Here is a 72,089-nt window from a genome sequence, read left to right on the forward strand (position 1 = left end):
ATTAAGAAAGTTCGGGCGGGTGGCCAGGTGAAGCAGCATCAAAGGAGGAGATCCATGGCAAAGACACCATGGACCTGCAGGCTGATGGCGACATTATTAACACTGTCTCCATTCGGTATACCAGTACCATGGACATAGGCTCTCTCTAGCCTTGCAGAGTCGCCCGATGTTTTCCCAGTTCCTTAGATTGAATGTCCCCGCACCGGTGCCATGGACATTGCCTATCAATCTCCTCAACCAATTCAAGGCGCCAGGCGAGAGAGTGTCCGGCGAACGCCAAATCCCCTGAATGCGCTGATCCAGCCGGATGATCGATAAATTACCGGTGGGGTGGGTATCCCCTGGATCGCCCGATCCAGCGGACCGATCGGTACCGAGCCCAAGCCCTTTCCCAGGCGACCCGGTAAGTCACGGTGGAGGTTCGAGGATTCCCGGGTTTCGGCAATTCAGCTTGTAAGGTCGTATTCCACGCAGGTCTCAGGGAAGAGACGCATAACGCCAGAGAGATTTCATCTGGTGGGAGAGAGCCAGCAAGCTTGAGGAAGTCTGCGGGATCCCGGTGATCCTGGCAACTTCTCCTGACATCGCTAAGCCCCTCACACCTTTATTAGAGGTTTCCAATGGGGGCATGTAAAGAAGTCGAACAGGCGGGAGAACGGCGGGAGGTCGGAGAGAGCTGGGAGAGCCGGGAGATCATCATGTGATACGCATGATCTCATCGTGGACTGCTAATTCACGTCTTGGCGGGAGGAAGCATCCATGTCTGGGTCTAATCTTCACCTTGTGTATGGGACACCTGGTGACGCCGGAAAGTCAGGTGCAGTTCATGCGACCCGTGGACTCATGGGGAGCCGAGGGTTAGGGGAGCCGCAGGTGCGCTCGGAAGGTCGTAAGGCCGGGCAAACCCGCAAGATGCCTGGCGCTCCTTCGGAACGGTTCTGGCCGGGTTCGCTGGCTCACTGCCACTAAGCATCTGACCACACTGTTTTGGAAACTGATGGAAACGTCTATGGCCCATTATACATGGAACACTTACCTCAGGCCTTTTAGCTGCACAGTTCTCTTTTGTTTATACCGCGAAGAGCCAGCCCGCGGCCTTTGGTGCAGCTTTTCTGCTGAACTCTGCTATAGGCCTCTAATTCTTCTGGTCCTCTTAACTATGCCTATCAACAGCCTTAAAGGCACAGATCTCATCACACCTGGGAGTCCCAACACTAGAGCTGGTATTCTCTCCATCTCCCCTCCCTCCCTCCCCCTTCTCTCTCTTGCTCTCTCTCTCGCTCCCACTGCTGCAAGAAAAGAGGAAAGTGAGGTTTGTTCTAAAACAGAGTCTTGTCTGAAATAAACTTTTCAAATCCCTCCCAATCACCAGCGAGAGCAGAAGCAGAGCAGGAGAAGTGGGGTAAAGCCAAAAAGATGTCCTGCTTGTACTGTTCTGTGCAAAAGCCCTCACTGTTGTTGGCCTATATATCGAAGATATTTCCTGATCTGAACACACTTAGAGAGAAACAGGGAAGTGAGCTGGCAAGGCAGGGTTACGAGGGGAAAAACATGCAAAGCAGTGCAAGGGCATGGAAAGGCTTGCTATGGGTGGAGGGAACATGTCTGGGATAAAATTGTGCCCACTGACAAATCTGCTTGCTCTGGCAGCAAAGCAAATTAAAAAAAGTTGTGGTGCTAAAAGTGGTCACCAAACTTATGCGGAGGGGAATGAGTGAAAGTGAAAGTGAGGGTCCGAGGAAACAGATCCCTTCTAAAGAAATCTTGCTGTGACAGACACTTGCCCCCATCGCACAGCAAGCACATTGTACCTAATCAGCCTATGTTTAGAGTGAGGAATACTTCCAATTTTAATCCAGAGAGGAAAAACACTGCTCCAAAATTTGCTCTTCTTCCCCAAGCAGAATATTTGTTCTATTCAGTGACAACACTACACAGACTCTGAAGAGACAAAAAATTACACACATCAGCTTAAATTAAGATTTTACAGTCAAACAGTATAATTAAGTAGACTAGGACCGTTTCTGCATGGCACAATTTTACCAAGTTAAAATCGGTATCTTACAATCCGAGTCTATTTTATCCCAGTTTCTCCCTTCGCATGACTGCCCATTTCTGTGAAGGAATCGAGTGAAGACCGGGAGGAAATACTCCAGTTTGTTTTGCACGAGCCTGGGTCTCTTGTATTTACACCACAAGTGCATGCACAAACATCCCCATTGTCCCATGTTCTGATTGGCAGTTGTTTTGGGGATGCAGTCGGAGGAAATGAAGCCCCCCTTTTCCAGTTCTGGACAGGGCCTGGCATAGGCCTCAACATGGCAAGTGGCAGCAAAAAACAATGGGGCACAGCATCACATCCCACTCCCACTCACAGTCTCATATTTGTGTGGAAAATGAGACTCCCCCCCGCCCCCGTGATATGCCCACTAACATTCGGCCCAAAGTGCATCTCCCTAGCTATGCACTCCAAGCAACTAATACATGTACAGAAAAGAAAATAGGGACATTTTGAGACTCCACTCCTGATTAACCCATGCAAAATGGCCAGTTGATACCATGAGCAAAAAACGTGCTGGGGGGGGATGTTTCGGGAAGGACTGGCTGCAACAGTTGGTGGCTCAGCAGAGTTGAAAGCTGACATTAAGTCAGATGGGATCAGGGAGGTGGGCAGCGGGGCGGGGAGATCAGGTGGCTGGGTGGGAAAAATAAACCAGTTCTGCTCCCATGGTGTTTGCACTGTAGGGGGTTCATTGCAGGATTTTTGATAAGAATCGCCAAATTGGCAATTTTTGAAAATCCCGTGATGAGGGGAAAATCGTGGGACAAACCCACTTTAGGACCAGGAACTTCTTGGCCCAAGCAGAACATTTCCCTTGCTCAACCTGGGATGTTTGGACCGTGCAGAAACAACCTAGAATAAGAAGTTTATTGCATGCAGTTTTTGACCTTTACAATGTAAGACATATATACAATCAAGTAATTTTTTAAAAAGTACCATCCAAAAAATTCTAAAATTGTGGCCGTTCTCAAAAATTCTCAATAAGGCTATATTTATAGACCAGAGAAAGAAAAAAGAAACCCAATTCTTAAGTTACACCCATCATTAACATTCTCAACAAAACTATATCTATAAGCCAAGAATAAAATTCAGTTCAGTCAGTAGCTTTTTTTGCCTGATTTTCCTGTTGTCCAGAGCAAAAAGTGTCATTTCATAAGAAACAAAAGAATATCCATCTGATAACAAGATTAATTTGTCAGAGTCAGATAAGGAAAACTGAGTAGTTAATGTATTGGCCAGGAATGTTTTCCTATGTTCAGTCTATGGAGGGCAGGTCAAAATATAATGGAGGAGGTCTTCCATTGAATTACTGCATATACAAATAGGTTGTTCTACTGGTTTTTAGAGTATCGACTGGCAAGCAACTCTGTATGCAAAACTTAACAATTGACAGAGGCCGATCTTTTCATTGAATGATTCAGATTCTGTTTCTAAGCCTGACTTGCTCAGGAAAGGGCTGGATAGAAACTGAAAGAATAAACAAATAAACAAAATTTTATAAACAGAATAAATAAATAAATAAATAAACAAACAAACAGAACAAACAAACAAATAAATAAACAGAACAAATAAATAAATAAACAGAACAAATAAATAAACAGAATAAACAGAATAGATAGATAGATAGATAGATAGATAGATAGATAGATAGATAGATAGATAGATAGATAGATGAATGAATGAATGAATGAATGAATAGATGAATAGAATAGATGAATATTAGGATAGATGAATGGAGTGAGATGGGCCAGATAGGTAGGAATAGGTAGGAATGGAGTGGGTAGGTGGGTAGGTAAAATGATGGTAGGTAGGTAGGTGGGTAGGTGCAGGTAGGTGGGTAGGTGGGTAGGCAGTGGTAGGTGGGTGGTGTAAGGTGGTGGAGTAGGTAGGTAGGTGCAGGAATAGGTGGCAGTGGTGGCAGGTAGGTAGATGAATAGGTAGGTGAATGAATAGGTGGGATAGGTAGGTGGGTGGGTGGGTGGGTGGGTGTGGTGGATAGGTAGGTGGGTGGGCAGGGTAGGTAGGTGGTGGGTAGGAATGGGTAGGTGGGTAGATAGATAGATAGATGAGATGAATAGATAGATAGATGAGATAGATAGATAGATAGAATAAGATAGATATAGATAGATAGATAGATAGATAGGAATGAATGAATGAAGGTAGGAATAGGTAGGTAGGTAGGTAGAGTAGAGTAGGTAGGTATAGGTAGGAAGGTAGGTACGGTAGGTAGGTAGGTAGGTGGTGAAATTTATAGGTAGATAGAGTAGATAAGATAGATAGATAGATAGATAGATAGAATGAATAAATAGATAGATAGATAATAGATAGAATGAATGAATAGATAGATAGATAAATATAGATAGATAGATGAATGAATAGATGAATGAATGGAGATAGATAGATAGATAGATAGATAGATAGATAGATAGATAGATAGATAGATAGATAGATAGATAAATAGATGATAGATAGATAGATAGATAGATAGATAGATAGATAGATAGATAGATAGATAGATAGATAGATAGATAGATAGATAGATAGATAAATAGATAGATAGATAGATAGATAGATAGATAGATAGATAGATAGATAGATAGATAGATAGATAGATAGAATGAATAGATAGATAGATAAATAGATGATAGATGAATAGATAGATAGATAGATAGATATGAATAGATAGATGAATAGATAGATATAGATAGATAGATAGATAGATAGATAGATAGATAGATAATTTTAGGTAGATAGAATAGATAGATAGATAGATAGATAGATAGATAGATAGATAGATAGATAGATAGATAGATAGATAGATAGATAGATAGATAGATAGATAGTAGATAGATAGATAGATAGATAGATAGATAGATAGATAGATGTTAGATAGATAGATAGATAGATAGATAGATAGATAGATAGATAGATAGATAGATAGATAGATAGATAGATAAATGAAAGAAAAAAAATATATATAATCTGAATTACGCAGATAGATAGATAGATAGATAGATAGATAGATAGATAGATAGATAGATAGATAGATAGATAGATAGATAGATAGATAGATAGATAGATAGATAGATAGATAGATAGATAGATAGATAGATAGATAGATAGATAGATAGATAGATAGATAGATAGATAAATAGATGATAGATAGATAGATAGATAGATAGATAGATAGATAGATAGATAGATAGATAGATAGATAGATAGATAGATAGATAGATAGATAGATAAATAGATAGATAGATAGATAGATAGATAGATAGATAGATAGATAGATGATAGATAGATAGATAGATAGATAGATAGATAGATAGATGAATAGATAGAATAGATAGATAGATAGATAGATAGATAAATAGATGATAGATAGATAGATAGATAGATAGATAGATAGATAGATAAATAGATGATAGATAGATAGATAGATAGATAGATAGATAGATAAATAGATAGATAAATAGATAGATAGACAGCAAGATAGAAAGATAAATAGATAGATAGATAGATAGATATGAATGAATGAATAGATAGATAGATGAATAGACGAATGAATAGATAGATAGATAGATGATAAGTATATACGTAATGAATACGATGAATGAATAGATACAAGACAAATGGAATGAATAGATAGATAGATAGATAGATAAATAGATGATAGATAGATAGATTAAGATAGCATAGATAGATAGGTAGGTAGATGGTAAATAGATAATGGATACTGATAAATTAGATAGATAGATAGATAGATAGATAGATAAATAGATGATAGATAGATAGATAGATAGATAAGATAGATAGATAGATAGATGAATGGAGTAGATAGATAGATAGAATGAATCAGATAAATGAATGATGAATAGATAGATACAGATAGATAGATGAATAGATAGATAGATAGATAGATAAATAGATGATAGATAGAGAAATGGATATAATAGATAGATAGATAGATAAGATAGATGGATGAAATAGATAGATAAGATAGATGGATGACAGATAGATAGATAGATAGATGATAGATAGATAGATAGATAGATAGATAGATAGATAGATAGATAGATAGATAGATAGATAGATAGATAGATAGATAGATAGATAGATAGATAGATAGATAGATATTAGATAGAATAAATAGAATGGAATAGATAGAATAGATGATGGAATAGAATGGAATAGAATAGATAGATAAATAGATAGATAGGAATAGACGATAGATAGATAGATAGATAGATAGATAGATAGATAGATAGATAGATAGATAGATAGATAGATAGATAGATAGAATAGAATAGGAATAGAATAGAATAGAATAGAATAGAATAGATAGATAGATAAGATGATAGATAGATAGATAAGATAAGATAGTAAAATAAGATTTATTTGTATTAATAGAATAAATAGAATAGAATAGAATAGAATAGAATATGAATAGAATAACAGAATAGAACTAGAGATAGAATAGAATAGATAGAATAGAATAGATGAATAGAATGGTAGATAGATAGATGAATGAAATAGAATAGAATGGAGAATAAATAAAATAGAATAGATAAAATAGAATAAATAAAATAAGAATAGATAAAATAGAATAGATGAATAAGAATAAGAATAAAATAAGAATAAGATAAGAATAAATAGATGACCGATAAAATAGATAGATAGATAGATAGATAGATAGATAGATAGATAGATAGATAGATAAATAGATGATAGATAGATAGATAGATAGATAGATAGATAGATAGATAGATAGATAGATAGATAGATAGATAGATAGATAGATAGATAGATAGATAGATAGATAGGTCTAAGCTGTTTTCCCAAAGCTTGGGCGCCATCCTCTGGGCTGTCAGTTTACTTTCATAATCCACACTAATAATGCTGCTGCTTTTGATAGTACTTCTACCTTTATATTGTCTTCCAGGTTCCGTCTTGCCCCGTTTGCTAGTCACCATTCTCATGAGAAAGCATAGACTATTTGTTAATAGCTTCATTGGCCTCAGTCAGTTCTGGGCGTAGACTGAAAGGAAGCTGGGAAGGCCCCACACAATGAGTGGAATCTTGTTGAAAAGATCAGTGCATGGATGCCAACTTCCCCCTCTCCATCCCTTGGTGTAGCAACTCCCTCCTACAAAGCATGCCCACTGAAGTCTTGCTCATAAGGGAAAGGAGACCCCCAGTAGCCGCAGCAATGGGGGGAGAATTGAAGAACCACTGTGGGAGGAGAGAAGCAGCAGAGCGTTTGGATGGGAGACCTCCATAAGAGGGGTGTGGCACAGTCTAAGCAGCATGCAGAGGCAGAAAAGCCAGAGTTCAAAGTGTTATAGAGCCAGGAGTGTGGGTGCCAGGCTGAGATTGGGTGGAGCTAAGAAGGCAGTCAGAGCTGGTGACAGTAATGTAGAGAGTTGAACTCTCAGATGCAAAGTGATGAAGCATGTATAGTGCCTGTGAATAGACCCAGGGTGTTGGCAGGGAGAGAATATTGTTGGGAAAGGACCATAATCTAGCCATAGAGGAGAATTATCTTCTAGGGCAGGGGTAGGGAACCTGCAGCTCTCCAGATGTTCAGGAACTACAATTCCCATCAGCCCCTACCAGCATGGCCAATTGGCCATGCTGACAGAGGCTGATGGGAATTGTAGTTCCTGAACATCTGGAGAGCCGCAGGTTCCCTACCCCTGTTCTAGGAAGAGAAGAATTTCCTAGTCCAGGTTCTACTAACAGAGCTAATTTGTGTTCTGGACAGGGTTGGTAGAACTGAGGGAATTATTCCAGACAGGAGACAATTCTCAAGTCAGAGGGGAATTTTACACTGTGGGAGAAGAATTCCCATCCCTCATTCAGAGGTGGGATCCAGCAGGTTCTCACAGGTTCCCGAGAGTAGGTTACTAATTATTTGTGTGTGCCGAGAGGGGGTTACTAATTGGTGATTTTGCCACGTGATTTTTGCCTTAGTTACGACCCTCCTCCATTCCTCAGCAGTAGCGCGCAGAACTTGAAGCAGTCTAGCAGGAGGTGCACCGGCGTGCGTGGCAGCCTGCGCCTGTGTGCATTCGTTTCCCGCCCTAGGACCGGCGCAGTGGCTGTGTCCTTGCCACAGCCCTGCCCAGGAATGCCCCGCCCCGGAATGCCGGCCACGCCTCCTTTGTGCCCCACGAAGCCCCATTGGCGCTATGCCACAGTTTGAATCCCACCACCGTGGGAACCTGTTACTAACATTTTTGGATCCCACCACTGCCCTCGTTCTATAATATAATGGGTACAGGGCACAAAACAAACTGTTTGCCGTGGTGGGGACTTCGCACTGGCCCTGTCTCCAAAATGAGTTTGGCCCATTTTATTCCCCTCAACCTGGAATTTTCGAGAATCGCTAAACCCAGTGGCGTAGCTACAACGGGGACTTTTCCCACCCACCCACCCCACGCTCCTGGCTAAGCCAGCTCTCCTTTTTGCAAAATCCCAAATTGGAACCACTCCCGTGCGAATAGCCAGACTGGAGGTGCTTTATTTCCCCCCCTTCCACCTGTTCTGCCTTCCTGTGTAGATCGCCCAGCAGGTTGTGAGCAGATTCTCTGAGATCCCCACAGGGTACAAAGTCCCACAAGTACGTTTTCTCCCCATGGCAGTGAGTATGACCGATCTACAGCGACATGTTCATTATTGCCCTGCCATTGCGTGTTGCTCATGCGCAACTACCCAGGCGCAGCCCATCCTATTGTGGGATGATCAGCACGGCTGCAGCAGTCAATTTCGGACAGAAATGTTACAGAAAATTTTAAAATGAAGAAAAGCACCCCTGTGTGAAGGCACGAAAGCAACCCGGATTGTTTCCGCGGGCTCCAATCGCTGCCTGCTTATGAATGGGGAAAAAGGAAAACAGGTTCCTGTAAATGACTGCAACCCATTATACATTTGCTGTGCAGAATCTACCATGACCACCCTTTGCTGGCGCGCTCCCGGGCTTCCCCACGACCCCACGCTCTGCGCGGGGTCATCAAAAGGCACCGTTTTGAGGAGCGCCAGGAATGACGCGTGCTGAGGGGGTGCAAGAGCGGCAGCATCGGGACGGCAGCGTTGTCGCCGCCCCTGTAGTGGGGAGTGCCGGAGGACCCCGCGCTACTTGGCGACAGTAGAGCGCAGCAGATGGTAAGTGGGGAAACGACCTCTGTATCAGTGCTCGGCTCTTGTGACCCTTTCCTACGTTCCCAGAGTAACACTGATGACCACTTTGGGGTCAGGAAGGAATTTTCCTCCAGGCCAGACTGGCCAGGGATCATGGAAGTCCCCCCCAAAAAACCACTTCCACTAGATAAGGAGCAGGGGTCGCCAGGGATGTGGGGGGGGGGGGGAGGTGATATTCCTGCATGTGGCGTAGGAGGTTAAGAGCTCGTGTATCTAATCTGGAGGAACCAGGTTTGATTCCCAGCTCTGCCGCCTGAGCTGTGGAGGCTTATCTGGGGAATTCAGAGTAGCCTGTGCACTCCCACATGCACCAGCTGGGTGACCTTGGGCTAGTCACAGCTTCTGGGAGCTCTCTCAGCCCCACCTATCTCACAGGGTGTTTGTTGTGAGGGGGGAAGGGCAAGGAGATTGTCAGCCCCTTTGAGTCTCCTGCAGGAGAGAAAGGGGGGATATAAATCCAAACTCCTCTTCTTCTTCTTCTTCTTCTTCTTCTTCTTCTTCTTCTTCTTCTTCTTCTTCTTCTTCTTCTTCTTCTTCTTCTTCTTCTTCTTCTTCTTCTTCTTCTTCTTCTTCTTCTTCTTCTTCTTCTTCTTCTTCTTCTTCTTCTTCTTCTTCTTCTTCTTCTTCTTCTTCTTCTTCTTCTTCTTCTTCTTCTTCTTCTTCTTCTTCTTCTTCATTGTGCAGGGAGTTGGGCTAGATAGGTCTGGAGGTCCCTTCCTTCTACGTTTGTATGAATTTGTTTGAAAATTACACAAGCAACTGTGAATCATTCTGTCTAGGCTACTAAATCCAGTCACCCACATAGGGCCTTAGTTTCTCCATACTGCCAGTGGGACAGACAGAACCTGCATATAAGCTGTCAGGATCTAGTGCCCCTCTTGTGGGACTGGCACACCTCCCTGCCAAAAGACCTCGTGTTACCCAAGGCCACAGAAACCCAGAAGGCCGATTTTTTAAAAAAGACCTGTGATTTGTTCCTGGTTCTTTCCTTTCCTCTTGTGATTCTAAAGAACTGTGTCCCATTGAAGCAGGAATCCCGGTTTGTAATTTCAGGAGCTTCAAAGTTGGCAATTCTGCTCTTTTTGCAGCCTGGGGAGAATCTGTTCCCTGAAGCGGCTCCCTTTTTTTTTTGCACACCCTGTGGGTCACTCTGGGTCACACTTGCGCCCGTCGCTCCAAACAGCCTCTGCCCTCCCGGTGTTGACATCCCTCCATTATTTAAGGCCTCACTAGCCTTGGCAAAGGCCACTCCAGACAGATTTAGCCCTTCCAGTTCTTCATGAACTTGCTGCCCTGCCCGGACCCCCCGCCCCAGCTCTCTTACGACGATTTGCACAGCTCCCGTTTCAGCTTGCTGTTGATTTTCTTGGGACGTGGTTCGGCCAAGTCAGAACTGACAGAAACACTGATGTTGGATTAAAGAGCTATAGGTCAGAGGCTGGGAGGTCTAGATTTCAGCCAGGAGTCCAATTTTACCTCCAAACTGATCCGAAGGAGGCCCAGACTGGAAAAACCCAGGTAGGCGATTGCTAAAGATCTGAGGTTGGGGCAGGGAGCAAAGATCGAGCCCAGTGGTGGTGAACCTATGGCATGGGTGCCAGAGGTGGCACTCAGAGCCCTCTCTATGGGCACGCACAAACAGAGTGCCCCCCATACACATCTAGGCTGGCCTGGGCCACTGGGCTTGATTATTAGCATTAAACCTAAGACCTAGTTTTGGGGAAGCAGTGTAGGGAACCCTGTTAAGCGCTGTTAAACCCCACTGATTTTCATGCGAAGAACTAAAGCGTGATCCTTTACCAGGGAGTAAACTCGGTTGCCGGCAATGGGGCTTGCTTTTGAGTAAACCCTTCTAGGGTCATGATTCACCCGTTGGAAGAGTTGCACGGTTGCTTCAAAGCAAAGCCACTGACTACCACCAAGCTTACTCCCGAGTAATGTGTGCCTCAGAGCTAACTGTTTTTTCTAAACTAAAACGTCAGTATTCAGGTTAAATTGCCGCGTTGGCACTTTGCGATAAATAAGTGGGTTTTGGGTTGCAGTTTGGGCACTCGGTCTCGAAAAGGTTCGCCATCACTGATCTAGCCCATTTCTTGAGGCAAGTGAACCATGATTTGTCAGAAGCTTGCTATTTATGCAGATGGAATATTATTTCTCAGAACCTTCTCAGGAGTTTCAGCACTGCATTGACTAGAAGGCTGAGCCCCAAATCAGGAAATCCTGGGCTCAGATCTCAAGTCTATCCTGTACCTTCTAGGCAAGGCACGCTTTTAGCATTCCTCCCCAATATGACAAACATGATGTACCTTGCAAAGCTGTTATAAACACTGCAATAAGAAAATGCTTGTTGAAATGTTTGGAACCTTAAAAAAAATCTGTACAGCTGCTCTCTGAATGCAACTTGTTGGAATTTTCTTCCCCACAATACTTGAGGGAGCAAGTATTTTGAGCCCTCCGGGGATAAGGTGGCCTATAAGTTTAATAAAATAAAATAAAAATAAAAAGGGGCCTCAAAATACTAGATATATTTATTTATTTATTTCTTAGGCTTTTATACCGCCCCATCCCCGAAGGGCTCCGGGCGGTGTACAACATATAGAAGTAACAATATAAGATAGTTAAAACATTTAAAAGCAGCGATAAAAACCATAAGAATTTATTCCAATAATTATACAATAAATCTCAGTCAAATGAAAATATGAATGGCATCCAGCATTCTAGTTTTAAAGTTCCCTCCCCCCAAAAGGGAGGAATGGTGAGTCTCGTTGGATGACAGATGGCCCAGATGTTGGGGGCCAAAGGGGGGGGCACCATCAGCGGCCGGTTCCTATCTGGAAAGAGTCTCTACCCTGTTTCTCCTAAAATAAGACATCCCCTGAGAATTAGACGTAGTAGAGGTTTTGCTGAAGTGCTAAATATAAAACATCCCCCGAAAGTAAGACGTGGCAAAGTTTTTGTTTGGAAGCATGCCCGTCGAACAGAACACCAGAGCATGCAGCTGTGGAGCGGAAAAATAAGACGTCCCCTGAAAATAAGACATGGCACATCTTTGGGAGCAAAAATTAATATAAGACGCTGTCTTATTTTCGGAGAAACACAGTATGTGGGGGGGGGGGGTTTGCCCTACCTAAGAGAAAGACCCAAAACCACGTCCCTTTTGAATGTGAGCGGGCCGTAGCCCTTGATGAGAATGTGCTTTATGCTCAAGGTCCAACTGAACACCATAGTAGAAAGAATTGGCTTGGCAAAGAGAAGGTTGAGGGGTGACATGAGGAACATGAGCTTTGCCTTCCCTTATAGCCTCTCCGTCTGATGATTTGCTTTGGAGCAGCAGTGGCGTAGGAGGTTAAGAGCTCGTGTATCTAATCTGGAGGAACCGGGTTTGATTCCCTGCTCTGCCGCCTGAGCTGTGGAGGTTTATCTGGGGAATTCAGATTAGCCTGTGCACTCCCACACACGCCAGCTGGGTGACCTTGGGCTAGTCCAGGGGTAGGGAACCTGCGGCTCTCCAGGTGTTCAGGAACTACAATTCCCATCAGCCTCTGTCAGCATGGCCAATTGGCCATGCTGGTAGGGGCTGTTGGGAATTGTAGTTCTTGAACATCTGGAGAGCCGCAGGTTCCCTACCCCTGGGCTAGTCACAGCTTCTCCGAGCTCTCTCAGCCCCACCTACCTCACAGGTGTTTGTTGTGAGTGGGGAAGGGCAAGGAGATTGTAAGCCCCTTTGAGTCTCCTGCAGGAGAGAAAGGGGGGATATAAATCTAAACACTTCTTCCTCCTCTTCTTTAGTCCCCTGGCCCAAACTCTCCTGCAGGCCTCTTGGTGTGGTTAAGTTGGGTTTATCTGTGTGGAAGGTTGATGCATGGACTCTGGGGAAGGAGGTTGGACTTGATTTACTTCTGCTGTCTTCTAGCTCTAAGATGTGATAATTTTGTTCCAAAAAATTAGCTGACTGTGATGTTGTTAAGGGCCAGAGTGGTATATTGATTAGAGTGCTGGGCTAGGATCTGGGACGCCCAGGACTGAATCCACATTGTGGCACAAAAGTTTGCTGGGTTATCATGGCCAATTTCACACTCTCGGCTTAACCTACTTCACAGGGTAGTTCTGAGTGTAAAATGGAGGCGAAGAAAACTATATGAACTGCTCTGGATGCCCATTGAAGGGAAAGGTGGGGTATAAATGGACAAAACAAAATAAAAATAGTAAATTAATTTTAGCTTTTGTGGGATTTATTCCACAGATAATGACATTCATGAGTTACTAATAGCATGATAGCCAGTCCATACATATGGCATTGTTGGGGCCAGAGGTGGGATCCAGCAGGTTCTCACAGGTTCCCGAGAGTAGGTTACTAATTATTTGTGTGTGCCGAGAGGGGGTTACTAATTGGTGATTTTTGCCTTAGTTACGCCCCTCCTCTCAGCAGTAGCGCGCAGAACTTGAAGCAGTCTAGCAGGAGGTGCACCGGCGTGCGTGGCAGCCTGCGCCTATGTGCATTCATTTCCCGCCCAAGGACCGGCGCAGCGGCTGCATCCTTGCCACAGCCCCGCCCAGGAATGCCCCCCCCAGAATGTCCCATCACGCCCCTGTTGTGCCCCGCCCAGCCCCATTGGCGCTATGCCACAGTTTGAATCCCACCACCATGGGAACCTGTTACTAAAATTTTTGGATCCCACCACTGGTTGGGGCTATTTTTGTGTGTGTTGTGAGATTTCAATGGGATTTTAGTGAAACTAACTACAACCCCAAACTAAGCCTTCTGCACCATGAAAGCTTTAGCTGCTTATATTTTGTGAATCTCTTATAACTCCTGTTGAATGTGTAAGAAAATTTCCTCTGTTTTCTGCAGTGTGCGTTGTGGATATATACTTTTTCAAAAGGTCAAAGAGGAAAAGCATTTCATTTGTTTGGAGCCTCGTCAATGTCTAGCCAGTTAACTGTGAGCACGATTTTTGTGAAGTCTTCACCGAGAGATCCTCAGGGGAAAGATCTACAAGAGAATATCCCTGCTGTGGTGGCAGAGAAATCTACCAAGACAAAAGTAAATAACCAATTCTGAACCTCCTCAGAAAATGGGAGATAGCTCTAGACCTGTGACTGCAGAGGAAACAGAAGTCTCAGCTGAGGGTGTGTGTGAAAAACATGGAGAAGATGTACATCTCTTCTGCATGGAGGACCAAATTCCACTGTGTGCAGTCCGCAGAGAATCGAAGGCGCATGAATTACACACGGAGATTCCCAGGGAACAGACAGCAAGTATGAAATACCAGGTCAGTCAAGATCAGCACCATTCATGTTATCCATAAGGCAATAAGAAGCTAGAGAAAGTATAATGTTCACTCACTGGGCTATCATTTAAGAACACAAGAACAAGCCAGCTGGATCAGACCAGAGTCCATCTAGTCCAGCTCTCTGCTACTCGCAGTGGCCCACCAGGTGCCTTTGGGAGCTCACAGGCAGGAGGTGAAAGCAATGGCCTTCTGCTGCTGCTGCTCCTGAGCACCTGGTCTGTTAAGGCATTTGCAATCTCAGATCAAGGAGGATCAAGATTGGTAGCCATAGTCCTAATAACTGTCCAAGCCCTTTTTAAAGCTATCCAGGTTAGTGGCCATCACCACCTCCTGTGGCAGCATATTCCAAACACCAATCACACGTTGCGTGAAGAAGTGTTTCCTTTTATTTGAGATACCTTTATCTGATGAAGAGCTAATTTATTGAGCAGTAATTCAGGACAGCCACACATGAGGCACATTTCAGTAGTCTAGCCTAAGGCTAACACGGTTTGAATGTCCATTGCATCTGTATTCAAAATCACAACTCGATGCTCTTCATCTTTCAGGAGAAAAGATACAGGGGCACTATAGTAATTATTGATCATATTTACAGCCTATATACTCTCTGTAGAAGTATCTTTGAGAAGGCCCACAAAATCAGAAGAAAATTACAGTTAAAAAACCCACAAATTAAAAGACATAAAAAGGTATGAAAAGGAGCACGCAAATTAAAGTTTTAAAAGATTAAAGTTTTAGAAGATAGAAGACTAAAGCACTTGGGAGAGATACCATAAGAGAAGAAGAGTTTGGATTTATATCATGCTTTTTTCAACAGCAAGGAGTCTCCAAGTGGCTTACAAACTCCTTTCCTTCCTCATTCCACAACAGACACTTTGAGTCCTATCCAGTGGTGGGGTCCAGAAATTTTAGTAACAGGTTCCCATGGTGGTGGGTTCAAACTGTGGCGTAGCGCCAATGGGGCTGGGCGGGGCATGACAGGGGCGTGGCCGGGCATTCCCAGGGCGGGGCATTCCTGGGCGGGGCTGTGGCAAGGACGCAGCCGCTGCGCCGGTCCTTGGGCGGGAAACGAATGCACACAGGCGCAGGCTGCCACACACGCCGGTGCACCTCCTGCTAGACTTCTTCAAGTTCTGCGCGCTATTGCTGAGAGGAGGGGTGTAACTAAGGCAAAAATCACATGGCAAAATCACCAATTAGTAACCCCCTCTCGGCACACACAAATAATTAGAAACCTACTCTCGGGAACCTGTGAGAACCTGCTGGATCCCACCTCTGGTCCTATCCAAAGGGAAGGGGTGAATCTGCTCATGGGAGTGCGGTGAAGCTGTGCTGGAAGATTTGTCTTCCCTGGAGCACTTGCCCGGATATAGAGGCGGTATAAAAATCTGAAAATAAATAAAATAAATAAAATAAATCAGTTGCGGGTTAATCAGTTAAAATTAACATATTAATCAGGTAACATCCCAATCCTATGCATTTTGACTCTGAAGTAAGTCCCACATTATTCTGTGGGACCTGCGCTCAGATAAGGTTGTACAAGATTGTACCCTATTGTAGTTATTGCTATCTCTGATTCATTTTAGTAAAATAAATGTTTTCCCCCCCTCTGATCTAGGGGACTGGAAGTTCACGGAGTGGGTAAGTGTCCTCTTCTTCTCCCTGCTTTGATGCATCCCTCTAGGAGAGGGGAGGGATGATAGAGATGAAGACATAAAGTTCTCATGGCTAACCAAGCAGATGTTTGAAATAGGACACATAACAAAGAACTGATATGATGACGTTTCCAAGTACAGTTGCTGATATTGTATGATCATTTTAACTATCTCACATCTGACCATATGAGCTTTGACTCACTCTGTAAAACATTACTGGTCTTTAAGGGGCTAGACTCAGATTTTGTCCCGCTGCTACAGACTGACACACAGCTACCTGTCTGTAATCGTTTGACATTGTTTTTAGTTTTGTTGAATGAGTTTCTGGAGTTTTAACTTTGCAGTTTTAACTTTGCAGGTGGAAGGAAGAGTTGCGGCCAAGCACTTCTGGAGATTCGAACATAACATCTGATTCCAAAGAGAACGGTAAAGAGATGTGGCCTTGTGCCTGAAACATGCAGCACTAGTGACATCTGGAAGCATACACATTGGTGACATTTTAGAAGTGAAACAGCCTATTTTTCATAATGGCCAAATACCCACCAGCGCTCTGGTGCGCGGTGGGACCAGAAGCGCGTTGGGGCAAGGGATCTTGTCCTGATGCACTTCCTCTTTGCAGTGCGCCAAGAGAGGAGGCATGTTGGTAGGGGCATATCTGCCATGGCGACAATAGGAGACAAATGTCTCCAGGCGACCCCATTTGGTCACGTGGGGGCGCAAAAATTTCAGGTTTGTGGGGTTTTTTGTATTTTCAGTAGTTTTTAAGTTTCTGGTGGCGCAGTTTTTAGGCTAGCAGCACTTAAATTTCAGGGTATCTTTAGGAGACTCTCTTGATGATACCACCCAGGTTTGGTGAGGTTTGGTTCAGGGAGTACAAAGTTGTGGACTCCCAAAGGGAGTGCCCCATCCCCCAATTGTTTCCAATGGAAGCTAATAGGAGATGGGGGCTACACTTTTGAGGATCCATAACTTTGGACCCCCTGAACCACACTTCACCAAACCTGAGTGGTATCATCAGGAGAGTCTCCAAAAGATACCCTGAAAGTTTGGTGCTGCTAGCTTAACAATTTCACCCCTGACAGCAGGTACCCTCCAAATTTCCCCAGATTCTCCTTTTAAATCCACCCCCTTCGGCATGGACTTAAAGGGAGAATCTGAGGTCCCCAGTTTAAACATTGAAAGTGATGCTGTTTCAGGGTGGGGGAGAATCCACCCCAAAACAGCATCACTTTCAATGTTGTTTTAACTGGGGACCCCAGATTCTCCCTTTATGAAGAATTCAGGCTCCCTAGTTTAAACACCATTGAAAGTGATGCTGTTTGGGGGTGGATTCCACTGAAGGTTTTTTGTGTGAGATGATGCTGACATGTGTTTGGTAAATGTTTTGCTGGGGGTGATTTGTGAGAGATTTACATGCTTAATACAGCAGTGCAACTTTTCATGCCAGAGCGGGGCGAGGGCAGGGGACAGCCTGCAGTGGGTAATCAGCTAATGTTATTTCACTGTTTCGCTACTTTCATTTCCTCAAACGGAAATATATTCCTGGACACCTTGACAGAATCAGTTTCCTTTTGGAATACAGAGTTCAGGAATTTTTGTGGCCCCTACCCAATAGTGTGCAAAAACAGGAAACTATTACCCAATAGTGTGCAAAAATAGGACACTATTACTCAATGGTGTGCCAAAACAGGACACTATTACCCAATAGTGTGCAAAAACAGGACGCTATTACCCAATAGTGTGCAAAAACAGGACGCTATTACCCAATAGTGTGGAAAAACAGGACACTATTACCCAATAGTGTGCAAAAACAGGACACTATTACCTAATAGTGTGCAAAAACATCCCTGACTATACATGTGTTGGCCTTCAAAGGAAGCTAACGTTGCATTGGTTGACTGTGGGGCAGTGGCGTAACTAGGCAAACTGGAGCCCTGGGCAAAACCTGATGCCCCCCCAGGCGCGTGCCCAATGCAATGCGCACCTCCCCCTTCTAGCTACGCCCAGTGGCGTATCTAGGCAAAGTGGAGTTTGGCGCCCCCCCATGGGCAGCCACCCTCCCCCACTGTGACCAAGCAATGATTTTTTTACACCAGGTTGTTTCAAAGTCACCATCACATGATAGAACATGCCCCAAATCACAAATCTGAGCACAGCAATAAGCCATGCCACACAGCAGAAATAATTTTTTGAAAACATTTTCAAAATGCTTTCAAAATGTTTTATTACTGCTATGAAAACATTTTATGGTGTTGTTAGACCCAAAAAATCCCCCAATTGGGGGAAACAGCATCACTTCAATGTTTCAAAGGAGAATCTGGGCTCCCTAGTTTAAACAAGTGATGCTGGAATCCACCCCCAAACAGCATCATTTTCAATGGTGTTTAAACTAGGGAGCCCAGATTCTCCTTTTAAATCCACCATAAAGGGAGAATCTGGGGTTCCCAGTTTAAACAAAATTGGAAGTGATGCTATTTTGGGGTTGATTCTCCCCCACCCTGAAACAGCATCACTTGCAATGTTTAAACTGGGGACCTCAGATTCTCCCTTTAAATCCATGTCAAAGTCGGTGGGATTTAAAAGGAAAATCTGGGGAAATTTGGGAGGTGCCTGCTGGCAGGGGTGAAATTGTTAAGCTAGCAGCACCAAACTTTCAGGGTATCTTTAGGAGACTTCCCTAATGATACCACCCAGGTTTGGTGAAGTTTGGTTCAGGGGGTCCAAAGTTATGGGACCCCTCTCAAAGCGTGTAGCCCCCCATCTTCTGTTAGTTCCCCATTGGAAACAATGGATGATGGGGTGGACCCCTTTGGGAGTCCATAGCTCTGGACCCCCTGGACCAAACTTCACAAAACCTGGGTGGTATCAGTAAAAGATTCTCCTGATGATACCACCCAGGTTTGGTGAAGTTTGGTTCAGGGGGTCCAAAGTTATCGACCCTCAAATGTGTAGCCTTAGCTTCCATTGGAAACAATGGGGGATGGGGCACCCCCTTTGGGAGTCCACAACTTTGAACTCCCTGAACCAAACCTCACCAAACCTGGATGATAGCATCAGGAGAGTCTCCCAAAACATCCCTGAAATTTTGGTGCTGCTAGCCTAAAAACTGCGCCCTCTGCAGGCCAAAAATGGAAAAACACTGAAAATACAAAAAAATCCCACAAACAAACCTGCGCCCCCCCACAGGGCTGCCCCCAGGGCAACTGCCCACTTTGCCCAATGGGAGGAACGCCTCTGCTGTGGGGAGTAAGATGGAGGAATTGAATCTAAGCCTCTGCTTTCCACCCAAACAGCTGATCAATGGGATTCTATATATATTTTAGGGCTCTACTTAGCTGTTCGCTTGTGCGCTTGTGCATTCCACATCAATTCTCAGATGCAGCTCCACAGCCAGTTAAGGATGTCTGAGTTAAAACTTGCTTCCTTATGTAGCTGAATGAAGCAAATATGAGTTTCATATCCATTTCTTTGCAGAAGTACAGAGTTGAGAAGGCAGGCCGACCTAGCAAGCAGGAGATCTGCAAAGCAATACGAGTCTCCAATACTGTTGTCACTCAGAAAATTATTGGGGGGCAGTACTTAACCAAAATGGTGTTCATCAAGGCCACGTTCTAGGATTCAGGTTTTTGGTGAGTCCTAGATTGCCTCATGGTGAGGAGATGTCACTTCCTGTCATGTAGCTGGAAGCGATATTGCAGAGTTAACAAACGCTGTTTAGCTCTTCCCATTCACTACCACCACCATCACTCTCTGTTGCCCCACTGAGTGCTGGCAGGGGCACCAGCGGCATCCCTGAACCCCCAAAGATTTCCCCCATTCTTTCTTACTGCTACTCAATTCAGTTTCATCTAAACTATCTGTGGAAGGTATTGTTGGAATCCGTGGTCACTTGTTGTCTTTTAAAGGAGAGAAACTCAGTGGGAATGAGAAGGACCATACGGATGAGCTGATGTTGATGGAGCAGTGGGTTGACTTCAACTTCAGCGAAAGGAAGGAAGAAGGTAAATGGAGCTTCTCAAGAACATAAGATCGGTCTTGCTGGATTGAAAGCCCAGTCAGAGGCCCTTAGGATGTTTGTAAACTGGATACAGCTGGGGAAACCTGCAGCATTTGTACATGAAGCTTCAAATGGTTTTCCCCTAAATCAGTTGACAGAACTTGTGTCGGTGAGCCCCTTCATCTTCATTGCAAACTATGCCCTTCAGCTCCCAAATAAATGGAACAAAGGAGTCTCAACAGCCCGTTAGGCTTCAAATACAAAAATGCTCCAGTGACAGATTCTGTCAGAGATGTTGAGTATTTATTTAGATATTTATACATGCTTCCCCCTGAACAGTTTACTACCTTTTTGTCAGTGGCGTAGGAGGTTAAGAGCTCGTGTATCTAATCTGGAGGAACCGGGTTTGATTCCCAGCTCTGCCGCCTGAGCTGTGGAGGCTTATCTGGGGAATTCAGATTAGCCTGTACACTCCCACACACGCCAGCTGGATGACCTTGGGCTAGTCACAGCTTCTCGGAGCTCTCTCAGCCCCACCTACCTCACAGGGTGTTTGTTGTGAGGGGGGAAGGGCAAGGAGATTGTCAGCCCCTTTGAGTCTCCTGCAGGAGAGAAAGGGGGGACATGAATCCAAACTCTTCTTCTTCTTCTCCGTTTTTATCCTCGTTAACACAACCCTGTGAGGTAGGTTAGGCAGGCAGAGTCGGGCCCAGCATCATTCAGTCAGGTTATGTGCCAGATTTGCACTGGGATCCCCCAGACATACTCACTGCTATGACATGCTGGCTCTGTGGCATTGCAGAAACCCTGGCTCCTCTAATTTGCAACAGCGATGGAAAGTGACCAATACTGCTGCAGATCTCCCTAGCTAACAATTGAGGGACTGTGGCTCAGGGGGTAGCACATTTGCTTTGCATACAAAAGGTACCAGGTTCAATACCCAGGATCTCCTGTTGAAAGGATAAGGTAGCAGTGACATGAAAGACCTCAGTCGAGATCCTTGATATCTGCTGGCAGTCTTAGTAGACAATACTGACCCTGATGGATTAATGGTACGATGCAGCAGAAGGCAGCTTCGTGTGCGACTTCCTGTGTACAGGTGTAGCTCTGAGTAGCAGCCTTTGGGGCAGATCTAGCTTGTGATGGTGGTATAGGTACTCATTCAGAGGTCTACCTATCACTCAAGTGAATGAGGCAGATTTAACCCCATAAGTCCCAAATAGCCCTCTGAGTTCTGCGGAGGCCAATTTGCTGGTAGTCCCCTGTCCTTCGCCGATACGGCTGGCCTCTACCCGGGGCAGGGCCCGGAAATAAATAAATAAATAGATAGATAGATAGATAGATAGATAGATAGATAGATAGATAGATAGATAGATAGATAGATAGATAGATAGATAGATAGATAGATAGATAGATAGATAATAATAATAATAATAATAATAATAATAATAATAATAATAATAATAATAATAATAATAATAATAATAATAATAATAATAATAATAATAATAATCTATTCATTTGGGTTCTGTGGAGTTCTGGGTAATGGTACAGGGAGACAGTGTGATGTAGTGGTTAGGAGCGGTGGACTTTAATCTGGAGAACCAGGTTTGATTCTCCTCTCCTCCACATGAGTAGTGGACTCTGATCTGATGAACTGGATTTGTTTTCCCCCTCTTCCATATGAGGCCTGCTGGGTGACCTTGGCCTCTCTCAGAACGTTCTTATCCCCACTTACCTCACAAGGTGTCTGTTGTGGGGCGAGGAAGGGAAGGAATTTGCATACTACTTTGAGCCCCCTTAGGGTTGAGAAAAGTGGGGTATAAATCCAACGCTTCTTCTACAGTTCTCCAAGGTACCACACCAATTAATTATCACCTAGTGTGGGGAATTGCCAGGTTTCTAGATTGAGAGTCCGCTCGGGGCAGATACTCTCCCTCAACCCAGCCTGCCTCACACAGTCACTGTGAGGAAGAGCAAGAAACCAGACCTCCGTAAAGGAAGACTGGGATGGAAATAAACGGTAAAAGCTGGTTTTGATTGTCTTCTGTGTTATTCTTATGCAGGCACTCGGTCGAACTCCAGGATCCAAAACTCTATCATATGGATTGTTCTGGTAGTATTTACCATCCAGATTGTGGGGCTGGTAACAACTATCTTAGTTTTTACAAGTAAGCGGAATGTCAATGTACAGTAAAAAACCACTTTAGGAATTTAATTTCTTCCTAATACCTGTAATTTACAGTTAATATTAAGGATGACTTACCTTACTGTATACTTTATCATGTATACTGTATACTGTATACTTTATCATTTACAGGGCAGTGGCGTAAGGCCCTAGGGACATGGGGTACCCCATGGAGCCACCCACGGAGCTCCCAGTCCTGCTTTCCCCGGCTGCTGATGGAAGAACTGGGAGCTGCTGCTGCCCCCCTGTCCCTGCCTGCAAACGGAGGGGTGAGAGAACCTCACTCCCCGGCTTGCAGGCAGCGAAGAGGGGCTGGAGCTTAACTCACAAGTAAGCGTCGCTTACTCGCGAGTAAGTGGGGTTTACTTGTGAGCAAGATATGATTACTCGCGAGTAAGCGGGGCTCCACACGGGAGGGGTGCCTGGAGGGTTTTTACCTCCAGGTGCCATTTGGCCCCGGTACACCTCTGCTACAGGGCTCTATATTTTGTCACACATAGACAAATTTGAAGCCACCATTTCTCAGATGAGCATCTTTTCACACCCTGTAGTGCACTATTATTTCCTATATCCTTGTGCACAAAAAATATGTCTGGCTGACCTTTAATACTCTCTTCCACCCTTTCACAAAGGGAGTAACTCCTCTAAGTGTTTTCAACATTCAAACCGAAAACAACTTCATATAATTTTGAGATTGTGCCTTTCTTTTTGTTATTCTGTTGTTTTAAAAAAAAATGCTTGGAAGGGGTATCACTTTTACTATTTGTCTACTGAAACTGCTGGTTGTTATGACATTCTCTTTTTACCCAGCCACATGACAACTTTGGAAAACATGGTTTTTCACAATCCTGACATTTCTCCTTGTGAATTAGTACTGATGTGAAATTGGCTATGCAAAGAGAACATCATCCACATTGGCCCAGCCTTCATATATTATAACCAATGAAAACATGGTATACAAACAATTATTTGAGGGAAGGATAATGATTGGCTCACATTTATCTGGAAGTGGTACGAGGTGATTTTGCTCAAGGAAGAAGCATTAAAATAAAAATTTTAAAAATCAGGCCCTACAGGGGAGTGGATAGCAGATTGAAATGAAAATGTTTTCCCGTTTTTTTCTTGTACAAGTTGTTTTAAGATATGTGCCAATTCATTCATTCATATAGATGAATCCAGATGCTGAGTAGCTACTCAAAAGTACACAATTCATTCATTTTTATACTTTACATTCCCCTCCGATCACTGGCACCGCCATCCCCCAAATAAATCTATTTTAAAATTACATTTATAAATCAGATTGTTTTTATTTACCTGAACACCACCCAAAGCCCTTAGGCCAGTGGTGGCGAACCTTTGGCACTCTAGATGTCATGGACTACATTTCCCATCAGCCCCTTCCAGCATGGCCAATCTTACGCGCCTGCGTAAGAAGGAAGGACTCCCAAGAGGGGGAAGTGTGTACGCGCACGTGAATGACCGAGAGAGGCTTTTAAAAAATAATCCCAGTCTCGCGCCGCTTCTCCTGGCCGCCATTTTGATGATGGGTTCTTCTAAAGCAGGGGCCAGTCAGGGTCATCCGGCAGGCCGGATGTGGCCCGCGGGCCGTATAATGCCCAGGTCTGATCTAAGGCATCGCATCCCATTCCCCAAGCTGGATATTATTCCCCTAAATCTCTAGGAGTTTCCTACTTTAAGCCGTTTACCTATTTGGGAGGAAGCATTAACTCACTCCCAGCAATTCGTCACACAATTTGGAACCTAGATGCAAAGACCATCTGGTCCTGACGTACCTCTTGGGCCGTTATTTTCCTTTTTCTGAACTCGACACTGCTAGGAAGGGGTTCAGAGGCGTGGAGCAGCATTCCCTTTAACCTTTCTGTAATGTCTATTTCCACCCCAAGTTCTGTGAAGAAAGGAGGGAGAATGCAAACATGACCCCTGAAACAAATTGTGATTCTTGTTGTCAGTGGCTAAAACCGACGTGCGGCCCTCCGTCACTCCCACCCCTTGTTGTCCACATGGCTGGATCATGTCCCAAGGGCGCTGCTTTCACTTCTTGGATCTGGAAGGGGGCTGGGATGCTGGCCAGCAGCACTGCTCCTCTCTTGGGGCCTCCTTGGCGGTGATTGACAACTTCGAGAAACTGGTAAGGGAAGGAGCTGCCAGCGCTACCTCTACGATGTGGCTGCCACACCAGCATGCGCGAGTTTGAAATAAACTGAGAGACTGGTATTTCTCAACTGAGCTTCAGGCTGCAAAATGCCTTCCGGCTGTTATGAATGATGTTGGTGCCTAGCTGTGCTGCAAAAGAGCCCATGCAGGACGTCCTGTCCAAAGATGGTGCTCTTTCTTGAGGTGCCTTTTATAGTATGAATAGGTAGTCTCTGGCTCATTCCGCACATGCAGAATAATGCACTTTCAAACTGCTTTCAGTGCTCTTTGAAGCTGTGCAGAATAGCAAAATCCACTTGCAAACAGTTATGAAAGTGGTTTGAAAATGCATTATTTTGCCTGTGCGGAAGGGGCCTCTGTGCAACTAGAAGAAGAAGAATTGGATTTATATCCCCCCTTTCTCTCCTGTAAGGAGACTCAAACAGGCTTACAAACTCCTTTCCCTTCCCCCCTCACAACAAACACCCTGTGAGGTAGGTGGGGAGAACTACCGGATCTCTGTGAGAGAACTACTGGATCTCTGTGCAACCGCCGGATCATTATTGACCCACGGCATTTACTAGGCAGACTATGTTTATGGGGTGGTTTGCCATTGCCTTCCCCAGTTGTCTACGCTTTACCCCCAGCAACCTGGGTACTTATTTTACCAACCTCGGAAGGATGGCAGGCTGAGTCAACCTGGAGCCAGATAGAAGAAGAAGAGTTTGGATTTATATCCCCCCTTTCTCTCCTGCAGGAGACTCAAAGGGGCTTATAATCTCCTTTCCCTCCCCCCCCCCTCACAACAAACACCCTGTGAGGCAGATGGGGCTGAGAGAGCTCTGAGAAGCTGTGACTAGCCCAAGGTCACCCAGCTGGCGTGTGTGGGAGTGTACAGGCTAATCTGAATTCCCCAGAGAAGCCTCCACAGCTCAGGCGGCAGAGCTGGGAATCAAACCCGGTTCCTCCAGATTAGATACATGAGCTCTTAACCTCCTATGCCACTGCTGCTCCTGACTTCCTGAACCTGACTTCCGCTGGGATCAAACTCAGGTCACGAGCAGAGCTTTGACTGCAGTACTGCGGTTTACAATTTTGCCCCAGCAGGCGCCTGTACGGATCTTAGTATTTTATAACATCACCTTGTACAACAGGTGTCTCCTCAGCAACATCCTCTTTTCCGAATTTTCAGCTTTCATCCGAAAAGGGAACGATCTGTATCCATTTTATTTATGGAGATAATAAGCAGAGAGAAACCCTGACCTGAATAGCCCGGGCTAGTCCATTCTCGTTAGATCTCAGAAGCTTAGCAGAGTCAACCCCGGATAATATTTGGATGGGGAACCTCCAAAGGATACCAGGGATTGGATGAAGTGGCAAGCTATGGCAAACCACCTCTGAACGGCTCTTGCCTTGAAAACCCCACCAGGGGTCGCCATAAATCAGCTGTAACTTGACAGTACTTTCTAGCAACACGAGCAGGGAGAAGGAATGCAATTGGAATTCTATCCGGTTCCTCAGCTAAGAATTATCACTTTCCTGCCGTCTGAGAGCAGCCCTGGGATGAATGACACGTGTGAACCCAAAAGTTCCTATGGTGTTGTTCAAATGAATGAGCATGTGTGGAGCTGGGGGTGGGGCAGGGTTTAGGTAAGGGAGGAACCTCCGTGGGGTTTGATGCCATAGAGTCCTCCCTCTAACACAGCAATTTTCTCCAGGGCAGCCGATCTGGGAAAAATACAGAAGACATGCTGAGTAGGGCCAGAGCGAGGGAGTACTGCCCCCGGGGCACACGTGCGTCCTGCGCCCCTGCCACACCCCCACCCTGAAATGCCCCGTCCCGTCCCCGCACCTGGTGCATCATGCACACGCCCCACCCCCTGGTGCTACGCCACTCCATTCCAGTGGAGCTTGACCAGGAGAGCCCCCTACTGGACAGATCAGCTCTTTCATTTTACCCTCCTTGTGCCAAAATCTGCCACCCAAGACAGTCACCTCACTTTACTTCCTGTGGGTCAAAAAATAAGGTGACCAGATGGCCGCAGGAGCACAGCCTTCTGGGGCGCTCCCGTTTCCCACCCTGTCACAGGGCGGGAAACAGGAGCACCCCAGAAGGCCGTGCGCTCCGACGGCCGCGCGCGGGGGAGGCTGCCGCACTGCCTTGCGCCCCAGAAGGCAGTGCAGCAGCCTTCCAAAAATCGGGACACTTGAAAAAACCCGCGGGACGCCAGACAAATTGTTTTAAGGCGGGACTGTCCCGCCAAAAGTGGGACGTCTGGTCAGCCTAGTCAAGAAGCAGGAGGTACACAGTCAAGTAGAGCAGACAACACTGGCTGCTGCAGTTTGCCTCTCATATTATCAGACCTCAGACCTCTTCTCTGTAACGTGCACAAGATTACACATTTTGCTCAGGTTGGGAATGAAGGATGAAATTTAGGACAAATCAGGGGACAGAACTGGAACTAACTGCAAAAGCTTTCTGCTTGACTCTGATGCTGGTGCTGGCAGATACGAATAGCGACACTAGCTAAGCACGTGCACAGTGTGTAATTTATGCTGATGACTTTGCATGTTCACTTCAAAAGAAGATGGGTGAAACCAGTTGAAAACCTTGGCTTTTATGCACAAAATTCTGTCTGCTGCCTCAGAGGTTGAAACAAAACATTTTTTTCCCTCCAAATCATTTGGCATCCTTATGTACGAAAGCCCCCCTTCTGAAAACTAGTTTTTCTCATTTTTTTAAAAGAACCAGAGTGTTGCAGTGCATCACAAAGGACCCTTCAACCACTGGGTGGGCCTTCTCAGACAACCAGGCGAGAGCTGGAAATGGCCCGATGGTACCGCGTTCAACAACCAGTGAGTTCCTATACCCTTAACTCAAGTGCGTCTTGCTTCTTTCGTATGTTAAAGAAACCACATCAACAGGAATCCCTGAGGATGTTTTCAAACATAAAACTTGTGCCCTAAATCTTACAAGGTCTTCTCATGAGTTTTTTATGCTCTTCCCCTCAGTTTCAAAAGTTTTTTTTATTTTTCCTGAAAACCAGAGTATCCTCCAAGTTTTGCAGAAATATTCACCCTATCCCTGAGTGGCCCCATTGTACAGATCTTTTGATCCGCATGGTAGGGTTAAATATGGCTGTTAAATGTGAAGATTTGTAGAGATCTAGGGCTTTTAATATTCTTTCTTCTGTTTTTCAAAATTTTAAAAGTTTTATTGGGTCTCTCTCTCTCTCTGTCTGTCTCTCTCTTTCATTCTCTGTCTCTGTCTCTGTCTCTTTCATTCTCTCTGTGTGTATACACACACACACACACACACACACACACCTGGTGGGATTTGCAAGTGTCTGTCACAATTCAGATATTAAGGGGTTAACTATGTGCATGCTAATTAGTTACTGAGGTCAGAGTTTCATGACCAGCTCATTGTTTAAGCTATTGGTTAGCTAACCCAACATTGCTTATGAGGGACAAGTCACGTAGGTCAGCGGTTATAAAGTTAACTATGGTCGTTTCCCCACTTACCTCAACCAAAGGTTGCTGCGCGCTACTCCCAGCACGCGTCATTTCTGGTGCACTCCCGGGCTTCCCCATGACCCCGCGCAGAGCACGGGGTCATCAAAAGGCGCTGTTTTGATGAGCGCCAGGAATGACGCACGCTGAGGGGGCGCAACAGCGGCAGTGTTGGGGCAGCTGCGTTGTCGCCGCCCCTATAGTGGGGAGTGCCGGGGGACCCCGTGCTACTTGGGGAGAGTAGCGCGCAGCAGCAGGTAAGTGGGGAAACGACCTATGTTTCTTTGTCTCAGTCAGTCACAGTCGGGCACATTTCTAAGATGCTACAACAAGATTCACCTTAAGAGGTGAATCTCTGCCTTGCTACATAGGCACCATGTGGGCTCACATGGTCCTGAGCAATGTAACCAAGTTAGTGCTAGAATAGAAAGTTGTTCTTTGTTTTATTCCATGTAACCCCTTTTTCCTTTATTAGTAAGTAAACTTTTTTATATAATCACAGCAACTGTTGCATGGTCTCTTATTCCGCACTCTGCTAATTATCGTTAACAAAATACCCAACAACACCTCACCCAGATCACATATGTAGGAAAAGGGTAAAAGTAAAGGTAGTACCCTGTACAAGCACCAGGTCATTACTGACCCATGGGGTAGTATCAAAGCACAACATTTAATAGACAGACTATGGTCGAATCCCCACTACCGTCTTAGCCAGGTTTCAGAACACAAACTAACCAGGTTTGAGGGACAATCTCCCCGGTCGAATCCCCACTACCGTCTTAGCCAGGTTTCAGAACACAAACTAACAGTCATAGTGGGGATTCGACCGGGGAGGTCGTCCCTCAAACCTGGTTAGTTTGTGTTCTGAAACCTGGCTAAGACGGTAGTGGGGATTCGACCTATGTTTGCAGGGTGGTTTGCCACTGCCTTCCCCAAACATCTACACTTTACCCTCAGCCAGCTAGACACTCCTGACCTTGGAGGGATGGAAGGCTGAGTCAACCTTGAACCAACTACCTGAAACTAACTTCTGTCAGGATCGAACTCAGGTTGTGAGCAGAGGTTTGACTGCAGTACTGCTGCTGACCAATCTGCCCCAGGGGGCACTGTAGGAAAGGAAAGGCGCGTGCAAACTAGCCCCTTTCACTATTCTTTTCTTGCAGGTTTGAAGTAGGAGGAGACGGGCCGTGCGCTTATCTAAACAACGGGATTGTGAGCAGCACTGATTGTTCCACTGAGAAGAAATATCTGTGCAGCCAGAGAGCAAGACAAGAGAGGAGCCCCGGCCACTGCAGGGAAACGTGAACGTCAATAGACTGACCTTGTATCGGAAGAGATACCAGCATTTCCCCACGTCATGAGCTGCCACTTGCGTGCATGTGCGGTGGTGTGTCAGCAAGCCCCTAGTTTCTTAGGGTGGCAAGCCCTTGCCAGATGCATTGGAGATCTGAGGATCCTTAGCACCCAAGCATTCTTATATGGCCCTTTATGCATGCAGTGTTTACTCTGCAGCCAACAGCTTTGCCGTGGGGCTTTCCTGCTTTTTTGTTTAAAGGGCATTGTCCTGCTGAGAAGTGTCCCCAGCTGACCCAAGCTGCCATTTTACCCACACATTCTCTCCAGGCAACCACCAGCAGGGGAGGCTGCTGTTGGCTGCCTTTGTGTGCTGTGTTGGGTCTGGCGTTCTTTTGCTAGACCATGAAAATTTCATGTATATTTCACTGGTCTGTCGCTCCAGCAATAGACTGAGCTCCCAATGGCACCTGGTGGGCCACTGCGAGTAGCAGAGAGCTGGACTAGATGGACTCTGGTCTGATCCAGCTGGCTTGTTCTTATGTTCTTATTTTTAAAAAAACTTAAAAAGAAACTTCTCCCAATTGCTCTGAATTGCTGCCCCAAAAGAGTGTGGAGGAACCGTTGTTGGAGGAGCGAGAAAACCCGATGCAAAGCAAATGCATGCTATCTCCCTTTCCTGGCGAAGGGAGAGGAAAAGTTGTGCTTTCGGAGGTTTCGGAAGCCGGAGAGATTCTCTGATCTGAGGCACGGCGAGTTTGGAAGAGGAGAAAATGTAGGTGTAGTCAAGAATCCAATCTGAAGGGAATGTACAGTCACTGTGAAGGAGACCACAAGGTCTATGACTTCCAGAGTCAGTAGATTGGAAATCAAGCATATAGTATTGGAGGAAAACACGCTAAAATGTGTGTGTTTGTTTTTTTCATTTCTTGTTATGTGTAGTGCAAATTTTGGGGCAGAGTCACAGATACCTGCTGCCTGGGCAAAGGGTATCCTGTAATGATTAAATTAAACCAGCTACCTCGTTTTTCCTTTGAGATAGAAAAAAAGGCAAGTTTAGCATTCTCGGAATTGTGAAAACTCCCTGAGAATGTAGCCTAAGATGGAACCAGATGACTCAGAAACACAGGGCAACTGGAACAAACTTATCATTTTTTAAAACTTCAGTATTCAGAGCCATGATGTTTGAGGCCTGTTGACTGTTTTAGGGCCTAATCTAAATGTTTTGGATTTTGCCACGTCTGAGTTTCTTAAAGGTTCAGATATTGGTAGCAAATTGAGGGGGAGGGCAGATAGCAACATCTCCCACTCAAGAGGTGTGAAAGGGGGACTGAAACTAAGACTGCTGTCCAGCTGTTGTTGTGAGTACTTACCTAGACAACTAAGCTGTGTGTGACAACTGAGCTGTTCAGAGAATGGGCAGGAGAAAACCTGATGAACGCAAATAAATACAAACATGATGAACTTCAAGAGAGTGTCTTCTGCAGGGTCCATTCACTGGTCATTCTTTCTCAGTGATTACTTTGCCAAGTTCCTGCTGGGGGCAAGGCAGCGGTGGGATCCAAAAATTTTAGTAACAGGTTCCCATGGTGGTGGGATTCAAACTGTGGTGTAGCACCAATGGGGCTGGGCGGGGCACGACGGGGGCGGGGGCGGGCATTCTGGGGGCGGGGCATTCCTGGGTGGGGCTGTGGCAAGGACGCAGCCACTGCGCCGGTCCTTGGGCGGGAAACGAATGCACGCAGGCGCAGGCTGCCACGCACGCCGGTGCACCTCCTGCTAGACTGCTTCAAGTTCTGCGCGCTACTGCTGAGAGGAGGGGCGTAACTAGGGCAAAAATCACATGGCAAAATCACCAATTAGTAACCCCCTCTCGGCACACACAAATAATTAGTAACCTACTCTCGGGAACCTGTGAGAACCTGCTGGATCCCACCTCTGGGGCAAGGGATTCTCTGCCCCCAGTGGGCCCTTCCTACCACTGCTTTGCTGGGGGCAGGGACGGGGTGGGGGCAGTAATCACTATCTAAACATTTCTGGTCATGACAGAAATGATATCTGCCTGTCACTCATGATGTCATCACATTTCCATTGAGGTCTCCTCACACACAGGATGAGTCTCCAACCAGTTTTGGAATGTTGAGAACAAGTCATAAGAACCACCACAAAATGGCTGCTCTGCAGGTGGGGCCAATCACAAAATGCTGGGGGGGGGGGTGTCCAAGCTAAGCATCCAGTGATGGAGGCAACTTTCTGAACTACAATTCCCATCAGCCCTGCCAATTGGCCATGCTGGCAGGGGCTGATGGGAATTGTAGTCCATGAACACCTGGAGAGCCACAGGTTGCTCTACACAATGCAGGAAATTCACAGCTACCTTCACCGTACACTCCCAGTGGCTCTATGCCCTGAGGAAGGCAGAAAGCCTCCAGGATCCCTGGGCCAATCTGGTCTAGAGGAAAACTAGTTCCTGACCCCAAAGTCAAAATCAGCATTATCCTGGGCATGTAAGAAAGGACCACAAGCTCCAAGCACTAACTGAACTCTTCCTGCTCATCCGCCCTGATTTGCCCAATTGGCCATGCTGGCAGGGGCAGGTGGGAATTTTAGTCCATGAACATCTGGAGAGCCACAGGTTGCAGACCCCTGGTGTAGAGGGATGGATTAGATGCCCCTTGATGCCTCTTCCAGCTCTGTTGCTATATCTTAGCGCAGTGATGGCGAACCTTTTCGAGACCAAGTGCCCAAACTGCAACCCAAAAACCCACTTATTTATCACAAAGTGCCAACATGACAATTTAACCTGAATACAGAGGTTTTAGTAAAGAAAAAACGGTTGGCGCCAAGGCGCTCGTTACTCGGGAGTAAGCTTGGAGGTAGTCGATGGCTTTGCTTTGAAGCAACCAAGCTTACTCCCAGGTAAAGGATCGCGCGTTAGTTCTTCCCATGAAAATCCATGGGGTTTAACAATGCTTAACCTACACTGCTTCCCCAAAACTTGGTCATAGGAGCAGCAGTGGTGTAGGAGGTTAACAGCTTGTGTATCTAATCTGGAGGAACCGGGTTTGATTCCTAGCTCTGCCGCCTGAGCTGTGGAGGCTTATCTGGGGAATTCAGATTAGCCTGTGCACTCCCACACACGCCAGCTGGGTGACCTTGGGCTGGTCACAGCTTCTCGGAGCTCTCTCAGCCCCACCTACCTCACAGGGTGTTTGTTGTGAGGGGGGAAGGGCAAGGAGATTGTAAGCCCCTTTGAGTCTCCTGCAGGAGAGAAAGGGGGGATATAAATCCAAACTCCTCTCCTTCTTCTTCTTATTCTTCTTCTTCTTCTTCTTCTTCTTCTTCTTCTTCTTCTTCTTCTTCTTCTTCTTCTTCTTCTTCTTCTTCTTCTTCTTCTTCTTCTTCTTCTTCTTCTTCTTCTTCTGCTAATAATCTCCCTGAAATAATTACACTATTATCACATGATGAACTCTGTGTACATGTGCCCACAGAGAGGGCTCTGAGTGTCACCTCTGGCACCCATGCCATAGGTTCGCCACCACTGTCTTAGCACACTAGAAGTCCATAGCTGAACATTTCTAGAAAAGTGCTCCTGCTCACACCCACCAAGAAATGCTGGTTTGGAAAATGCTTAGTCTGCACTAAATATATTTAAAGCCTTGTGCGAGAGGAGGTCAACATGACAGAGAGTATTAAAAGTAGATGCAATCTGCTGTCCGTCAATGCGGGGGTAACTAGGGGGATTTTTGTGTGACACATTTATTGCTTCATAACCTTTACTCTAGTAGCGGGAACATTTCCTAGAAGCCAGGCCCTGCTTGAGCCATGCTGGCAGCTCGTGTTCCCTATCGTATTCGCACATGGGGACACAGCTGCCGCACAGTGCATATGTAACCTACTTATCCTTGGCCACATCAATCTCCATTGGAGACCTAGGAAATAATATATGACAGCACCCTGTGGCTTAACAGACAAACGTGAAATTGCTTGAACAAATTAACAAACTTTTAATCTTAACACAACTTTCTCTCATTTAAGGATAAATAATAGTGAGTATATAGTGAGTATATATATATATATCCAGCACAACTCAATTGTACAAAATCTTCAGTGCTGTTTTAAGAAAAAGCACTCAGAACAGTTACCACCACGAACAATGTCCAGTAATGAAAGAATAGCAGGAAAGTCCAAAGTATTAATCAAGCGGGGCTTCTTTCTCTCATCTGGCCTTCTGCATCTGATGTACCCTGTTTCCCCTAATATAAGACATCCCCGGAAAATGAGACATAGTAGAGGTTTTGCTGAAGTGCGAAATATAAGGCATCCCCCAAAAGTAAGACGTAGCAAAGTTTTTGTTTGGAAGCATGCCCGATGAACAGAACACAGAAATATAAGACATCCCCTGAAAATAAGACGTAGCGCATCTTTGGGAGCAAAAATTAATATAAGATACTGTCTTATTTTTGGGGAAACACGGTAGCTGCTGCAGGTCTTCCCTCAATTTGGGCCTGTAAAAAAATAAGTCATTCCCTCAATTGAGCTGCGGGCCTTCCTTCTCCTGTTGCAGGCCAGATCAGTTGAGGAGGGTGGGGCTCTTGCAGTTGGTAATAAGTAAGCAAGCTTACCAACTGCACATGCTCAGTGAGCTTTTGTCCCCTGGGCCCTAAGATCCAACAAAACCAAAAAATACTAAAATGGCATGGGTTACACATAGATGTAGTATCAGCTAACCAGACTTCACATAAAAGCACAGGGACATGGAACAGCTTGCAAAGGGTTGCCCTCGGCCAAGGAGAAGAGAGCTGATAATCCTCGAACACTCAAAAAAATGTTCACTTTTCATTAAATCTTTAGAAATGGTTTGGCTCACGAGCCTTCTTGTGCTTTTCCACAGCTGTCCCTGTCTCTTATTGAATAAAAACCCACCTGACTTAAAAAATACTTTTAAAAAACTGCTTTACAAAGAAAAATGTTTAGTCATCTTGAGCCTGCAGAAGAGGAAGACGGTTGAGTTGGAAGCCACGTTGTTTTTTCTCTCTAATTTTCCAGCCCGAGCTATTTTCCTGCCTGTACCCAAAGCCCAGCATGCTTATATTTACTGAGTGTTCTAAATTACATTACAACCACTGTTTGCATTCTCTTACTACCCCCGGAGAACAGTCATTCCAGCAGCTTCTGAGCATGCTCCAACATGATCCAACTGTCTTCAAGCAGCGGCTGGATGAACACTTCTCAGGGAATGTTGAAGGCTTTCACGGCCAGATTCAGCTGGTTATGGTGGGTTTCCTGGTTGTGTTGTGGTCTACGGATCTTGTGACTGATAGATTCAGCCTGTATTGCTGGCTGGAGAGTCCAGAGGTGTATCACAGAGGGAAGTCTGCTATAGTGTGTAACAGACTTCCCTCTGTGATACACCTCTGAAGATGCCAGCCACAGATGCAGGCGAAATGTTAGGAACAAGATCCGCCAGACCACGGCCACACAGCCCAGAAAAACCACCACAACCACTTCTCAAGGATGTTCTAGTCTGATCCTGAATTGAGAAGGAAGTTGGACTAGATGGTCTGTATGGCCCCTTCCAACTCTATGATTCCATGATGAATAATTGCCAGCTGATGAATATGAATAAAGTTACAAAGGCAGGACATACACTCCAAATGCCACTGATTTTTGAATGGTGCGTGATCAACCCATGATAACACGACATCCAAGCAAGCCAGGAGATCGTTAGCATATCAGCAATGGGTACCTGGCCAGCCTCCATTGGCTGATTGCTCCACACTGCAGAAACAAAACGTTGCTCATTTTAAATTGCAAATGAGTCATCCATGTATGACCGGAGGGGAAATAGTCATTACGACAGTAAATTCAGTTTCTGAATGGCTTATTTGAAAGATGTGGTAACATCGCTGCTAATACCACAATATAGCCAACTGCGCACATGTTCCTCTCTGTGTTAGGAGGGGGAAGATGTCTTTAAAGGATTTTGATGTAGGGTAGCCATATGCCTTCATAGTGCCAAAATACAATCTCAGCATCATTCCTGAAGAGTTAAAGACCATGTAAAGAGCAGATATGCATTCCAAAGTTGCAATGAATGCAAACCAGAAGAACTATGGGTTGAAACTAGAAATATTACCAAGGAAGAATAGACAAAGACTATTCTTGTAGCCCCCAGACTATTCTTGCAGCCCCCCCCCCCCCCAATCTTGATGGATGATGACTGAGGAAACTCTGAGGAAACTCTTAAAATGGCTAATGATAGACAAAAAGCAACAGTAGAAGGTGACAGAGACAGAATCGTAAGTCTAAATACAACATTCCAGTGACTCACATGTAGAAACAAAGAGATCTAGTATAATAACCAGTGTAAAGAAACAGAACAACAAAAAAGGAGGAACAAGAAATCTATTCCACAAGATACAAGAAATCAAAGGGAAGTCTAAAGCACGGTCAGTCGTTTTGAAAGATCGACATGAGAATATAAAATGGAGAAAACTGAATGTTTTCCAATTGGGAAAGGTGCTAAGCAAGAATGTAATTTATCTCCCTATCCAGAGGTGGGACCCAGCAGGTTCTCACAGGTTCCTGAGAGTAGGTTACTAATTATTTGTGTGTGCCGAGAGGGGGTTACTAATTGGTGATTTTGCCATGTGATTTTTGCCTTAGTTATGCCCCTCCTCTCAGCAGTAGCACGCAGAACGTGAAGCAGTCTAGCAGGAGGTGCACCGGCGTGCGTGGCAGCCTGTGCCTGCATGCATTTGTTTCCCACCCAAGGATCGGCGCAGTGGCTGCGTCCTTGCCACAGCCCCACCCAGGAATGCCCCACCCCCGAATGCCCGGCCACGCCCCCATCATGCCCCGCCCAGCCCCATTGGCGCTGCGCCACAGTTTGAATCCCACCACCATGGGAACCTATTACTAAAATTTTTGGATCCCACCACTGTCCCTATCTCTTTAATCTATATGTGGAACCTATCATAAGGAAAAATGGATTAGATTGAGAAGAAGGTCAAGCGAAAATTGAGGGAGGAACATTAACAGTTTGAGATATGATGACGACACCACACTGTTGGCAGAAAACAGCAAAGACTTGAAATGACTACTGATGAAAACTGAAGCAGAAAGGGCCAAAGCAGGGCTACAGCTCAATATGAAGAAGACAAAAGTAGCGACTACTGGGGAATTACTCAACTGTAAGGTTGACAAATGAGGAAACTGAAATTGTCGAGGATTTTCTATTCCTTGACTCCATCATCAGCCAAGAGGGAGAAATCAAGAAATCAGAAACCAAGTAATCAGAAGGCCGTTGAGACTAGGAAGGGCAGCCAAGAGGGAGACAGAAAAGTTTTTAAAGAGCCCTTCGGGGGAGGGCGGTATAAAAGTGGAACAAACAAACAAACAAACAAACAAATAAATAAAGAGTAAGGATGTGTCACTGGCAACCAAGTTAATTCATGTGATAATATTCCCGATTACTAGGTATGGGTGTGAGAGTTGGATAAAGAAGAAAGCTGACAGGAAGAAAGTAGATTCCTTTGAAATGTGTTTGGGAGTTGGTAAGGAGGTGTTGGGCATTCCAATCTCATTAATCGGAAGACAAAGAAAATGATTAAATTGTTAAACTATTCGGCTCCACTGTTTGCATCTTGAATAGTACTTATTGGTCAATTTGAACCTTCTCATGTTGTGTAGGCTATGACCTTTTCAGTATTATAAAACTCTGTCATTATGCTATGAAGGGAGGGGAAATCTCTTTACACCCTTGTAGGTTGTAGGTTGTTAGGAAACTTTTTTCTGACTTGAGTCAATAAAGGATGAGTCAATGAATCTACTAAAATTGTTTTTTTTCCTTGAACCTCTAAGCTGGGACCTTACAAATTCCCCACCTTGAACCCCTAAATTGGGTGATAGTTCATCCTGTGAACTGGGTTCAAATCTAAATGCTGTCCTACCCTAGTAACCCAGCCTTGAAAATCCCTAAGCCCCCAAAATCCAATCAGTGACTCCAGAGTATAAAATATCCATTTGAGCCACGTCGGAAAATAAATAGATAGGAACAGACTTCAATAGAACAAACTTTGTAAGAGAAAACAAATAATGTGAAACAGACTTTACCTAATAAATAGAGTTTCTAACAGACTTTACCCCAGTATTTTCTTTCTTGCTGTAAAAGAGAAAGAAGACAGAAATGCACCTTATTGGGGTTTTTTTGCCCTGGCAGGAGCCCAAAGGCCTCCTACCAGGCCAGAACCAAGCCCAATGACATCTTCATTCATCCATCCATCCACCCACCCACCCACCCACCCACCCATCCATTTATATCTTCAATTTCTATATCGCCCGATCCCCAAAGGGCTCCGGGCGGTGAACAACATAGTTCAAAACATGAGACAGGAGCAAATCATATACAACACAATACATAGGCTCCATCCTATTAATCATCAATAAAACATCTTAAAATTCATATAAAACAGCGGATAACAATTAATAAATAAACAAGAGGCGTCCAAAACCCCAATTAAAACCTACCCCAAAAAGGGGGACGGCAGGCCCCTCAATATGAGGGGCTCTGATGTAACAGTGCCAGGGCAAAGAGCAGTGAGGGGGAACTACATCAGCGGCTGGGCACTCCAAAGGCTTGCAACTTGGCTTCAGGGCAAGTGTGCATAAATGAACTCCGACCTCTGCTTTTATAGAGTTTTCTCTGCCAATTTTCACTACACCATTAATACATGACAGCTGACATCATTTCAAACCAGCCTCTTTCGGGTTAAGCCTCTTTCATACAGCAGAATAAACGAAAGACGATACCAAAAACCAGAGCTCATGTATTCATACAAGTTTCCAAATGCACGGGCCTATATGTGATTTGATATAGCGACAAACGTGAGCCATTATCAAAATGTAAGTGGGTCTTAATGGTCTGATTCTAAATATGGTGTCATATATCTGATGATCTGTATACACAATGTTTTATTGTGACTTGGATATTGGATTTGATTTTTGTATTTATGTACGGGTTTTTATTGTCTGTAAAGATTATAACTTATGCCTAATAAAGGTTTACTGCACTGCCTCTTTCATACTTCTGAACACTTCCACATACAACCCATGATCTCCAGATGATGAGATAGCTCCTCCCTGGGTGGAGATTTTAGCATTTAAATTAGTTTATATTCCTCCAGATATTGGTGGACTCATCAGCCCCTGCCAGAATAGCCAATTGGCCATGCTGGCAGGGGCTGATGGGAATTGTAGTCCACTAACATCTGGAGGGCCATAGTTGCCCACCCCTGGCCTAAGGTCATCTTCGGGACAAGATGACAGACTGTTTTACAGAAAGATTATTCCAGTTCACCAAATAATTCCATAAGTCACAGGAACTCCCTTATCAGGAAGGAGGAGGTGGAGATCACCTGAGCTTGCTATAGCCTTCAGGCTTAACATATGATGTCACTCCGTAGAGCAGCCAAAAAGACATCTGCCCTTTCGTAATCTTTCTGCGCTCAAAGACAAGTCAGAGTCACACCATTTCCCTCACATCATTATAAAACTTCATTCAATGCTGTTAATGCCAGCAAAATACTGAGTTCTTATACAAGACACAATGTATCTTTTCTTAGGGCAATTCCGCACACGAGTAAAATAGGTTCGACCCAGTTCCCTGAGAAGGGTACTAACTTAGGTCGAAGCCATTGTTGTTCCCCACTGTAACCAGCTTGATCCCAGCTCAGAGGGCGGAATCATCCTGTGCCTCTTCACCCCTCCGTTCCGATTGGCTACTGTTCTACGGCCATGTTCCGTCAACCCCCACACACGTTATTAAAAAAACTGCCACAGGAATGGAGGGACAAAGGTGGCGTTTTTTGATTGGCCAGCTGTATGCATGCCCGAAACACTCAGCTGTGATTGGCTGGATGGGGGACTCCTGGCACCAGAGATTCCGCACTTTACTTGGATCGAGCTGAGTTCGAGCGTGGTTCCCTGAAAAAGTAGTAGTTTCCAACTGGAGTCGGAAATTTGACCGTTACACGGGGCAAAGCTGGTACAAAACCACGTCGATCCCAGTGGTTGTGCGGAGCACTTAGGTCGAACGCAGCTCGAACTTAGGTCGATAACGCAAGTGCAGAATTGATCTTAGAATGCTATATCCGCTATATCATTTGGACCCTACAAATTCCCTGTCACATCCTTCTAGGAATTGCTGGGAAGTCTATGATTTGACCATAGAGTTTCCAGTGTTCCTAGAGCGATGTGGCGCAGCTTCTGGCTTTTCCCAAAGGTCATATCATGGCGGGCCCCACATCAATGCCCCTCTGCTACAGGTTTAGGAAGGAGCACCTCCCATCCTGCTGCAGAGAAAATTTTCACCCACATAGCACTTCCCTACATCCAGGGCTGTGGGACATCCGTGGATACCAAGCCGATAATATAGGTCGAAGGCTTTCACGGCCGGATTCAACTGATCCTGGTGGGTTTTCTGGGCTGCATGGCCGTGGTCTGGTGGATTTTGTTCCTTGAAACAGACTTTCCTCTGTGATACACCTCTGAAGATGCCAGCCACAGATGCAGGCGAAACGTTAGGAACAAAATCCACCAGACCACAGCCACACAGCCCGGAAAACTCACCAGAACCGATAATATAGGGATTGCAGTCAGGAGGAAGATGGAGCAAATTTGCCTCCCAGTTTATGAGCAGCAGTGGCGTAGGAGGTTAAGAGCTCGTGTATCTAATTTGGAGGAACCGGGTATGATTCCCAGCTCTGCCGCCTGAGCTGTGGAGGCTTATCTGGGGAATTCAGATTAGCCTGTGCACTCCCACACACGCCAGCTGGGTGACCTTGGGCTAGTCACAGTTCTTCGGAGCTCTCTCAGCCCCACCTACCTCACAGGGTGTTTGTTGTGAGGGGGGAAGGGCAAGGAGATTGTCAGCCCCTTTGAGTCTCCTGCAGGAGAGAAAGGGGGGATATAAATCCAAACTCTTCTTCTCTCTTCTTGTTTTTCTGACAATGGGAAATGAGGTGGGAAAGGTTATTGGGCCCAATTCTCCCTTTTCACTACAAGGAATGCTCAGCAACATTTTTATTCATAGGATCCCGCAGCTTCTGCTAGTTCTATTTCAGGGGTGTCAGAGAGCTGCTACGGGGAGAATCTGTCATTGTGAGGACCCTGGGCTCTCACAGCATAGGATATTTTTCTGCATAAAGGTTTTAGAGGCTCCCATGTCTGGTTTTGTGCCAGGGTGTGATTAGTGCCTGACAGTCTCTAGATCTTTTCATGTCGCATACACATGACTGCAGGTAAAAGTCTGTGCAAGTTCACCTGCCCAACAGGTGGCTCGTGCAGAGTTGTAGGAAGGGCATTCAAAAGAACAAAGTAGACCGGAGGCCTTTTTCAACAGTAAACATGATAGGCTGCAGTAACAGAATTTGGCCACCATGTGGCAGTATCTACTGACAGTACAGTGCTGATTTGAGTAAACTTGGGTGACATCTTAATTTCGTTTTTAAGAAAGCCAGTACTGGATGTTGCAGCAAATGACTTAGAATTGGGTTTTATTAGCTCCTGGTGCAAATAATGTCGAGAAATGGAATGCTGAACATTGAAGACGTGGGTAAGAGCTTGTTCTGCCCCCCCAAGTGAATCTGTTTTTGGTGCCCTGTACTTGGCTAGGACACAGTGGGGGAGACACAAGCCAGGTCCAACTGTTCTTACAATAGGTTTATTACTGGAGAGAATCAAGACCCTAACTCCTCCCTTGGGTCTATCTAAATTAGAGTACTTGCTTGACTTGAGCAAGTTTGCAGCTGTAGGCTGTGTCTTCTCTTGGCTGCTTTCAAGAAAGTCCACTGTGTCTTGCTTCCTTTTAGTTCTTTTAGTCTTTGTCTAGTTCTAACTGCTGTTAAATTTAACTTGTGCTCTGTGGAGCACCATATACTAATAAGTACTTCACGAATATTCCAGTCTCCAACCACCCTTAGCACCTCACTCTGACAGACTGGTTAGAACTAAAACAGGGGATAGCTGGGTGAAGAGGGAAACTGCCTATTGGAAAATGTCTAAAAGGGACAGGGGCTATTTAAAATACCCTCCCTTAGAAGACTTAACAATGAACTAAAACCATGCTAACTATGGGGAAACACATATATATAAATATATAAACTAAACTAAAACCATGCTAACTATGGGGAAACACATATATATAAATATATCAATATATGAATATATATATATATATATAAATTCAGCCAAAGGAGAACACACTAGACTGTGGCTCAGAGATAGACCATCTGTCTGGCATGCAGAAGGTCTCCAGCTAAAAGGATCAACGGACAATTGATGTGGAGGATTTCTGCCTTGAGACCCTGGAAAGTGGCTACCAGTCTGAGTAGACAGTACTGACTGGGATGGACTCATGGTCTGACTCAGTAGAAGGCAGCTTCATGTGTTCATGCGTGTGCTTCTTCATGTGTTTGATGAAGTGTGCTCTTGCAGCTACCACATGAAAGTTTCCGCCATAATTGTTTAAGGTGGCAGAACAGGGTTATCTACTGACAGTACAATGCTGATTTGAGTAAACAGAACCCCCCACTGACAAATACACAGGGAACCCTAGTTCTGCAGATAACAGGATGTGATTGTTCATTTCTCACACTAATGTCACTATCCAAACATAACCTGGCCAAGCGTAATTATTATTTTTTTACAAAATAGTCATGGTTAATTCTAATCTGCATTCTAATCTGGAGGAACCGGGTTTGATTCCCCGCTCTGCCGCCTGAGCTGTGGAGGCTGATCTGGGGAATTCACATTAGCCTGTGCACTCCCACACACGCCAGCTGGGTGACCTTGGGCTAGTCACAGCTTCTTGGAGCTCTCTCAGCCCCACCCACCTCACAGGGTGTTTGCTGTGAGGGGGGAAGGGCAAGGAGATTGTGAGCCCCTTTGAGTCTCCTACTGGAGAGAAAGGGGGGATATAAATCCAAACTCTTCTTCTTCTTCTTAATTTATCTCTCATCAGGTTACATATATAGGGGTTTGTATGTGGAAACTCAATGTATTTTTTAATGTACTTAACGGGTTCAGTTAATGGATAAATGTTCTCTTTTTTTAATACTGTACTTCATAATGCTTCTGTCTGTCTGTCAATATCACTATCTGGGGGTTTTTTTTAAGTCGAGTCCAGGCATGTCAGTGTAACCCTAGATGGGAATGAAAGATGTGGAGCCTCAAGAGGCAGAAAGGTGCAGGATGTGTGGAAATCAGAAGAGGAAGATTGCAAATAGTCTTCAACTATGGTCCTGAATGGGGAATTCTTGACCAGGGTGCAGTTGGGGGGGGGGGGGAGGGAATGTGTCTGCAAAATGTGCCCCACAGAAGTGGCACCTGGAACTTGAGACCCCCCCCCCTTCTCTCCCTTGATACACTACTGCTCAAAATCTACATCTGCTGGACCAGAACACCAGTTTTAAGCATGAAATGAGGAAGCAAATCGTTGTCTTTCTGTATCAGTCTGTGCACCTCCTAGGCTTCTGTTCAGGTTTGCCGACAACAGGATGGGAAATTCCTGGAGACTGGTGGGGCTGTGCCATTCCACACAAAACAAATAAAACGTCTTCAGGAAGGAAAAGGGAGTTCTGGGGAGCATAGCTTTCTGCAAAAAAATTTTTTTTTGAAAATGGTCTCCTTCGGCCCAAAATGGGGGATATTTTTTTTTGGAAATGCTAAACTTGTGATCTTTTTCCTAAAATGTTTTCAGAATGTTTCCTGCTTGCTGTGCGGAGAGCGGGAAACATTTTATTTTTCCAGTCTGAGTTTAAAGCTCTCACTTTCACTTTCTCCACCCCTCACGCCCACCATTTTCTGCCGCTTTAGGATTCTCCACGGTGTCCACCATTCGCTAAGTTTTCCCAGCGGTTTCAGTGATTTAAATACATAAATTAAGTATTCAGTATTGTCTGCCAATTACAGGAACCTGTCTTTTTTTTTGTTTGTTTTGTGTGAGGCATCTTCAAAGCGATGGAGTCACGATATGAGAATCAGCAATATGTGCAGATATCGACTCTCCATCGCTTTGAAGATGCCTCACCCTGCCCCCGCCCCACCCCCCCCCCCGCCAAAAAGACAGGTTCCTATAATTGGCAGACAATACTGAATATCTTCAAAAGCGATGGAGTCACGATATGAGAATCAGCAATATGTGCAGATATCGACTCTCCATCGCTTTGAAGATCCCACCCGGAAAAAATAAAATAAAATGAAAAGAACTGTTGTTGCCAGAAGCGCTTTATTTTTCTGCACTATGAGGACAAAAAAAACCCCTAACAGTTCTCTTTATTTTCAATACAAATCTGCATCCCTTAGTACGAGGCAGTTCTCTACTGCTGGTAATGTATTTGTCCTGGGGGCCTCAATCAAGCAAACAATGATGCATGTTCATGAAGGCTGTTCTTGCAACCTACCTTCTATAACTCAATTACCATTCGCCCCAGGACTGTTCATGCTCTGACGCCCAAACCCCCACCCTCAAGTGGAAGAGGAAATTCAAACTTAGTGGGTGATAATGGGTTCAAAATCTCCTTTGGAGACTAATGGAGTGTAACCTGGCAGTGCAGGGGCGGCGGTTGGATGGAGAGAAGAAATCCGGTTGTATTATGGACGTGATATTTCCGCCTGATCCACATGGATACTGTAGAGTGGAGAAATGGCTTAGTGTTGCCAGCCACCAAGTAGGGCTGAAGATCTCACAGAGATAAGTTCCCCTGGAAAAAAAATCCAGTCTTTCATAATACCCTTAAACAAGGTCTTGAATTTTAATATTCAAAGTTTGTTAAAAATATTTACCTTTCTTGCCTGTGGAATTCTGAGGTCCAAAGTCACTCGGTGAGTCTTGTGGTGCATAGAAGTTCGGTGGACGGTTGTCAAACGACCGAAACAAAGAGCCCGGCCTGCTCTTTTGCTTTTAGCAGTGGCGTAGCAGTGGCGTAGGAGGTTAAGAGCTCGTGTATCTAATCTGGAGGAACCGGGTTTGATTCCCAGCTCTGCCACCTGAGCTGTGGAGGCTTGTCTGGGGAATTCAGATTAGCCTGTGCACTCCCACACACGCCAGCTGGGTGACCTTGGGCTAGTCACAGCTTCTCGGAGCTCTCTCGGCCCCACCTACCTCACAGGGTGTTTGTTGTGAGGGGGTGTGATAAATAAAGAAATATTGCTTTTTCAATATATATCATTAAGAATGAAATATGGGTTTATATGTAGTCCTATAGTTTAGTATGTGGCTTTTTCAATATCTATATATGTATATCAATTAAGCATGAAATATGGATTTATATGTATCCCTATAACCTAGTGTGTTAGAGGCAAATTGTATTTTTCTTTCTTGCTTTATGAAAAACTAAATAGACTAATGTTGAGAGGTCAAATGGGCAAAGAGTGGGTTGTGCAGTAGGAAACGCCAAACCGCATAGCCAGCTTATCTAGTAGGTATATCGGAAAAATGAACAAAGAAGTCGCAAGACATGTTAACCACAAAAGTATAGAAAACAAGTCTTAGACTAGTAGAGCAGAAGCTGTGCGCTGGGGAAGGGGGTGTGAAGGGAGTTTTTGAGTGGGTGCTAGAAAATAACAAAGGTGACCTTTCCAACAGACAGATAGAAGAGGTAATAAGCGGAAAGTTGAGAACAATTCTTGGAAGTGGGAGGCCAAATATGGTATTAGGAGGGGACAGAGACAATGTCTTGAACAAAGGAATGTAATTGGACCATGCCTTAGTCTGTAAACCCTTGGCCCTCCCAATGGGAGTCAAGGGGAGGGAGAACGCCCACTCATCTGAAGGGAATATATGCATGATGCTTGTGACTGTTAAGGGCGCCTCTCTCTGTTGACAGACGCCCGTTGCTTGCAAGAAACGTATCTTGAATAAACTTTGCTGATTCTTCACCAAGCTTTGCCCAAATTCTTTAAATGTCTTAGACATGTGTTTCTGACAGGGGGAAGGGCAAGGAGATTGTCAGCCCTTTTGAGTCTCCTACAGGAGAGAAAGGGGGGATATAAATCCAAACTCTTCTTCTTCCTCTTCTTCTTCTTGAAATGCATCCATCAGCAAGTGAGATAAATGTGAGATACATGCACAAATCAGCACAGAGATATTATCACTTAGCTGCTATAAGAAGAATGCTATTTATGACACAGTGAGAGCAGCTAGCTGAAAAGCTGGCAACCTCAGGCCACGCCCAGTACCACATCTATTATATTTCACTGCCATGGGATTGGGATTGTGACAATATTCAAAGGCCCCTTCCGCACACGCAAAATAATGCATTTTCAAACCATTTTCACAACTGTTTGCAAGTGGATTTTGCCATTCCGCACAGCTTCAAAGAGCACTGAAAGCAGTTTGAAAGCGCATTATTCTGCATGTGCGGAATGAGCCAAAGAGAAGAAACAAGAACGCACAGATGCGGCCTGCATGGGACGAACTGCTGTAAGTGGAACTAAGAGGTTCAACCACACCTTTGCATAGCAAGTTCTACCCAAACACTTACTGATTAGTTCCCCACCCGGGGACATGACAATTTATACCCCACTAAAACATTCCCTTCTCACTGGGCACAGTGTGTAACAGACTTCCCTCTGTGATACACCTCTGAAGATGCCAGCCACAGATGCAGGCGAAACGTTAGGAACAAGATCCACCAGACCACGGCCGCACAGCCCGGAAAACCCACCCAAAGCAGTGAGTGGTTAAAGTCTGCTGCTCCCACACCTAGAAAATAGTCAAGATCAATGGGTGTGTTGCCCCACTCAAAACAATTATTTTCCCTAATTAAGATTTTTTTGGGGGGAGAATCAAACTTTTAAATTTGTGGTCTAGCACCCTCTTCTGAAAGAGCTAGATCTTATTTTTGGATAGGAAGAAGAAGAAGAAGAAGAAGAAGAAGAAGAAGAAGAAGAAGAAGAAGAAGAAGAAGAAGAAGAAGAAGAAGAAGAAGAAGAAGAAGAAGAAGAAGAAGAAGAAGAAAAGTAGTAGTAGTAGGAGGAGTAGTTTGGATTTATATCCCCCCTTTCTCTCCTGCAGGAGACTCAAAGGGGCTGACAATCTCCTTGCCCTTCCCCCCTCACAACAAACACCCTGTGAGGCAGGTGAGGCCGAGAGAGCTCCGAGAAGCTGTGACTAGCGCAAGGTCACCCAGCTGGTGTGTGTGGGAGTGTACAGGCTAACCTGAATTCCCCAGATAAGCCTCCACAGCTCAGGCGGCAGAGCTGGGAATCAAACCCGGTTCCTCCAGATTAGATACACGAGCTCTTAACCTCCTACGCCACTGAAGGTGTCTGACAAACCCCTCAGGTGAAACTGGTCTGGTCTGGTCTAGAATCTGGTTTGGTCTAGAATCATAATAGGGTTGAAAGTGGTTGGAAGGCCATCTAATCCAACCCCCTGCTCAATGCAGGATCAACCTGAAGCATCCCAGACAAGCGTTTGTCCAGCCGCTGCTTGAAGAGTGGCAGTGAAGGGGCGCTCATCGCATCCCTCGCCAGCCGATTCCACAACCAAACTACGTACTGATTTTTTAAAATCCCTAATATCCAGCCAGTACCTTTCCACCTGTAATTTATACCCATTATTGCAAGACCTATCCTTTAGGGACAGCTCCCTGCCTGCCTCTGACACCCCTTCAAATAGATTCAGGTGGGTTAGTGTGACCAGACGTCCCGCTTTTGACTGATTTGTCCCTCATGGTTTTTTAAATGTCCCGATTTTTGGAAGGCTGCCGCACTGTCTTCTGGGGAGCTCCCCTTTTCCCGCCCTGTCACTGGGCGGGAAACGGGAGCGCCCCAGAAGGCAGCGCGGCAGTGAGGGAGGCTGCCACGCTGCCAAACCCCTGTTTCCCGCCCTGATTTATAAAAAGAGGAGATGCTCTTATTCTGGACCTTCCCCCTCAGAGCTTCCAAGCAAACAGTTTTACATTGATAACTACTAATGCGGGACACCATGCGCGCGTGCAGCCGCAGGAGTGCACTGCCTTCCGGGGCGCTCCCCTGTTTCCCGCCCTGTGACAGGGGAGCGCCCCTGGGAATGCCCCAGAAGGCAGTGCAGCAGCGCGGGAGGCTGCCACACTGCCAAACCCCTGTTTCCTGCCCTGTCGCAGGGGAGCGCCCCAGAAGGCAGTGCGGCATGGTGTCCCGCTTTAAAAAGGTGAAAATCTGGTCGTCTTAAGGTAGGTAGACGTGTTGATCTGAAGCGTCTGAAAAGAATCTGAGTCCAGTGGCACTTTTAAGATCAACAAGGTTTTATTCCCGGTTTAAGCTTTCATGTGCATATACAAGAGCAACTAATGTCCCCCTTCAGTCTCCCCTTCTCTGTACTCAACATTCCCAAGTCCCTTAGCCTTTCCTCGTAGGGTTTGGTCTCGAGGCCCCTGACCTTCCTCACTGCTCTCCTATTCACCCACCCCATTCTGCCCACATCCTTTTCGAAGTGAGGCCTTCAGAACTGGACAGAGCGGGGCCATCTTTTGAGAAGGAAAATGACAGCTGCAAATGCATTGTTTTATTCCTTTTGAGAATGTCGATTTCAGCTTTTCTCGGAATAAACAGTAGTCCCCTTCCTTGTTTTCTGCTAGGCATGTAAAATGTTAAAGGCTGTTCCTGTTTGCTAAAAGGCTAACAGGAAAAAGTACTAGCTATACAGCGTGCTTTGCTATTTACGGTTAAATATGCCAGCCATTCATAAAATGCAGCTTGAAAGAATGTAAACTACGGTTTTGTTTCGTAACGTGGAACCGTTCCCAGAAACTGTGCCATTGGATAAGTATGTATTCCTGCAAAGTTGTGATAATGCCAATGTGCCTTGATTGCCTTCTGAGGGTGGGAATTACCTGGGTGAATCCTCTCCAATAACCACACTGGACTCTTTGCTGGGATAAACATTTTGGCCATAGCCATTTTATTAGCCAACCGAAACTGAAGCGTGAGGCGTAGATCTGGCCTGTCTGCTTCATAGCAAAGCTCCAACGGGCGGATGCCCTGTATTGGACTTCGCTCCGCTGAAGGGCTCGGCCAGGCGGACGCTCCTGGCAAGACGTGATCCCCATTTGCTGGTTCGGCAGGGCGGTTGCCTCTTGCCGCCATCGGCACTTCCAGATCATTACCCATGCGCCACCGCCAAACAGCTATGACAGAAACATGCAACAACCGAATGAACCCAGGGAGAGGTGGGTGGGCAAGTCGCCGGCTGGCCAAAGCACATGGCCAGAACAAAGGAGGGCTTTCCCCTTTAAAGGGTCAATCCACCCTCCCCTCCTGGTGATGTCAGCCCTTGCCCAACATGGCCCGGGCTTCGCTTCCGCCCTCAGTTAAGCGGAAGCGGTCACCTTGGTTCCACCCATCCCACCCCCAGAGGCAACCGCAGCCGGTGGGTGATTCACAGCTGTCTTTAGCAATTAAAGGACGAGAGCCATAGATTGTTATACCAAAACATCTCCCAGACTCCAGAATAAACAGGTCAGCATTTGATTTGTGCAACGAAGGTCTTTTTCTGATCTCGTGTATGAAGCTGACGTTATGCCTCTGTAAACAGTATAAAACCTGGAAACCTTTTGTGTTCGTTGCTTCTGCCTGAATGAAAATAGGTGCTGCAGCCACAATAAATAATTATTTACTTCACCCTATCTCTCACCTCTTAAGTCCTTCATTGGGCCAGAGCTTTGGAGAACATAACTGATGTAAACCCTAGGCACATCAACAGTGCTCCAGGCGCACCCTGATCAACGTGGCGCATAGCGGGATGATGATATCTTGCGATTTAGATGCTGCCTCTGTTGATACACACTGACCCACCGAGTTCTGCCTACTCAGGTTTCTCCAAGTTCATTGTTCCTATATCATGCTTATCATGATTCTGGAAGAAACACCCCCATATAGCTACCCCAACATACATGGTAGAATTCAAGTGCATTTTAGTTAACTGGGAGCAAACCTGGAAGGAGTACGCACGTATCCCAAGACTAGCAACAAGGTCAGTGTCAAGGTTACAGACCTACGAAACTACAACTCCCATGATGCAACAGTCCCCGCTGAGACTCCCCGGTTAGTTAGTTTGCATATTAACTTAACCATGATTAAGGTCGATTCCGCACTTGCGTTATTGACTACGTTCGAGCTGCGTTCGACCTAAGTGCTCTGCACAACCACTGGGATCGACGTGGTTTTGTACCAGCTTTGCCCCGTGTAACAGTCAAATTTCCGACTCCAGTTGGGAACTACTACTTTTTCAGGGAACCATGCTCGAACTCAGCTCGATTCCAGTAAAGTGCGGAATCTCTGGTGCCAGGAGTCCCCCATTCAGCCAATCACAACTGCGTGTTTTGGGCATGCGTACAGCTGTCCAATCAAAAAATGCCACCTTCATCCTTCCATTCCTGTGGCAGTTTTTTTATAACGTGTGTGGGGATAGACGGAACATGGTCGTAGAACAGTAGCCAATCGGAACGGAGGGGTGAAGAGGCACAGGATGGTTCCGCCCTCCGAGCTGGGATCAAGCTGGTTGCAGTGGGGAACAACCATGGCTTCGACCTAGGTTACTACCCTTCTCAGGGAACTGGGTCGAACCTATTTTACTCGTGTGCGGAATCACCCTAAGATTACCAAGTGCCTTCCTGGGAGTAAACCCCGCTGGATAAAATGGGGCTTACTTTCAAGTAGACTAGCTTAGATTGCTCCCTAAGTTTATGATCTAGCCTTGAGCATGGCGAAGTGATTAAACAGGGTAACTTCAGCAACTTCTTTGGTTAAGAAAGAAGTTTGTTCCAGTGCAGGGGAGGAGGAGTTTGGATTTATATCCCCCCTTTCTCTCCTGCAGGAGACTCAAAGGGGCTGACAATCTCCTTGCCCTTCCCCTCTCACAACAAACACCCTGTGAGGTAGGTGGGGCTGAGAGAGCTTCGAGAATCTGTGACTAGCCCAAGGTCACTCAGCTGGCCTGTGTGGGAGTGTACAGGCTAATCTGAATTCCCCAGATAAGCCTTCTCAGCTCAGGCGGCAGAGCTGGGAATCAAACCCGGTTCCTCCAGATTAGATACACGAGCTCTTAACCTCCTACGCCACTGCTGCTCCTGAACAGGACTGGACTCAGGTTTGGATGTCTGCTCTGCATGCAGCTTAGGGTCAATCACTTATTCTCAGCCTGGTGGTCATGGAGTTACACAGCAGAGGGATTGAACCGTGTATGCCGCCCCAATTTTTTTGGAGGACGGGTGAGAGAGAAAGGGATAGCTATGCAGACATTATAATAAGACAAACACATCAGAACTTTAAAATAACTCCTCTTACTCATCACATATGTTTCCCGCACTAACCATTCATAAATACGAAAACACAGACGCTTGGGCTTCGAGGCATTGTTCTATAAGTCCCTGTTGGTTGTGGGGAAATTCTTTGAAACCACACCAGGAACTGTGGGCGTCTCAGGACAGAGGTAGCGGAGTTTGGGGTGGGGTGGTTTTGAAATTGGTCTGACTTTAAAAAGAAATAGTTTAAGCGCTGGGTGGAAAGGTCTACTCTGCTCTTCAGACAATGTAATAAAAATACACTGAGGTTTTATTTTAGTGGAACTTCTGATGTATGACCCCATTGCTTCCACATCTTAAAGGAAGATGCCTCTGATGCCTTGAGTCACCTTCATACTCTGAGGTGGGAAGTAGAGAGGCTCCCTCTGATTGAAAGCAGATGACTCTGTCCAGACTCTCCTCTCTGTCTGCTCTCCCTGCGCGGTGCCTCTCTGATCCTACGGCATGACTCACTGCCTCACTGCAAGAGCAACTGTCATCTAAGAAGATTGTAACTAAAGATGAAGAGAGATCTATATTTGGCCATAATTACCCAAAGACCAAAGGTGAGCAGTTTCTGTATGTGGGGATGGATCAGAAAAGTAGGGGGGTCTTAAAAACAAGTGGATCACAGAAGACTAAAGGTCACCAATATTATCTTTAATACAGTGGTGGGATCCAAAAAGTTTAGTAACAGGTTCCCATGGTGGTGGGATTCAAACTGTGGCGTAGCGCCAATGGGGCTGGGCGGGGCACGACGGGGGTGGGCATTCCGGGGGTGGGGCATTCCTGGGTGGGGCTGTGGCAAGGACGCAGCTGCTGCGCTGGTCCCTGAGGGGGAAACGAATGCACGCAGGCGCAAGCTGCCACGCACGCCAGTGCACCTCCTACTAGACTGCTTCAAGTTCTGTGCGCTACTGCTGAGAGGAGGGGCGTAACTAAGGCAAAAATCACATGGCAAAATCACCAATTAGTAACCCCCTCTCGGCACACACAAATAATTAGTAACCTACTCTCGGGAACCTGTAAGAACCTGCTGGATCCCACCTCTGCTTTAATAACTAAAAATACCATGTCTACCCCACTACCTGCATGTTACCAAGCCTTGTTCTGCCCTAGAAAAAGAGCATGGACTAGGAAGAAAATTAGAAATGTGGCTGTCTGCTAAGTTGCCCAGGGAGAAATCCTATTACCTTATATACTCAAGTATAAGTCTACTTTTTCAGCACATTTTTTGTGCTGAAAAAGCCCCCCCCCTTGACTTTTACGTGAGTGAGGGTCCCACTTAATTCTTGTGTGGCATTCCCCCTCTCCCGTCTTAGCTCTCTCCTGCCTTCTTTTCTGCCTTCCCCCTTTCAGCCGCTTTCTCTGCCTCTGCTTCACTCTCCTCTGCCTTCTTTTCTGCCTTCCCCCTTTCAGCCGCTTTCTCAGCTTCCTTCTCTGCTTCGCTCTCCTCTGCCTTCTTCTCTGCCTTCCCCCTTTCAGCTGCTTTCTCTGCCTCTGCCTTCTTCTCAGCGGCGGCCAACCCCTGGCTCTCGGTGGGTGACAGCCAGTCGACCTGGGTGAGATGGACAAGCTGCGGGATGGAGCAGTCGGTGGCAGAGACCTTGGGATTGGTGAGATGGGGCGTCAGTGGCAGAGACCCCAAATAGCACCCACCCGTATCTATTTTTATTTTTGAAATTTACCAGTAGCTGCTGCATTTCCCACCCTCGACTTATACTCGAGTCAATAAGTTTTCCCAGTTTTTTGTGGTAAAATTAGGTGCCTCGACTTATATTCGGGTCGTCTTATACATGAGTATATACGGTAGATAAAAATTTGGATTGCCAACAATGAGTTGGGAAAATCCTGGTGATTGGGGTAGTGTCTGAGAAATAGGGGTTGCACGCACAGGCATTGTGCTCACACATCGATGTCCCTTCTGGATATTTTTAAAAATACGACACACATAATTTTGACAGGGGAAACACCAAACACACCTCACACTCCTTCTCAGCCGGATAAAGTACAGCCCAAGAAAAGCTTTGTCTGGTAACTATCCTGCTAGAAGCTAAAGTGTTTAAACTGAAGCTCTTGTACCTATGGCCCTTTCTGCACGGGCGGAATACAGTGCCCCAGGAACGGCAAAAACACCGTCCCTGGGGAGCTGCCGCTTTAAACCTTGCTAATCGAGTGAGGTTTTTGAAAAGCAGCGTCTTCCCGCTGGCGTGGTATGAACTGCACTGGTGGGAAGATGCCGCTTTTCCCGTTGCTTCCACTGACCAGCCTGTCCAGCGCTGCTCGGGAGGGCTGCAGAGACCCCCCCCCCACTGCCCTCCAACCCCTATAGGTCAGAGGGCAGCATGGGTGGGTCCCTGAAACCTCCAGAGTGACGCTGGACAGGCAGGTCAGTGGAGGTGACGGAGCAGAGGCGGCTCCGTGCGGAGCATAATTTATGCCGGTGGAGGTGAGTTTCCGTTGCCGTGCGGAAAGGGCCTAAGTCACTGGAAAAGACAATAATGCTACAAAATGTTGAAGCTAGTAGGAATAGGAAGACCCACCATGAGATGGATTGTCTCAATAAAGGAAGCCACAGCCTTTGGTTTGCATGAGCTGAGGAAAGCAGTTAATGAGAGGACATTTTGGAGGTCACTGATTCACCTGCCAGAAGTGGCTTGATAGCACGTAACGCATGTGAACAGGTCCTCCGTTCTCGGCCTCCTCCGCCCTCTGCTTTTCCAAAGGTGTAGAATCAGGCTTTGAGGGGAGAGGGGCAGGTCTACTTGTAGCCTTCAGAATAACTCACAGTTTTAAAGTGGTGGGAGAGAAAAGTCCATCATCTCCCCCTCCACCCCATTTGACTCTAGGGCCCCTTCCGCACACACAAAATAATAAGTTTTCAAACTACTTTCACAACTGTTTGCAAGTGGATTTTGCATTCCGCATAGCTGCAAAGAGCACTGAAAGCAGTTTGAAAGTGCATTATCCTACATGTGCGGAATGAGCCTCAGTTTCTCCAGAGTTTGTAGCGCCTCAGCAAAGCACAACGCAGAGGACAGGTCTTGAGAAACCATTGAGAAACAAAACAGTCAGGCGGGAAAAATAAGATGCCTCCTGAGCTCTGCATTCCACACAGCCAGGCTGTGGACATCTTGCAGGCGCCTTGAGGGAAAAAGCACTTCGAAGGGTTTTCAAACAAGGATGCCTTGAGCTGAAATAAGACATTCGGAGGATAATCTTGGAGATAAAGCTGTGTGGGTGCCTTCCCAGGACACCTTTTAAAAACATCCCCAGGACCAAAGGTGGGATCCAGCAGGTTCTCACAGGTTCCCGAAAGTAGGTTATTTGTGTGTGCCAAGAGGGGGTTACTAGTTGGTGATTTTGCCACGTGATTTTTGCCTTAGTTACGCCCCTCCTCCCAGCAGTAGCGCGCAGTTTAGCAGGAGGTGCACTGGCATGCGTGGCAGCCTGCGCCTGCGCGCATTTGTTTCCCGCCCAAGGACCGGCGCAGCGGCTGCATCCTTGCCACAGCCCCACCCAGGAATGCCCTGCCCCCGGAATGCCCAACCACGCCCCCATTGGGCCCCGCCCAGCCCCATTGGTGCTACGCCACAGTTTGAATTCCATCACCATGGGAACCTGTTACTAAAATGTTTGGATCCCACCACTGCCCAGGATATCTTATTTAGGCTGTGTGGAATGGACCATAGACATTCTCCAGCAACCCTTCCAAATATTTCCCTCTAAACCTGAGGAAAACGTGGGGAAAGGCCCCACGAGCTTCCCACTTCATGCTTGGAGTGAGTATGGTGTTGCGTAAGCTATTTGCTGCAGGGTTCCTTCTCTCCTCGGGAAGGGGTGTGACGGGGAAGCTCCTCATGGAAGCAGCTCCTGCGCAACTTCTTGCGAGACATTTTGTTTTGACACAGCTCACTGCAAAACAAATGGGGGCATTACACGAAATGCGAAAGGCACACGTGCATGTCTAATGTGGCTTCGCAAAATACCAAAGCTGTGAGCAGCCAAGGAGCCTGAAGGCTGGACGCCCGGGTGTGAGATAAACAGATCAGTGTTTCAGATCAGGGAGCCGCAGTGGCGTAGTGGCTAAGAGCAGTGGCTAAGAGCAGGTGCACTCTGATCTGGAGGAACCAGGTTTGATTCCCCGCTCTGCCGCTTGAGCTGTGGAGGCTTATCTGGGGAATTCAGATTAGACTGTGCACTCCCACACACGCCAGCTGGGTGACCTTGGGCTAGTCATGGTTCTTCAGAGCGCTCTCAGCCCCATCTACCTCGCAGGGTGTTTGTTGTGAGGGGGGAAGGGCAAGGAGATTGTCAGCCCCTTTGAGTCTCCTGCAGGAGAGAAAGGGGGGATATAAATCAAAACTCCTCCTCCTCCTTTTCCTCCTCCTCCTCCTCCTCTTCGTCTTCATCTTCATCTTCATCTTCGTCGTCGTCTTTGTTGTCGTCGTCTTCATCTTCGTCGTCGTCTTTGTCATCGTCTTCATCTTCGTTGTCGTCGTCTTTGTCGTCGTCGTCTTCTTCTTGTTCTTCTTGTTCTTGTTCTTGTTCTTGTTCTTCTTGTTCTTCTTCTTGTTCTTGTTCTTCTTGTTCTTCTTCTTGTTCTTGTTCTTGTTCTTGTTCTTCTTCTTCTTCTTCTTCTTCTTCTTCTTCTTCTTCTTCTTCAGTGCAAGCAAAGTGACTTGAGGCAACCTGGGGATGAAGTGCCCGGCCCTGCATGGTGACAAATTTGATGGAGCAATATCGGAAAGGGATACACGATTGCAAATACCCACGGGACGTTCTTAAGGGCTTAGCCACTTTAATGGAAAAACACCAGCCCATGAGCAGCCTGATTACAATGGAAAATTTTCCGCAGAGAAAAAGGTGCATGAAGAGCTGGGCTTTTCTTTCCAATTAGGATATCGAACATATTACCTCAGAACATTCATTAGAGACCTCCCCCCCACCCCCACCCCCAATAATCAGTGGTAGTTTAATGCACGGTGATGGATCCTAAGAGAAGAAAAATAAGGGCGAAAGAGGAAAGATGTTTCCAGGGCTACAGTCTGCAATTTGTTAAAACCGCAGGGTTTTTTTGTTTTGTTTTGTTTTTACAGGAAACACAGGAGAAGTTGTAAACTTAGTTAGATTTGTTCCTGCTGAATGGGAAAAAAAGCTGTCAAGTTGCACTAAAGAAGAAGAAGAGTTTGGATTTATAACCCCCCTTTCTGTCCTGCAGGAGACTCAAAGGGGCTTACAATCTCCTTGCCCTTCCCCCCCTTACAACAAACACCCTGTGAGGTAGGTGGGGCTGAGAGAGCTCCGAGAAGCTGTGACTAGCCCAAGGTCACCCAGCTGGCGTGTGTGGGAGTGCACAGGCTAATCTGAATTCCCCAGATAAGCCTCCACAGCTCAGGCGGCAGAGCTGGGAATCAAACCCGGTTCCTCCAGATTAGATACACGAGCTCTTAACCTCCTACGCCACTGCTGCTCTTGTGGGTCAGAGGACATGCTATTACTGAGACAAAAGCTCCAGAACAGATATTTCAACCAGGTGGTGCTTGAATTGCATCCAGATTCAAGACTCTTATTCAGGGGAACTGGTGGGGCAGTCTCTTTTACCTCCCTTGCTTCAGATCAAATGGTATTATTCCTATGAAGCATTTATATTGTTAGCTGTTATGGGAAAATTAAAAAGAAAACATCTGCAAAAATGGCCATGCCAGTAGGGGCTGATGGGAATTGTAGCCCATGAACATCTGGAGCGCCATAGGTTGGCCACCCCTGGCCTAGACCATCCCAGACAAGTGTTTCTCCGGCTGCCGCCTTGAGAACTGCCAGCGAGGGGCAGCCAATTCCACTGCTGAACTAGCTTTCCACCCATAATTTAAACTCAATATTGCAAGACCAGTCCTCTGAGTGGCTGAGAACCAGGAGGTAGCCCAGGTACAGATAGTCAAGGAAGGTTTAGGAGAGGTTTTTCTGATTCAGGGAGGTCTTGAAGAGGGTCTCGGAGAACAAGTAGAAGGTGTTGCAAAGGTGCAGCTTAACAAGGGTTAGCCACCCTAGGTGACAAACTCGCGGCCCTCCAGATGTTATGGACTACAGTTCCCATCATTCCCTGCCAGCAAATGCTGGCAGGGGATGATGGGAACTGTAGTTCATAACATCTGGAGGGCTGCGAGTTTGACACCTGCAGCGTAGACCATGGCTGGGAGATCTCTCAAGATGAATGAGATCAGGTGACCTTGAGGAAAGGACAGCTTTGGAAGGAAGACTCTATGGCAGGGATGGCCAACCTATGGCACCCCAGATGTTCATGGCAGCATTCCCCCCCCCCCCACGGCCGAGCAGCAGCAGCAGGGCCATGGTTCCTGGCTCCCCTCCTGGCCTGGTCACATCTGACCCTGGTTTTGAGGGTAGGACGAGGCCACAGCAGGGCAGGACAGGGGCTGCCGTGAAGACAAGCCCAGGCCCACAGCCACTGCAGCCTCATCAGCGCCTCTACCCAGCAGCAGCAGTGTTTTAACCTGAGGCTCCTGCAGGACCTGCCTGCTCTCTGCAGATGCTCGAGGGCACCCTCAACGTGGGGCTGCAACGGGCGCAAGGCGGAGGTGGGGGCACGTCCGTCTCACTAGCAGAGCGCGTTGGCACAGAGGAAGCTACCAACCTGCACAGCTGCCACCTCCAGTCCGCCACCATCTCCATCCTGCCCGTGCGGCACTGGTAACCCTCCCCCTCCTCCTCCAGCTGGTGATGCTACCTGGGGGCTGCCCACCTGGCCCGGCTCAGGGGCTGAGGCCTGGAGGAGGCAGCGCCGGGTGAGGCGCCTCTACATCAGAAGGGTGGGGGCGATTTTGCACCACACCCACATGATTAAATAAGTGGCACCAGGGGCATGTGAACCCACATATCCCTCCGGCAGGTCTGCATCTAGATGCAGGCAAAACGTTAGGAACTAAAATTACATAGCCCAGAAAAATCACAACAGCCGGTATCTTAAAACTGTTCACCTGCCCTGTGCAATCCAGGAGTTCTACCTGGGGAACCGAATGCAACATTGCAAGGAACGCTGGGATGCCCCTTTCAGACTGCTCAATGCCTGCTCACCCATAAAAATGCCTGCTCACCCATAAAAATATCGCGGCACTAAACGGTTGCTTGTACAGCTGGCACTTCTTTCTCTCACCCCTCCGGGGTCTGTGATTATGTACCTACACTGTTGCTGTTTTTGAAAAAGTCTTTCCCACATAATATGCACTCTATTTGAAGGTCCAACAATTAACCCAGGAAGCGGGTCTCAGATCTAATTATTACTCTGCCAGAACTCAATCACTTCCACCCCCTGCAAAGGGAGTTACGGCAATATTGCTAGGGAGTGTCTGAGTTCAGTTGCCTGAAGGAAGGAAAGCAGAGAAACTGGATTTGAAGGTCAGCTGTTGACTGTTTCTGACCAGCCTCACCGTCCAGCAGATTGTGCAACCTGCCCTTTCTTGATATGTCTACTACGCCCTGAGGGTCAGACGCTGGAATCACGGCCCAGACGCCAGCAGGGTCTGACATCAGCAAGGGGAACCCTCTGAGTAGCAGCAGCTCCCATTACTCACATACAGAGCAGCCACTGCCTCACAGCTAGATCATATTCCACCCCCACCCCCACCCCCAATTCACCCTGGCTTGGGTTTCAAACGAGACCCAGGAGTCCTGCTTCTCTGCTTCATCCTTTCCCTCCTAGACTTTCCTCATGTATAAAACTTAACCTTCCTGGCTGGAAGCCCACCTGCAGCATTATTCCGCCCATACTCAGATGTACGCACTTCTCTTTCCTGTAAGTATGTGAATTCGTACACTTCTGCACGTCAGACAGTTATTAAAGAGCCAGGAACCTTGCTAGGAAGGTTTTTATTGGATTCATGGATCCTTCATACAGTGCGCTCCCCCCCCCCCCCACACACACACACTCACACACACTCCATGTCCTGACAGAAGAAAATGGTGAATGCAGCTCAAGGAACTCTCTGTTCAATGTATTGTCGAAGGCTTTCATGGCCGGAATCACTGGGGTGCTGTGTGGTTTCCGGGCTGTATGGCCATGTTCTAGCAGCATTCTCTCCTGACGTTTCGCCTGCATCTGTGGCTGGCATCTTCAGAGGATCTGTTTGTAGTAAAGCAAGTGGAGTTCAGATCCTCTGAAGATGCCAGCCACAGATGCAGGCGAAACGTCAGGAGAGAATGCTGCTAGAACACGGCCTTACAGCCCGGAAACCACACAGCACTCCAACTCTCTGTTCACCAGATCTCATTCTCAGTATTTTCTGTTATGTTTTCAGGTTATGTGAAGAGGGAAGTGTTGAATGTATTGTCGAAGGCTTTCACGGCCGGAATCACTGGGGTGTTGTGTGGTTTCCAGGCTGCATGGCCGTGTTCTAGTAGCCTTTTCTCCTGATGTTTCGCCTGCATCTGTGGCTGGCATCTTCAGAGGATCTGTTCGTAGTAATGCAAATGGAGTATATATAACAGGGCCTGTAAGTCAGAGATGTTCTGCCGGGCTTTTGGTTAAGGTCACCTATCTACTGTTATGGCATCAGTTTCGCCAGCCTCCTCCCCACCTGCCATCCATGGTAAATTGGACAATTATTATTAACATCTGTGTTTTGTGTCATCTAATTGTGCCCCCTTCACAACTGTTTGGTTTTTTTGGATAAACTCTGGAACTGTAGTTAACGGGCTGAAAGGCGCTTTCACCATCTATGATAGGAAAGAGAATGGGATTGTCTTGATTTATTTTAATGTTTTGGGTGCTGTGTGGTTTCTGGGCTGTATGGCCGTGTTCTAGCAGCATTCTCTCCTGACGTTTTGCCTGCATCTGTGACTGGCATCTTCAGATCCTCTGAAGATGCCAGCCACAGATGCAGGCGAAACGTCAGGAGAGAATGCTGCTAGAACACGGCCATACAGCCCGGAAACCACACAGCACCCAAGTGATTCCTGCCGTGAAAGCCTTCGACTATATATATTTTAATGTTGGGGTTTTTTTGTATTGTTTTAAATTGAATGTAAACCACCCCGAGCCTGGTTATGGCCAGGGATGGGTGAGGTCTAAATCTAATAAAATAACTAAAAATAGAAGCAAATGAACTAATGCTAACTTTAAAAAAAAATGAAAGCTGGGAATTCAGAGAACCAGCTTCAGCTATTTTTGTAGTCAATAAAGTCAGTCTGTTAAACTGAATAAACCGGGGGGGGGGGGGGGGTTTGAAGAAAAAAAGGACATTCCCAGCTACAGTGTGATATTTCTTCTGGGATGAACCAGAAAATGATGCCACACTGGTCTAGGATTCTTATATTTTTATATGATGCGAGTGTGTCATCTGACTTTCTGGGAAATAAATGTGTACATGCTCTCTGTTTGTACAGCTGGCACTTTCTGGGAAAGCGCTGGGCATCACAGCTATGTGCCACAGACATAAACACGGAAACCTTCCCGGAGGCTGAACAGACAGCATACTTTCGGAAGAAATCAGGCAATGTCGCCTGCGTTGGCATTCTCAAAATTCCAAAAATGAGCACAGGCTTAATGCATCCGAAGATTCCGTAATAGAATAAAGTCTTTGATAAGGTTCTATCCTTTAGTCTCAACATTCTGTCTGCAATATGCAAATCGGTTGCCTCCTACCAGTGACTCCCCAACCCTTGCTGCTCTTCTGAAGGACAGCAGATTAGGGGTAGGAGGAGGAGGAGGAGGAGGAGGAGGAGGAGTTTGGATTTATATCCCCCCTTTCTCTCCTGCAGGAGACTCAAAGGGGCTTACCATCTCCTTGCCCTTCCCCCCTCACAACAAACACCCTGTGAGGTGAGTGGGGCTGAGAGAGCTCCGAGAAGCTGTGACTAGCCCAAGGTCACCCAGCTGGCATGTGTGGGAGTGTACAGGCTAATCTGAATTCCCCAGATAAGCCTCTACAGCTCAGGCGGCAGAACTGGGAATCAAACCCGGTTCCTCCAGATTAGATACACGAGCTCTTAACCTCCTACCCCACTGGGAGGGAGGGAGGGAGGGAGAGAGAGAGAGAGAGAGAGAGAGAGAGAGAGAGAGAGAGAGAGATTGAAGAAAGAATTGCATTCACACCTACAGTGTGATGTCACTTCTGGGACAAACCAGGAAGTGATGACACACTGCTGAAGGATTACATACATATAGTGTGTGTGTGTGTGTGTGTGTGGGGGGGGGGGGTGCTGTCAAGTTGCAGTTGACGTACAGCGACCCCTGGTGAAGTTTTCAAGACAAGTGATTAAGTAGTGGTGGTTTGGCATTGCATTCCTCTGCAGAGTCTTCCTGAAAGGTCGCTTTCCCAAGCACATATAAGAACATAAGAACATAAGAACAAGCCAGCTGGATCAGACCAGAGTCCATCTAGTCCAGCTCTCTGCTACTCGCAGTGGCCCACCAGGTGCCTTTGGGAGCTCACATGCAGGATGTGAAAGCAATGGCCTTCTGCTGCTGCTGCTCCTGAGCACCTGGTCTGCTAAGGCATTTGCAATCTCAGAGCAAAGAGGATCAAGATTGGTAGCCATAGATCGGCTTCTCCATAAATCTGTTCAAGCCCCTTTTAAAGCTATCCAGGCTAGTGGCCATCACCACCTCCTGTGGCAGCATATTCCAAACACCAATCACATGTGAAGAAGTGTTTCCTTTTATTAGTCCTAATTCTTCCCCCCAGCATTTTCAATGGATGCCCCCTGGTTCTAGTATTGTGAGAAAGAGAGAGAAAATTTCTCTCTGTCAACATTTTCTACCCCATCCATAATTTTATAGACTTCAATCATATCCCCCCTCAGATGTCTCCTCTCCAAACGAAAGAGTCCCAAACGCTGCAGCCTCTCCTCATAGGGAAGGTGCTCCAGTCCCTCAATCATCCTTGTTGCCCTTCTCTGCACTTTTTCTATCTCTTCAATATCCTTTTTGAGATGTGGTGACCAGAACTGAACACTTACTATCCTTAGTAAAATAATCTGCCTTGTTTCCTTGTCCCCTGCTTTCAACTCCTTCTCCTGGGCTCACCATGGGCAGTGGCACCTGTCCTCCATGATTTCCTGTTTCCTTCCCCATTTCTGTAGTTGCTGCCATGCCTTTCTGCCCCCTTACCGCACCATCTCCTTGACCTTCCTGGCTTTCTCAGCAGTGGTACCTTCATCTCTTTCCTCACTTCTACCGTCTTCAGCCTTGCAGCCCAGCTGTTGCAGACTCCTAACATGTCTCGAAATGGCATCTTCCAACTGCTCCTGCAAGCTGTGAGTGTTATGGGTTGCTAAACATCTCTCAAAATAGTGGCTGAGATCTTTAACATAGCACTTAACTATGAGTTCTTAGTGTTCTTTTCCCTAGGTACATAAAGCTTTTAAAAGTTTAGGGATTCCTGTAAATTTCATCTTGCCATTTTTGTACAAACATATATCCAATCTGTACCTAGCCCCAATATCTGGGTTTTTTGATCCACAGACCAGGTTCAGAGCTAGATATATGAGAGTAGCCCACTACCCCGTCTTCCTTTGGATTTCCTCATGCTAAGGGCATAGCCCAGTGATAGCGAACCTTTTCGAGGCCGAGTGCCCAAATTGCAACCCAAAACCCACTTATTTATCCCAACGTGCCAACACGGCAATTTAACCTGAATAGTGAGCTTTTAGTTTAGAAAAAATGGTTGACTCCAAGGCATGCGTTACTCGGGAGTAAGCTAGGTGGTAGTCGGTGGCTTTGCTTTGAAGCAACCGTGCAACTCTTCCAACGAGTGAATCACGACCCTAGGAGGGTTTACTCAGAAGCACGCCCCATTGCCGGCAACTGAGCTTACTCCCAGGTAAAGGGTTGCGCTTTAGTTCTTCGCATGAAAATCAGTGGGGTTTAACAGCGCTTAACAGGGTTACCGACACTGCTTCCCCAAAACAAAGTCTTAGGTTTAATGCTAATAATCGAGCCCAGTGGCCCAGGCCAGCCTAGATGTGTGTGTGTGTGGGGGGGACTCTGTTTGCCCATAGAGAGGGCTCTGAGTGCCACCTCTGGCACCCGTGCCATAGGTTCGCCACCACTGGCATAGCCCATTAACCTGGCAAACTCTCCTTCTATCCTCAGAGTTACGAAAATCCTCTCTGAAAACCAGATGCCTAAGGAATGTCAAGTGAGGAGAAAAGAAGTGAAGCCTTCTAGTTCGGTGTTTAGTAAATATACCAGAGAGGTCGTTCCTTTTGTTTCCTTGACAACATGCAGCAGAAATGCTGATGCAAATAGCGTGAATTCCTGGAAGTGACTGGTATGGTCACTGTTGTTTGGGGCAGCTGGTTTCTCCCAGTTCAGTGAGATACATCTAGATTCATCTGCTTACACAAAAATAAAGAACTATTCAGGCTAGCAGCTCCTTAGGATGTATTTTCCATCAGCAGAGCTTTTTAAACATATATATAATTTTTTCCCGCCCAAGGAAAATTGTATAGTCTGAAATTTCATTTCACGTACATTATCCATTTACATTTTTGTTAGCATATTGCAAACCATACTATTCCCCCCCTTTTTTCCTCCCCCCCCCAAATTTTCTATCTCAATTATGTAAGTTCATGTTTTGTATTCTCTTCTCCCCTATTTCTTCTTTGACTCCAGCTTCTTTCATCCAATCCACAAACTGTGTCCATATCTTCAGAATTTATCTTTGTTTATCTTGCCATAAATTGTTTCTTGCCATTATCTCGAAAATGTCCAGTTGAATTTGTTCCCAAATATACTCTAAAACCATTTCGAAATGGTCCATTTCTTCTTATCCTTCCATCCCAATGCTATTACTGCATGTGCGGCTCTTATCATCCTTTTATACATTAATCCATATCTTTTATCTACCTTATTCTCCTCAATTATTCCTGTGAAAAATAAACCACTATTTAAATCTTGACAAGTTTCTCTATATACAATAATATTTTCCCCAATTTTTTTTTTACTTCTTTACATTCAATCCACATATGCCCCCGATTCTCCACAATGCCAACATTTTGAACTAAGTCCCCTAATCATATAGGCTAGTTGTATTGGAGTTCTATACCATTTAAGTATCCTTTTTCTCTCCATCTCCGCATTCATTTCTATTTTTATATTATTGATACTTTCCAATATCCATTCTATTTTTTTCATTATCTAAAGATTCTTCCTTCTCCCATTTTCGTTTCAACACTCTTTTTCATGAATTCCTTATCCTCTATCATAAATGTGTATAGTAAACCTAGGATCTTTCCTTTGTCTTTTTCATAACTTTTTAAACATGGCGCTATCATACATTCTCTTTTTATTCTTGAAACTTTTATTCTTTCCCGTATCCCTCTTAACACCAACCAATTCTCTGTACCTCCTATTTCTATAAAATTTTGCAACGTCATAAGTTCTCCCCCTTCCCCTAGTAAATTTGCCACTGTGTGTATTCCCTGTCCTTTCAATTTCCTTATCGCGTTTACGCTTTCTTTTCCCCCCACGCTTGTCAACGGTGCCGCATCCAGGATGCCGGGCATCCATTTATTTCTCCATTTCTCCCATATTACCAAATTCACCTTTCTTGGTCCTATTTACTCTTTGGCGATTTCTGCACGGGCTGAAAGCAACGGCTGAAGCCCAGTAAAACACCATTTTGGCGGGGACCCTTCGCACAGGCGCCGCTGCCAAATCGATGCAGCAACGCTCTGTGCCCACCAAAACAGTGTATTCAAAACTTGCTAGGGGAGCGAGTTTTCCTGCAAACGCTGGCTTCCATCTGCTGCCATGCGAACAGCAGTGGGTGGAAGCTGGCGTTTTCCCCTCCCCTCCCCGGCCCCAAATGCCTCGTTACCTTCTGCTGGCAGCCGCGTCGCTCTGAGGAGGGAAGGGGACACGCCCCCTGGTCTCCGGTGCTTCAGCCGTCGCTGTGGCCATGGGGGCATTCCCCTTCCCTCCTCAGAGCGACGATAGAGCGACGCGGCTGCCAGCAGAAGGTAACGAGGCGTTTGGGGCCGGGGAGGGGAATACGCGGCTGTGCAGAGCTTGCTCCCACAGCTGCCCATCCCATGGGGCCATTTGTGCGAACGGCCCCACAGCCTGCATCAGCATGATTAATGCCCTTGGCTGTGCGGAAACCACCTTTGTTTTTCTCTTTTCAAATCATTTGTGAATATTCCGTACCTACCCACGCCTTCATTTATTTCTTTTTCAAACGTAATCCATTTATCAGTGTTTTCTTCTTTGATTTCCATCAAGCTCTTAATCTGGAAGGCTTCATAATATTCTGGCATTTTCGGGATTCCCCATCCTAGTCGTTTCTTTGTCATATATACAACTTTATTCATTCAGCAGAACTTTTTCAGAAAAAGAAGCTTAATGGTGCATCTGCATCTCTGTCCCTGTGTACAATCCCTCCTGTTCACTTGGCCACAATCCCACACAGTTCCCACATGCTGTTGCCTATTAAAATCAACAGTGGTTTAAACAAATAAACATACAACCCAAAGCATTTTTACTAGACAGGAGGTGACACTGAATGCAGTGGAACTGAGTTCAATGGGAATAGAAGAAGAAGAAGAAGAGTTTGGATTTATATCCCCCCTTTCTCTCCTGTAGGAGACTCAAAGGGGCTAACAATCTCCTTGCCCTTCCCCCCTCACAACAAACACCCTGTGAGGTAGGTGGGGCTGAGAGACCTCCGAGAAGCTGTGACTAGCCCAAGGTCACCCAGCTGGCATGTGTGGGAGTGCACAGGCTAATCTGAATTCCCCAGAGAAGCCTCCACAGCTCAGGCGGCAGAGCGGAGAATCAAACCCGGTTCCTCCGGATTAGATACACGAGCTCTTAACCTCCTACGCCACTGCTATTATTCTGTGTTGGACTGAACTCTGCGGGCACGGGGACTGACAAATTCTTTGCTTTTCCCTACCCCCTGTGCATGTCCCAATGACAGCAGCTTTTTCTACAAGAAACAGTAGCTATTTTGAAGCTGTGAGTGGCTTCCCCTGATCATTTGTACACATCAGTTAACCGTACCGACCAGGCTGTTTTTTCGTGATAAATTGACAACCCCGGAGGATACAATCCCAACCGAGTGGAGCTATCAGTCTTGCTAGCCAGAGAGGTGTAAACACTTTCCTGTAGGAATCAATTTATTTTAGTGTTTAATTTGGACTGCTTGTTTCTTTTATCTGCTAATTCCTTTTTAAAAGAGATACTGTTATATCCAGTCATTGGATGACTCTCGGGGCTCCTCAACTGCTAGTGTAACCCCCATGCTCAGAATGGGTTGACCCAGAAAGGGGTGGAGACTCAAAGCAGTAAAAGGCTGCAGAGCTCATGTAATTTGGAGGAGACAAGGCTACCAGACTCGGACCTTGGTTTGTATAAGCCCTTAACACCTTGTTAAGGGTTTTTGTGGTTGTAATGGGTGAGAGTTCTCCTGGAAACCTTCATCATGTTGAATCCTGTTCATCCAGCCCTTGGAGTCTTCAGGAGCCAACCCACTTGCAAAGAAGAATTGGACTTGGCAGTATCAGTAGACTGTAAATATAAGGACTTGAAAATGCAAACCTGAACAGGACCTTGAAGTCTGATGTTAAATGTTGATGTTTGATGATATATGTTAAGAAAGTAAAGCATTTTGTTTTTAAAATTTGTTTTTGCAAACTCATTCCAAGTTCTGCCCCACAGAACCCACAGATAGAGGAGCAGATTTATCAGCATATTTTTAATTTGCATGATATTTACCACAACAATCAAGGTGGTGGAGTGAACTTGGAATAGGACAGTTTGGCAACTGGTTTGGGGCGTGTGTAGGGGCAGGGAGAAAATCCTTTAACAGAGGCTCAACGGGCTGTGAGTTACCTCTTTGCCGTGAAAAGTTTTAATTGCCGATTTCCACACATTAAGCCACCCTTTTCATCTCCGTCCTGCTTATCGAATAACGGCCTGTTATGCAACACGACTGACCTGCCGGGAACAAAATCATATACCGAAGCCCTAAATTATACCCTGACTAATTGCTCAACCTTGGAGGATGTTGGACCAAACAAGCCAGACTCTCGGAGCCCGACAGGCATTTTCTGGTTTGGCGCGAGATGAAGTTCCTAACTGTTAACATTCCTCACAGGTGCTAAAAGGCCAAGAACAGGACCAGCGTTCCTGTGCAGTGAGCCAATTTCTTATGCTGTTCGACTATAATGCGCCAGCACTATCTGAGCTGCCCAAAGGACATTTTCACACTTGCTACCAAGGCTCAAAGGACTTATGATGTTGTTCTGTGCTTGGTACCCCTAAGAACATAAGAACTAGCCTGCTGGATCAGACCAGAGTCCATCTAGTCCAGCACTCTGCTACTCGCAGTGGCCCCTCAGGTGCCTTTGGGAGCTCACATGCAGGAGGTGAAAGCAATGGCCTTCTGCTGCTGCTGCTCCCCCCGAGCACCTGGTCTGCTAAGGCATTTGCAATCTGAGATCAAGGAGGATCAAGATTGGTAGCCATAGATCGACTTCTCCTCCATAAATCTGTCCAAGCCCTTTTTAAAGCTATCCAGGATAGTGGCCATCACCACCTCCTGTGGCAGCATATTCCAAACACCAATCACACGTTGCGTGAAGAAGTGTTTTCTTTTATTAGTCCTAATTCTTCCCCCCAGCATTTTCAATGGATGCCCCCTGGTTCTAGTATTGTGAGAAAGAGAGAAAAATTTCTCTCTGTCGACATTTTCTACCCCATGCATAATTTTATAGACTTCGATCATATCCCACCTCAGACGTCTCCTCTCCAAACTAAAGAGTCCCAAACACTGCAACCTCTCCTCATAAGGAAGGTGCTCCAATCCTTCAATCATCCTCGTTGCCCTTCTCTGCATTTTTTCTATTTCTTCGATATCCTTTTTGATGTTTTTGGTACCCCAACCCGCAGAGGCCTTTGTAGGTGAGACTATATGTGAGTTGGATTGGGGCCACAGCAGCAGGGACTTAATTCTTTCCCTTCAGCCGTGGCATTTCCCAAACTGAAAATCTCCAGACTACTTTGAATTGCTTTATTAAGTCCTGTTGAGGGGGAAAGACTAGTGTCTGTACTGGGCCTCTCCTGTGATCTATACCAAGGTTTAAAACAGTCCAGAAAGCCAATGAGCCAGCAAAGTGTTTAGAGTGTTGAATTAAAATCTAAGGCAGCTTCCACACAGCCAAGGGAGAGACCCTGCAGCGGCATTAATCATGCCGGTGCAGGCTCTGGGGCCGTTAGCACAAACGGCCCCATGGGATGCGCAGCTGTGGGAGCAAGCTCCGCACAGCTGTGGATTCCCCTCCCCGGCCCCAAACGCCTCGTTACCTTCTGCTGGCAGCTGTGTCACTCTGTCGTCGCTCTGAGGAGGGAAGGGGACACGCCCCCATGGCCACAGCGACGGCTGAAGCACCGGAGACCAGGGGGCGTGTCCTCTTCCCTCCTCAGAGCGACGATGGAGCGACGCGGCTGCCAGCAGAAGGTAACGAGGCGTTTGGGGCCAGGGAGGGGAGGGGAAATGCCGGCTTCCGCCCACTGCCATTCGCATGGCAGCGGATGGAAGCCGGCGTTTGCAGGAAAACTCGTTCCCCAAGCAAGTTTTGAATACACCGTTTTGGCGGGCACAGAGCGCTGCTGCATCCATTTGGCAGCGGCGCCTGTGCGAAGGGTCCCCGCCAAAATGGTATTTTACCAGGCTGAAGCCGTTGCTTTCAGCCTGTGCAGAAACCACCTAAGAGACCTGGGTGCAAATTCTTGTTTTGCTATGAATCTTCTTGATAGATTATTTTGTCCAGTCACTGTCAGTATTACTAGATAAAACTTCAGACAGGGCAGCATACTGGATCCTCCCTTCTCTTCTCTTCTGCTTCTCTCACAGGGGGATTTGACCCACATCGCCAACTGCATGCCCCACTTTTCTGGAGGGCTTCCACACAACATCATGCTCATTTAAAACAAAACTCGTAGGAATCCCATATTTCCCCCAGGATCATAAGACACCAGAAATATCAATTCTCCTGGAGGGGAAAAGGTTGCTTTGAAGCGTGGATTTGATGGCATTATACCCTGAAGAGATCTCTCCCGTCCCTAGGCTTCACCCCAAATCTCCTGGAATTTCCCAACCTGGAGATGACAACCCAAGACTCTCAAGTTCTAGAAATGTTTTTTCTTCATTTTTCTTCCATTGTTTTCCTGAGCACTTTAACTATGATGTTTTTCAATCTGTTTCCAAAACAGCTTCCCTTGAGTGGGTGATCACATTGAAATGATCCTTATATCTCCACCCCACCAAATACCTGGGCCTTATCCATGCCCCAGGTAGTTGCCCATCCTCACCTTCAGCCATTTTCTTCTTCTACTCCTCCTCTGTTTCCAAAAGGAAAATTTAAAAAAAATATTTGTCATATCTAACTAGCAAAATAGTGATAAGGCAGAGATACAAAGAAGCAGGGTTAATTGGCTCAGCTTTGTCAATTTCACATAGAACTTGGGATTTTAACGCTCAGGCAGAGATGCAAGCTAGCATGATTGGTTGGATCCGCTTCTTCAGTTTCATATCAAACTACCAGAGAATGATTTTTAAGCTGTTGGGGAGGGTGATTGCATCAGCAATAGAATGCGGAGACACTGTGGCAATTGAAAAGAGTACTGGGAATAATTGCTGTATGTAATGGGGGATGGCTGTAGTAAAGATTGTGCATCCCCCAAAAGCCCTGTGGATGGCTTTCAGGTGGCTGAGGATTCTCTGTTTTGTTCTGCCTTCCCACACCATCTGGAAGCCCTCTGGAGGTGGCGCAGCAGTAGAACTGCCCCTGGCGGCCACAGTCCTTGGATTTGGCTGCCCTTTGCTTAATGTCAGTTAAAATCACTTTCTTAAAGCAGCTTTTATGCTACTCCTCCAGCACTTGAATTCTGTCCATTATTTTATAGGTATGCTCCAATATCACTACGCAGCAGTGGCGTGGTGGCTAAGAGCAGTGGCTAAGAGCAGGTGCACTCTGATCTGGAGGAACCAGGTTTGATTCCCAGCTCTGCCACCTGAGCTGTGGAGGCTTATCTGGGGAATTCAGATTAGCCTGTACACTCTCTCACACGCCAGCTGGGTGACCTTGGGCTAGTCACAGTTCATCTGAGCTCTCTCAGCCCCACCCACCTCACAGGGTGTTTGTTGTGAGGGGGGAAGGGCAAGGAGATTGTAAGCCCCTTTGAGTCTCCTACAGGAGAGAAAGGGGGGATATAAATCCAAACTCCTCCTCTTCTTCTTCTTCTTCTTCTTCTTCTTCTTCTTCTTCTTCTTCTTCTTCTTCTTCTTCTTCTTCTTCTTCTTCTTCTTCTTCTTCTTCTTCTTCTTCTCTCTCTCTCTCTTTAACAGAAACATGGGCATGGGGATTTTAAGTTCTGTGTTCTTTATAAATACCAAGCAAAACCACAAACAAGAGTGCCTATTACTAAATTTTTATTGAGGCAAGAAGCACAGTGGATACACAGACTTGGTTCATGTTCAGCATGGGGACTGAATATAACCACATTTTGGTGTATTTTTTTAAAATTGATTAAATATTTGTGTTCACTTGCAAGGTGAATTTAAGCCATTTATGTTGATTGACGCAATCATTTAATTCATTTTATTCTAATACCACACCCGGATCTAGTTTATCCACTTTATCTGGGGCTCCTTTAATGTTTTCCCCCTTCTTGTTTTTGAGTTTTCTTTTGAGCTAGAACTACTTTATTCAGAGGGACTGTGGTAGAAGTTCTTCTTTCTGCATCTAGGTATGTGCCAAAGGCTCTCACCTGGATAGACCAGGCTAACCAGATCTTCTCAGAGCTAAGAAGATAAGCAGGGCTGACCCTGACCAGTATTTGGATGGGAGATCTCCAAGGAATACCAGGGTTGTGATATACAGAGGGAGGCAAAGGCAAACCATCTCCTAAGGCCGTGGTGGCGAACCTTTGGCACTCCAGATGTTATGGACTACAATTCCCACCACCCCTGCCAGCATGGCCAACTGTCATGGGAATTGTAGTCCATAACATCTGGAGTGCCAAAGGTTCGCCACCACTGTCCTAAGGTCTCTTGCCTTGAAAACCCTACTGGGTTGCCATAAGTCCGTTTTTGTCTTGACAACAAAAACAAAAGAAAACAAAAAACTGAGGGTAACATACCTCAACAATTTGAAAAAGAACCTGACAGAAAAGCTCCTTTTCTTCCTTTCTCTCTGTCTTTCATGACCACAGCTGTTTCTGGGCTGGGGCAGCGTGACTCAGCAGGAATGACGTTGGAGCTCCGAATTCACAATGCAGGAGGAAACTATACACACAGAATAATCATTCAGTAGCATTCCTTGAATGCCACTGAGCCAGAAGCTGCAGCCACAAAGAGGGAGGACCAGGGGCCAGCAACGGGCCTGCCGCTTCTGAGATCAAGTGAAATTCCGGAGTCAAACTGGATTCACGGGAGACTGAAATGAAGCAAGACCGGTTTGTCCGTGCTCCTCCGACTTGACGGAATGTTTATTTTGATCCTCCTGAGACATGGTTGACAAAAGAGATTAGACAAGGGGCTTTATCTAACGTGTTGTGGCCACCCACGCTTTGGGTAAGCCCGAGATGCCGTCACGACAACCGAGGCCTATGATTTCAATTCGGGTCAAAAGGAAAATAAGCACAGCTCTGTGACTGTTGTTTTCTGAAGGTCAAGGTCGGTGGAAACCGCAATGAATAACAAAAAGTTGTGTGGGGACCAGTGGGCTACTGGAGGTCCGGTGGAAGCAGAGACGCTTTCACAGCCAATCAAACCCAACAAGCAGCAGAGTGAAGGCCTCCTCTGTACCACCGGCCTTGTAAAGCCACAATAAGTCATCGGGTGATCTTGGCCAAGTCACTACCTCTTGCCTAATCTATCACACTGAGCTATTTTGAGGCTGAAATGGGACATCCCGATATATGTGAGCCAAAAGCTCCTTGAACCAAGGGCAGGATATGACAAACAAAACTGAACTCCAGAAAAGGGCTTTTAAAAGCTTCAAGGGCTTCGAGTGTCATCTTCTCTATGAGGCAAGAATTAACCAAGTGGGAATTTCATAGTGCAGGAAAATGACTAAAAAGAGAGGTGGCTTACTTTACATAATTGTATGAAACAATATTCTGTCATATACACTAAAACGTGGGGTCATCTAACAGGACAGAGAACACACACAACAAATGCGTTGTCCTGAGCTGTGATGATGGATTTCCCACTTTTTTGGCACTTTAGGAAAAGGTAGAAGACAACCATCAAAGTTAACAGTGAAACCTCCATGTTCTGAGGCAGTGTACCACTGATAATCAGGTGCCGCAAGCAAAGGACAGAGATGAACTCTATGATGCTTATGAACCAGCTACTGCAATCATCTTCTGAGGCCCT

At 46.0% G+C, this 72,089-nt stretch overlaps 1 protein-coding gene across 2 annotated transcripts; it reads left to right on the forward strand.

Moving 5' to 3' along the window:
- The first annotated feature begins 10,636 nt into the window (after window positions 1-10,636).
- LOC125428134 (C-type lectin domain family 2 member D-like) lies at window positions 10,637-30,826 on the forward strand. 2 transcript variants are annotated; one of them, XM_048487789.1, is made up of 9 exons: window positions 10,637-10,780; window positions 14,115-14,535; window positions 16,175-16,197; window positions 16,570-16,637; window positions 20,117-20,212; window positions 22,275-22,379; window positions 24,367-24,545; window positions 27,297-27,406; window positions 29,227-30,826. In XM_048487789.1, exons 2-9 carry the CDS (start codon window positions 14,338-14,340, stop codon window positions 29,366-29,368), a joined length of 921 nt encoding a protein of 306 aa, XP_048343746.1. In that variant the 5' UTR covers window positions 10,637-10,780; window positions 14,115-14,337; the 3' UTR covers window positions 29,369-30,826. The 2 variants fall into 2 exon arrangements, with proteins under 2 accessions (XP_048343746.1, XP_048343747.1); XM_048487790.1 differs by lacking the exon at window positions 20,117-20,212.
- The last annotated feature ends 41,263 nt before the right edge of the window (window positions 30,827-72,089 follow it).

The sequence above is a fragment of the Sphaerodactylus townsendi genome, linkage group LG03, assembly GCF_021028975.2.
Source record: "Sphaerodactylus townsendi isolate TG3544 linkage group LG03, MPM_Stown_v2.3, whole genome shotgun sequence".
In the NCBI taxonomy this organism is placed as follows: Eukaryota; Metazoa; Chordata; class Lepidosauria; order Squamata; family Sphaerodactylidae; genus Sphaerodactylus; species Sphaerodactylus townsendi.

Bases quoted from the DNA above. Each gene is read 5' to 3' on its own strand.
- LOC125428134 (XM_048487789.1), top strand. From the start codon at position 14,338: ATGGGAGATAGCTCTAGACCTGTGACTGCAGAGGAAACAGAAGTCTCA. The intron at 16,198-16,569 runs GTAAGTGTCCTC...TTAACTTTGCAG, and splicing joins ACTGGAAGTTCACGGAGTGG to GTGGAAGGAAGAGTTGCGGC. The intron at 20,213-22,274 runs GTAAATGGAGCT...ATTCTTATGCAG, and splicing joins CAGCGAAAGGAAGGAAGAAG to GCACTCGGTCGAACTCCAGG.